Source organism: Lutra lutra, chromosome 2 (assembly GCF_902655055.1).
Source record: "Lutra lutra chromosome 2, mLutLut1.2, whole genome shotgun sequence".
NCBI lineage: Eukaryota > Metazoa > Chordata > Mammalia > Carnivora > Mustelidae > Lutra > Lutra lutra.
Genome location: NC_062279.1, coordinates 16,822,655 through 16,883,602, shown reverse-complemented (window position 1 = coordinate 16,883,602; position 60,948 = coordinate 16,822,655). Strand labels below are relative to the sequence as shown.

At 39.9% G+C, this 60,948-nt stretch overlaps 2 protein-coding genes and 1 pseudogene across 3 annotated transcripts; 1 reads left to right on the top strand and 2 right to left on the bottom strand.

Annotated features, from left to right (window-relative positions):
- Positions 1-566: 566 nt before the first annotated feature.
- Positions 567-29,732, bottom strand: TLR3 (toll like receptor 3). 2 transcript variants are annotated; one of them, XR_007124722.1, is made up of 8 exons: positions 27,773-29,732; positions 24,673-24,913; positions 23,207-23,312; positions 17,855-18,309; positions 15,113-15,304; positions 10,551-12,403; positions 10,034-10,323; positions 567-603 (listed from the first exon to the last, which is right to left on the bottom strand). XR_007124722.1 is itself a non-coding variant. In XM_047715305.1 (7 exons), exons 4-7 carry the CDS (start codon positions 18,296-18,298, stop codon positions 10,095-10,097), a joined length of 2,718 nt encoding a protein of 905 aa, XP_047571261.1. In that variant the 5' UTR covers positions 18,299-18,309; positions 23,207-23,312; positions 24,673-24,913; positions 27,773-29,732; the 3' UTR covers positions 7,728-10,094. The 2 variants fall into 2 exon arrangements, 1 of the variants encoding a protein (XP_047571261.1); XM_047715305.1 differs by lacking the exon at positions 567-603 and having other exon boundaries at positions 7,728-10,323.
- On the bottom strand, positions 13,640-13,763 carry LOC125094431 (uncharacterized; annotated as a pseudogene).
- An 18,120-nt stretch (positions 29,733-47,852) lies between the features above and the next one.
- Positions 47,853-49,998, top strand: LOC125091611 (RNA-binding protein EWS-like). The gene has a single exon (XM_047715292.1). It carries the CDS (start codon positions 47,853-47,855, stop codon positions 49,821-49,823), a length of 1,971 nt encoding a protein of 656 aa, XP_047571248.1. The 3' UTR covers positions 49,824-49,998.
- Positions 49,999-60,948: the final 10,950 nt, after the last annotated feature.

Sequence of the window (60,948 nt, the reverse complement as noted above, 5' to 3'; positions counted from 1 at the left end):
TAGTAAAAGATATTTGTTGATTCAACAAACACAAACAACCACAATAAAATATGCTAGACTCTGGAGCCAGCCTCCCCAGGTTCTTATCGTCTCTGCCATGGGTCAACACCCATGCCTCTTACTGTACCTTAGTTTCCTCAACTATAATCCAGGGATGAAAATCGTTCTTATCTGAAATAATGGTACTTTCTGAGAGTTATATTAATTAAGACATGCTTGGCAACTGAAACAGAGCCTAACACAGGGTAAGCTCTCAGATGCCATTTTATTATATGATATTAGCTTTTATCATATTTCTCAGGGTACAGTAATAACCTGAGGGAAGATCTGGAAGGAAATTGTAGTAGCTCCATTCACTTCCAAGGTTATAAATTTTTGTACTATTTGAACATTTTCGGTAAGTTCCTGTTTTTTTTTTAAAGATTTTATTTATTTATTTGATAGACAGAGATCACAAGTAGGCAGAGAGGCAAGCAGAGAGAGAGGGGGAAGCAGGGTCCCTGCTGAGCAGAGAGCCCGATGTGGGGCTCGATCCCAGGACCCTGAGATCATGACCTGAACCAAAGGCAGAGGCTTTAACCCACTGAGCCACCCAGGCGCCCCTTGGTAAGGTCCTTCCTATTACTTGTTTTCAATGACAAATACAATAAAAGGAAAGGAAAGAGATCAAAACCTCAAAAGCTTCAGGAAAAATTGGCTTTGTATTTGATTGAGGGTTCTGGATTCTACTAAAGGAAAAATACTAAAGAACAACTTTAAATTGATCCAATAGAAGCTTTAGATCACAGAGATGATGACAAGCTCCTGACCACATCTCCTGGGCATAGGAACAGACACAGCACAGAGCAGAGAGCAGACGGATGGACGAGGCTGTGAAGGTGCTTTCATGAGTGCTCTCAAGCACTCACAGTGCAAGAAGCCCACGATAAACTTGTTCTGAGAAACTTGTTCTGAGAATGGTGCCCTAAACTGCCAATAGCTTCGGAGACATCAAATATTTTTTTTTTCTTTTTCTTTCTTGTTCATACATTGTCAGAGTGTTATAGCTTGTTTCCTCGTGGTCCCAAGATGGCATCCTCAGCACCAACCATCTTTCCCTCAAGTAACTACATTCAGAGCAAAAAGAAGGTACAGCCCACTCTCTCATTCTCCCTCTCATTAAGGAACAAGATACTTTCCAGAAGCTTCTCAAGCTGACCAACTGAGTCTCATTGCCTAGAACTAGATTAAAGGTCCATCCCTCAACTAATCATCAGCAAAGGGGAAATAAGGGTTATCCTGCCTTCTAATCATAGCATTTCCTGTAGTACTCAATAAGGGGTCAAACCCAAGAAGGGGGTCATTTGAACCTCTGATTTGTGGTTGTCCTGTCAGCAGTGCTGGGGACACCCTGGACTTGTGACTAGTGTCTAACGTAAAGGAGTGGGGAAAACAGTCTTGCAGGATTGAGCCCTTAAACTATGGGATCTGGCCCTCCAGTAGACGGTGTTGGAACGGAGTTAAATTGGAGTACACCCAGCTGGTGTTGGAGAATTGCCCGGTAGTTGAGAAACACTACCACCACCACCACACATCAATATTGGTTCTAGAAACTTCGGGGGAACTCCTGTAACTCAACAACAAAACAAAAAAAAACAAACAACAACCCCCCACACCCTACGCACATATGCAAAAGAACTCGATTTAAGAATGGGCTAAGGAAAAAAAATGGGCTAAGGACTTGAAAAAAATAGATATATATATTAATATATATTGCTGATTATATATTAATCGGCAAAGTATATGTGAGATATTTCACTCAGTCACATCTTGGAGAAACAGGGGATTCCCTTGTGTTTTGGTGTTGTTTGATAGCATTCACAAGTGTAATTTTCTCCAAGTGCAGCCAAGTGGAGAAATGACACTTGGGCTTGGAAAACAGCCTTTAGCCCACGAAGGCCCAGTGACCCTTTCCGCTACCTGTCTGCCCAAAAGAATGAATTCTGGTGTAACAGAAACTCCAGCTTCCAACTGCTAGACCATCCCCTAAGTACCTCTTTCTCCTTGACAGACTCTGCTCTTATGTTCAGAAATCGCCAGCTGTTTCCTAACGAGAGTGTGTGTGTGTGTGTGTGTGTGTTGGGGTGGGGGCGTTCTGCCTGCTCCCCTCTCCTCTGGGCCAGGTTTCTTGTTGGGAGCACATGTCCTTTAAGCCTAGAAAATGCCAGATGAGCCCCCAGAGAGAGGTTACATCAGAAGCTGAAGAATTGGTAAGCGGCCGAGCTGGGAAGTCAGAACTGTTAACAGGGAAGTCTAGAGGGACCCTCTGTTTCTTACCACTGCTTAGGTAACAGGGTTTCTCTGAGGAAGGACGATCTCACTTGACCCAGTGTTTATCCCAGTCAGGATTGCTTTACACCAAAACAACCTGAGCAGAAGAACAGCTTTCCAAATCCCCTTGCACTGAGGGGTTATTTTCAGTAAACAAGCAGAGCAGAGCAAAGGCTCTGACCCAAGAGCCCCCTCCAGAGCCACATGGCTGCTCCCAGCCCCTTCTCGCCAGGACTGGCACGGACTCTTACACCAGCAATGGTGGGTCTTAAGGTTATATCCTCTGCAGACCCTTTGCAGGCACGCACACTGTTTAAGGAATCGAGCTCTTTCTATCCAAGAGTGCCTGGCACGGGATAAAAGCCGACTAGCTCACCCCTAGGAGGAGATGTGCTGAGAAAGCTGTGAGAGTTTCAAGGTCGGTCAGGTTAGGCCAAGGGTTAGGTCTCCTGATTGGAGAAGCTGATGCCTGACCTAACCCTTGAAATGGCATGTTTTTGCCAAGAAAAGGATGTAGGAACAGCTGTGAAAGCAGAACCAAGTTTACATACTGATGGAAACGGGAAAGAGCCAGGCGGGAGAGGGAAACCGCCAAGCAGTTCCGTGTAGCTCGAGTTCTGGTTTGTGAGTATTTACTGTTTTGGAAGTGAAGCAAGAGAAGAAAAGGCAAGATCTCTCTCTCTCTCTCTTTCTCTCTCTCTCTCTCTCTCTCTCTCTCACACACACACACACACACACTACAGAACTTCAAATGTGGACTAAGGTTTTCGGTGGGGACTAGAACTCCTTGGACCATTGTTAATGGAATCCCAGCATTTTCTTGGAATAGTTACTGCACAGCTGGGGGAGGTTAGAGGAAATTCTGGAGCATCCTGATTCCCTGATTCCCTATTGTTTGTGGTCTCCCCCAGAAACATAATAAAATCTCTAGATGGTAGGGGCACCTGGGTGGGCTCAGGGGGTTAATCCTCTGCCTTCGGCTCAGGTCATGGTCTCAGGGTCCTGGGATTGAGCCCTGAGTCAGGCTCTCTGCTCAGCGGGAAGCCTGCTTCCCCCCACTCTCTGCCTGCCTCTCTCTCTCTGTCAAATAAATAATTAAAAATAAATAATTAAAAAACCTTAAAAAAAATCTCTGGATGGTAAACATATGTTTTCACAAAATTGAATGTGTCTGTTTTCTTTCTATGTCCACGGCTGCAAACTTTAGTATAACATTTACAGTTAGATTTGCAAAAGCGTGGGGCACCTGGGTGGCTCAGTGGGTTAAAGCCTCTGCCTTCAGCTCAGGTCATGATCCCAGGGTCCTGGGATCGAGCCCCACATTGGGCTCTCTGCTTGGCAGGGAGCCTGCTTCCTCCTCTCTCTCTCTGCCTGCCTCTCTGCCTACTTGTAATCTGTCTGTCAAATAAATAAATAAATCTTTAGATTTGCCAAAGCATGTGATGCTGAACATGCATCAGCAGGATGTTAACAAGTCAGATGGTAAGAAGGGTTCTATGATGAAATTGGTCTTAGGGAATGGCTCAATCATGAGAAGTTAAATGCCTGTCTTTAAAGCAGGACATCTTAGAGCTTTGTGATACCCTGATGATCACGGTGTCTTTCTGAGAGGAGGACATGGCATATACTGATTCCCACACTTACTTGGCAGGGGCCTTTTATGGGATGTTATTTTGGAAGACCAGTGAGGAACACCAGTCAGGACCTTAGATATAGACAGCAATAGTGGAGACAAGTTTGAAAGACTGGGTGAAGACAGGGTGATGGAAAGTTTTGAATTCATTTTATTAGATGCCGGTCCATCACCCAAAGATTCAGTGCTGGGAGTGACTGAGCACAGCCGTGCCTTGCCTGTGAGTTGGGCTCCAATGGAAGATCCTGCATCTGTGAAGAAGTGACAAGAGCATCCCATGAAAGAAAGAGGCAGCCACCCAGCATGATGCTGCCAAGGCCCAGAGGCTAGATCATGTCCATACTGGGCAAGTGTAGCCGTCTCTCCTTGATGTCCCTTCATCCCTCTGTGTTCTGAACTCCTGAGATTCTAGGGGTGCTCAGCTAGCCAGTGGGAAAGCAGGTAGAGTGATGAGAGAGACAAGAAACCAACACCATCAACCCCTTCAATGGGATCTTCCAGCAGAAGGAAGCAGACCCCAGCTGGAGAAGTAGAGGAGCCTAACTGGGCAAGAGTTTGTTATTACTACTGGACCAGAGGTTGGTGACGATGAGCTTGGACGACCCTCTGTACTATCTCAGAATGTCTGAAGAGCTCTAGGACAAGCCCGAGGTTTCATCCAGATGGTAGAATTTTCTTAAAAAGAGCTTGAGAGGAAGAAAGACTAATCCAGTTTCCTGTTTGTACTTTACTGAGTACAGTGTTTTCACTAGGCCAGTTCTACAGGTCTCAGATGGTGGACATGAACCACAGGGCCTGTCCAGCTCGGCTCTTCAGGAAACAGCATTCTATCTACCTGGTTCTGGTGGGTGCTGCCAACCACAGGACTCCACTGCCATGGCCACGGCATGGATATCACCCCAAACCGTGCCAACTGGGGGACTTTCCTGAGGTTGTAGAAACTGGGATTGTGGGCATGAACTGGGAGCCTAAGCCATCCCGGGAACCCCCTCTTCTAGTAGTACAAACCAAGGGCATTAAATAATGTAGAGAGAGGAGTAAGGATGAGATGTGGTGGTGTTTGAGCCCCTGTTCTGGTTCTCCTTGACAGCTGGTTATATCTCTGCCCTTTTCCTGTTGGGTTGTAGACCACAAACTCTCTTCCTTTTTGCCTAAACAATGCTGAGTTTCTGGCACTTGCAACCATGTGCTTGCTAAGATGAAACGGTATCTCTTCAAGGAACCAGTAGCGTTAAAAGCTACTGAGACAAACCATAAGTGACTCTTAATCTCACAAAACAAACTGAGGGTTGATGGGGGGAGGGGGGTCGGAAGAAGGGGGTGAAGTTATGGACATTGGGGAGGGTATGTGCTATGGTGAGTGCTGTGAAGTGTGTAAACCTGGCGATTCACAGACCTGTACCCCTGGGGATAAAAATCTATTATATGTTTTTAAAAAATAAAATAAAATAAATAAATTAAAAAAAAAAAAAGCTACGGAGAAAAACAAAGAGCAGTCGCTGAGATCCAGCAGCCGGCCCAGCACTCCCAGCTGGGCCATGTTGTCCTCTTACAGGACAGACACATCCTCGCAGAATACCAACCTCAAACAAGGCGATGTCGACACCAGAAAATGAGACAAAACGTGATCACTTCCTAATTTTGCATAAGCACAGACAAAAATAAGGTCACCATGCCACCTTCAAAATATCATAAACGCTTCTTGGCTAAGCGGCTGCTACTTCTTTACCAAGTACAACTTTATTCTGGTTCTAGTCTCTTCTCTCTACAGACAAGCTTTATTGAGATAAAGGTGCCCGCTCTCTATCAGCCTCACAAAATTTCCCCCTCTCTAACAGCATGAAATCTAGAAGGAAACTCTGCTTCCATAAGCCCTCCCCCAAATCACCCAAGGAAAGCCCAAACCTTTCACACACCTTCTTACTGAGATCCCTCCCACCCCACCCCATCTCCATGCTGTGTATCCTCCTTTATTTTGGTGAGTAATAAACCCAACTTGTTCTTGACTGGGAGACACTGACACTCTTAAAGCATCTTTGAGTGTTTGTTTGTTTTTAATGTTGGCTTCCTATGAAGCCGTTTGTCTTCCAGAATGTCTAGAAGAGACTTTACTTAAAAAAAAAAAAAGGGGCGCCTGGGTGGCTCAGTGGGTTAAGCCGCTGCCTTCGGCTCAGGTCATGATCTCAGGGTCCTGGGATCGAGTCCCGCGTCGGGCTCTCTGCTCAGCGGGAAGCCTGCTTCCCTCTCTCTCTCTCTCTGCCTGCCTCTCCGTCTACTTGTGATCTCTCTCTGTCAAATAAATAAATAAAATCTTTAAAAAAAAAAAAAAGGTTGGAAGCTTGCAGAAGTACTTAAAGGAACCAGCTGAGCTACAGATATTTTAATTTTTAAATACCTTGGAAGGTGTCATGGATGCTGTAGTGACCGGCTCAGATCTCACCTCCGGGACCCGGGGACCTATTCCTCCAGCTGCTGGGCGAGTTCACCCCTCGTGCTTCCCAACTGAGCTCCTCCTTTGGAATTGCCTTTGGGCAAAGATTTTTGCTCAAGGGCATGCTTCCTTCCTAGGACTGCCTACATCCAATATTGATTGGCTGAGATGAGGGTAGAGTGGTTCAGCCCCCTTTTTGGCGTGAAACCTGTAGGGCCATTCCCCCTGGGGTCTGCTAGGACCTCTGCTACAACCCGTGACTGCATCACAGTTCATCATTCTCCCTCTTCCCAATCCAGTTGATTTCACTCCCTCATAAATCAGAGCATACCCCCAAACCTGCTGCAGGTACCTCCCCATCCCAGGGTCTATTTCCTGGGGAACCAACTCAAGATAAAAGGGAGCTAAGATTTCAAAACTGGCTACCCAGCCATTTTCACACAGACCCAGAAAAGTTCCATCATTGAAAAGTCCCATGACTCCTGCCCAATGTATGCAAGATGGCTTGTTGAGCAGGTGGGGGGAAAGTCACATGATAGCACCACTGTCTCCCTTGCACAGGCAGATGGAGCAAGGCTGAGGACTTGCAAGAGCTAAAAATGGCTAATATATCACCTAGCGTAATTAGCAACTACTGACCCATTGGTTGGCCTTTTTTGGAGGGGTTACCTTAATATGGATCTCCACATTTGTAGGAAAAAAATTAGTGCTTTAAGTCTCCTTTGTTGATGTGGGAGTACGCCTGGCTGGTTGGACTGTCCAGTTAGAAGTTACATCCTCTATTCAACTAGTTGTCGAATAAATCTAAGTCATAGTCACAGGAAGGAACATTATTATAATTTCTGGTTTTGCCAACTGAAACCCATAAAGTTACAATTTCAAAACACCTGACTCCTTAAATCTAAATTCCTTTGCCACGCTCTCTGCAACATGGTTGCCTCCTCTGCAGCATCCCTGTGACCATCCAACACCAAGGTTATGCCTCCCTCCCTTCCATCTCACTTTTCATTCTGCCACCTGCCTCCTCACTCAAGGAAATCCTACCCACTTTGAAGGGTCTGATCCTCTTCCATGGAGCCTTTTGTCAGGTCCATCTTTGATAGTCCCTTCCTACCCTAACTCTTCTTGCCTCGATTTCTACAACTTGGCTCATATCCTATTGGGTCCCATCATGCTTCACACATGGCGAGCCCATGTAGCTGCCCCTTGAATACTATTTTTCTAACAGCTGTATTAATATATAATTCATATGCCATAATATTCACCTGTTTTGAGAATATGATTCAATAATTCTTAGTAAAAACTTACAGGGTTGTACAATCATTACCACATTCCAATTTTAGAACATTTTCATCACTCCCAAAATCTCTTGTACCACCCGTATTTACTCCCTATTCCCATCCCTATGTCCAGACAACCAATAGTCTGCTTTCTGCCTCTATAGATTGCAAGAAATATTTTTTAAGCTCTTCCTATGGAACATTCTTTACATTTTCCAATGACCACCATCACTCACTATTGAGTTCCCTTTGCAAATAACCCAAAGTAGACATTTGAATAATTAGAACTTATTAAATAAAACGGCATTGAAAACCCCCCTCCTCACTAACAAATTGAGAGCATTTACTTCTCATTACAATCAAACAAGGTGTCATTTTTAGGTAAAATCTAAATTCCTAAATTTATCTTTAACTCAATGTTGATTCAGCTGGAATTTGTTTTGAAAGTGAAAAACAGGAAGAAGATAGAGTGAACAGATAATATGATGGCACCTTGAGAGCAGTCAAACAAGTCACTTTGCTCTTGGAAATTAAATAGGTCAGACAAACATCCTTTTCTGCACTTCCCTTGTTTGAAACCCCAGGGACAAGGACTCCCCCTGAGAACAATTATAAAGGACAGCTTACAGAAGTTCAGGATGTTTCTTCCTGTGTAGGTCAAACACAAGTCAAGGCTCACACCTTTTATTAGCTTGATTTATATTCAGTTAAATGGGCCATCTCTTGTGCATCTCCTCATCTATTCAACAACTTCAAGAAAATTACATTTGAACTCAATTTAAATTGTGGCCATTTGATCAACTATCTTATAGGCAAATAAGTAAGAGAATGAAAGCCTTTTCACAAACTGATGAAACATTAATTCATAATAAAAATTCACTTAGAAATATTTTAATGAACTTGAGACCATTGATACATAGATAACATACAAAGCACATCAAGAAAAATAGTCATTGTGAATCTTATTTTGGCATCATAAAAATATAATTTAATTAATTTATTTATTTGCTTGTTTGTTTGTTTATAGTTTATCATGCCAAAATAGAACAAGATTATTTCATGGGCAATAAACACATTTTAACAAAAAAAGCTATAAAACAAGTGTCTCGTGGGCAAGGCTGATGTATAATGGGAAAGTGAAAATGAGTCCTCCGCACATTCACATTGTTGAGAGATATAGACTCTTTCGGAACCAACAATGCAGTGAATATTATTTCTTTCAGAGTTCTGTGAGCTTAGCCCTGAGAATATTGAACAATTTCAATCAAAGTTCCAAAATGTGACACCTCAAATATTCCCTAAATTTAGCAAAGAGGTGCTTCTAATATAGGAATTAACTCAGCTTTATCATTTCAACCCTTTCTCATATTTAAATACAGAACTATAAAAGTTTTAGAAAGCTCTGCTTGTCTATTTCCATAATTAGATTCTTTTCATTGTAAGACAAAAATAAAATTTAAAATAATAGTCTTTCTAGAGAAGGACTAACATGTACACAGCATATTTTACATGATAATATATTTCATGTGAATGTACTATACCATGGTCATTATTAATTATATGGGATTATTTAAGATTTTGTTTATCATCATTATTTTCAAGATCAGGAGTCAAAGAATCTCAGTGGGACCAAATGATTCGGCCAGGGCCATCTCCTGAGTCTGTGACTAAGAGAAAAGAATATTTTATTTCCACAAAGCCAATCTGCTAATTAATGTTCAGGAAGCAAGCCTTTCTGTAATCCTTTTTTTTTTTTTTTTGGTAATACTTCTAAATAAGAGAATTGTTTCTTCTAACACCTATGGCAGAAGCCCAAATATCAGGAAAATATAAGTAAGTGTTTATTAAAATATTTATTTTACTAAGTGATCAAAATGAACTGCAAATGTTTTCTGACCATGAATCTGTATATTAAAATGGGATTTAAAACTTCACAAAATCGACAGTGAGACAGGCACCACTAAAATAAAAGCCTTCCATTTGAAAAAATACTACACCTAAGCTTTCAAAAATTGGGGTATATATATTAAATGTACTCTTTTCAGTTGAAATAATATTGTATCCACTAAAACCATTATCTCTTATTCTACTATAAGTGCATCCAAAAAAAATCCAAATGTAATGGTCAGAAACCTTCTCATAATTCTATATTTTCTTTAAATGAGGAATGTTTTAAAACTTTTTAAAGTTGTCTTAGACCTCAGTAACCAACTGTGCATTCGCTTGTAGAAGATATTCTTATATGTTTATTTTGGGTCCAATTAACTCAGCTGGTTATAAAACACTGGCAATAGAGAGAGAGAAGAGACAGAATCTTGGGATAATACTCTCTAAATATGAATAAACAGGTCAACATTATTTTCAAATAGAACCTAAATTGACCGTAAAACTTTTTAAGTTAGGAAAGTTACTCCTCTGTTACCTTAGTCTTGAAATAAATTTAATGTGTTGAGTTTCTGGATCCAAGTGCTACTTGCAATTTATGATGAAAGGCGTTTACCCGTTCTTTCTGAACTGGCCAGTTCAAGATGCAGTGAGATTTAAACATCCCTCTTCGCAAACAGAGTGCGTGGTTCAGTTTATAATCTGGAATTTCCTCAAGAAAGATCAATATAATGGAATCCAGATTCTGTTCAATAGCTTGTTGAACTGCCTGGTGCACCTTGAATCTAGGAAAAAAATTATTAAAATATGTTATATATCAGTATACAGATTTTAACAGCCCAAAGCGTGCATATCCTCCTTAAATTTGTTTTCATCTGTCCCAAATAATCAGCTTATTTTTAAAAGAAATTTATTTTTAAAATTCTTGAGTTGTGAGTCATAATGTAAGTAATATTTAAAAGCTCTATCAAAAAAGTAAGTACACACTTAAAAGTTCACAATGTTCACCTACCTTTTGCATAATGGATCTTTTAATAGATTCTGTGTTATAACAAAAATAGTTTTTCTGCTTCTTTTGATGCTATTAACAATTGATTCAAGTTCAAGGACACCTGCCTCAAAGTCCCTCTCTTCGAGACAAAATTTGAGAGTTCGATCTTTTTCTTCCATTGGAGAGAAGTGTTCCCAGACCCAATCCCGATCTTTATAGGCATGAATTATATAAGCTGCATATTCAAACTGCTCTGGCTGTCTGTCTATTTCTTTGAAACCAAGAATTCGATGCACTAAAACATTCCAATAAAAAGATATCCTCCAGCCTTCAAAATGGATGAGCAGTACAATGAAGATAAAAATCAATGAGACACTGGTATTTATTATGAAAAAGAGTTCAAAGGGGGCACTGTCTTTGCAGGGTGATACATCAAAAAGCATGACGGGGAAACCATGATATTGAGGGGGAGTATTGCAGAGGTAATGGCTTGATAGCTCAGAGATGTTGGTATGGGTCTTGTTAATCCAATTAACGAACCAGGCGATACTTTCACAGGTACAATCAAATGGATTAAAGCTCATATCTAAATTACTTAGGTTCCTGAAGACTGGCCCAAAGACGTTCTTCTCAACTGATGTTATGAGATTCTTCTGAAGGTTCAATGACTTTAGAGATGCCTGATCATCAAAGACAGATGGTGGAAATATGTTTAAGTTATTCAATCCTAAATCAATTCTCTTTAATTCAAGCAAGTCCTTGAATGCCTCTGCTGGGATCTCATCAAAGCCATTAGACTCTAAGTTAAGAATGCGGAGGTGAGAAAGACCCTTTAGAAAATGAACAGGACCACTGGGGTTTGCATGTTTCCATAGTCTTGCTAAGTTGTTATGCTGCAAATCCAGAACTTCTAGTTTCTCAAGACCCTCCAACAGTTCAGCATTTATGTTGGCTACATTGTTGTTGCTTAGATCCAGGATAGTCAAGTTCTGAAGAGGATGAAAAGGTGAAGGGGAGCTGTCCGCATTTCTAAGGGCCACTCTTCGGAGCATCAGTCGTCGGAGGCTTGGAACCAAGGCAAAAGAGTTGCTAGTCAGTTGCAGGCATTTGTTGTAGGAAAGGTAGATTTCAACAATATTTTCTAGACCTCTCCATTCTTGGCCCGTGAGCTCTTGTCCGATTTCATTAAGGCCAAGGTCGAGCACTTGTAGGTGGCCCAACCAAGAAAAAGCACCACTCTCTATTTTTGAGATTTTGTTTTTGGTTAGATTGAGTGTGACTAAAGGAGACGGAGCGAGGGACAAAAATGTTTCATTGGTTAAAGTTCGCAAACTTGCAAAGGAGTTGGAGAGACTTAAGTGCTTTAGCTTGATCAATCCTGTGAACATATTGCTTTTGATGCCTGGAAGGTTGTTGTCCCCCATGTTAAGATACTCCAAACGTTCTAGCCACTGAAAGGAAAAATCATCAATCTTGGGCTGCGACGCAAGGGAAATGCTTTGTTTAGCAAAAGAGTGTCGCAAATCCAGGTATCTCACGTTGAGAAGCCCATAAAAGGAACGAGAAAACAAATGCTCTATATTATTATACTCCAGGAAGAAATGTTCTAGATGAGGAAGCCAAGCCAGGGAATCGTTCTCAATCACTTTTAAGTTGTTGTGGGAAAGATCAAGCAAGGTGAGATTCGTGTGCTTTAGTCCAAAGAAAGTCATATTGCTGGTTCTGTACAGCTGGGTGTTGCTCAGGGATAGATTCTGAATGCTTGTGTTTGACAGTTCCAAACAAAGCTTCTCTGTGAGGCTGGGGGTCAGCTGAGCATTGTTCAGAGAGAGGCCAAATAATTTTCCAATTGCATGAAAACACCCTGGAGAGAACTAAAGGTGGGGCGGGGGGAGGAAAGGAGGTTAATAACCAAAACTCAGGGGCATCTGCATGATTTACTCTTGAAAAGCGTAAACAGTTCTTTACTTAGTCCCTTTCCCCTTCACCGTCTTCTCTGCATTCTTCCCTAGCCCTCCACCGCACAGCTCCTTATTCTCTGCCTGCAACACCTGCCTCCTGTCCAGCCCTTACCTTTGTGGGCCACTGCTTACCTTCCACCTATCACGTAAGGGCCTTTTCTTTAGGGGGCCTTCCCTGACCTCCCAGTCTAGGTGAGGTTCCTAGTGCTTTCACTTGATCTCACTGAGTGTAAATGTGAGTAATAAGCTATTTGTAAAGTCACCGCTGGGGCAGGTCCTGTTTCGGTATTGTTCTCATGAACACATGATACAAACAGGTAGATTGTATTATGAAACAGTGACACACATACATACCCTTCTGTGACTCTGAGTTTCAGCCTTGCTTTTTGTCTTTCCCCTATGGTTTTTCCTCCTGACTTTACTTCATGATAGTGCCTCCAGCTCCCTCCTGCCCTGTCCCCACTTCCTCACCAGAAGCCTTGGCTGCTGTGGGACTCAGCACCAGAACAGAGAACAGAAGGCAGGAGAGAAGGAATCCAGAGAGGTTAGTAGCCAGTGCTGGGTGGTAGTTCGACACCAGGAGAGCAGAGGCTCTAACGCCTACCATGTCATTTGTGAGATATTAGGGCTAATGGAAGAAAAGGCAAAAATGGGGAAGAAAGGGTACTGTACCATAAGAAAAGGGAATTGGACAATGAAGCAGGAAGTTATTATATTAATTAGGATGAACTTACATGATAGCACTATTTTAAAGTAATCAACATTGAGTTTTTGAATCATCCTTAATGATATGGAGAATGTTCATGATACGATATTACTGTTAAACAGCAGGATACACTGTTACACAGGGAGGTGAAACAGAACGGAAAAGTTGTCAAGAGCGTGGACTCTGATCTAACACTGCCAGAAACACAGTTCCGTCACCAGATGATCACTGGTGAGGCCTTGGGCAAGTTCCTCAACACTTCCTCAACTCAATGAGTTAGTTAAGAAAAAATAAAAATAAAAAAATAAATTATTAGATTTTGGAAAAGAACCAGTAGTGCAATGGTTTAAGCAAGAAAGGCCTGGGACAAACAAGGTAGACACACAGATTTAGAATCACTATTCTAGATAATAAAAATCAATTTGATGTGCCATACTTTCCATAAGTGTTATTTGCCTTTATTTTTGCCCTAGTATCAATATATAAAAAGATTATTTCAATGAAAATAAAAATTTCTGATAAGAACAGATACTACACTTGATCTTAGCCAAAAGGCTGAGAAGCGATTGAAAATAAAAATTTCTATGCACACAAAAAGAATAAGTTAGTTTGGGATTATATAAATAAATATATAGACACACAGGGTATTTTGAACTTGTACTCTGAAATCCACTTGCTGTTGTTTTTTTCTTATTATCACTTGGAGAAAAGCTGGAGATAAAAATACCCAAATGCTGGTGCACCTGGGTGGTTCAGGAGGTTAAGCCTCTGCCTTTGGCTCAGGTCATGATCTCAGGGTCCTGGGATCGAGCCCTGCATCGGGTTCTCTGCTAAGCGGGGAGCCTGCTTCCCTCTCTCTCTCTGTGCCTGCCTCTCTGCCTACTTGTGATCTCTCTGTCTGTCAAATAAATAAAATCTTTAAAAAAAATACCCAAATTCTAACATTGGCTGTCTCTGGACTGTGGACTTTTAGATGATTTTTATCTCTCCCATTATTTACATATTTTATAAAACTTCTACAATAAATGTTCTAAATAAAAAAAAAATGCTGTTCAAAACTTAGTATGAGTATTGCACAAAATGTTCATTTGTTGTTTGTTTATATTTTATCTCAGAACCAATACACAGTCCATTTTTATTCTGAAAATTAATACAGCTTTTAAAAATCTGACTTAGTTTATGGCTTCCAATATTCTTATTCTCAGCCTCTAAAGGAATAAAATACAGATATATCTGTATATGAAAGTAGTTAATGAATTGAATATCATGGATCAAAGAGAAGGTCAGTTAGTTATATTCCATTATAAGAGGATTTTTATAATAATCTAATGCTAGTTATCATTTATGGAGCACTTACATGCCAGGTACTGCTAAATTCATTACCATACAGCCTATGATGTAGTGTTATTATTATACCAGTTCTACAGCTGGGGAACTGGAGCATAAAGAACTTGAATAATTTGTCTGATTACACAATTATTAGGACAGAAAGCCCAGATGCGGAGCTAGCTAACCCAACTCTAAAGACTGTGCTCTTAACCATCATGCTATTTTAATTCTTTCAGAGATTTTGTGGGATAAATAGTACCGTTTCCACTTTACAAATGAGGAAAGTAAGACCCAGAGAGGTTAAGTAGGTTCTCGAAGATCCAAGTACTGGTGTGTAATTGGAACAGGGGTTGTAACCCACTTCTGTTAGACAGCAGAGCCCCAGCTCCTAACTGCTACCAGAGTCTCTCTTTTTGTGACAATGACATCAATGGCCCCAAGCAGGAAGTATGAAGGATTTCTGGGAGATGTGGCAAACATTATCACTCCTTTCTCTAGGGAATCTTTAAATTCGTATCCACGTGACACAGTTAGGGACTGTCCACACTTAAAGGTAGAACACAAAATAATTTTACCTTACGTCTTACCTCTTTAATTGGATTTGATGACAACTCTAATTTTTTTAAAGAAGAATTACCGAGGAAATCAAGTTCTTCAGGTGTCAGTACTTTAATTTTATTATTTGATAACAGAAGCTCTCGGAGATTTTCCAGTTGGAGCTGACTTCCTAATTTGGTAGACGACAAACCATTATGAGATAGATCTAATTTGATTAAATTCTGAGAAAGAAAAAAGATGGATATAAGTTAGAGTCTGGCCTCCAAAAATAGCTCCTTTAAGTGTACCTGAATCTTAGAAATAACTTAGAAGTAACAGCAAAATGTCACCTATTATTCTATAGAAAACTGACAGTAGGAGTAATAAAAAATCTTTGTTCCTTCCATGTCGATGCAAGTGGTGGGTATTCATCCTTTCTGATGGCTGGGTAAAGCAGAGAAAGACAATTATCACATGGTTTCGCTCATATGTGGACCATAAGGAATAGCACAGAGGACATTAGGGGAAGGAAGGGAAAATTGAAGGGGGAGAAATCAAAGGGAGAGATGAACCGTGAAAGACTACGGACTCTGGGAAACAAAGTGAGGGTTTCAGAGGGGAGGGAGGTAGGGGGATGGGGTCGCCTGGTGATGGGTATTAAGGAGGGCACATGTTCTGATGAGCACTGGATGTTATACACAAATAATGAATCATTGAACACTACATCAAAAACTAATGATGGGGGGCGCCTGGGTGGCTCAGTGGGTTAAGCCGCTGCCTTCGGCTCAGGTCATGATCCCAGGTCCTGGGTTTGAGCCCCACATCGGGCTTTCTGCTCAGCGGGAAGCCTGCTTCCTCCTCTCTCTCTCTGCCTGCCTCTCTGCCTACTTGTGATTTCTCTCTGTCAAATAAATAAATAAAATCTTTAAAAAAAAAAAAAAACTAATGATGGGGCACCTGGGTGGCTCAGCAGGTTAAGGCCTCTGCCTTCGGCTCAGGTCATGATCCCAGGGTCCTGGGATCGAGCCCGGCATTGGGCTCTCTGCTCAGCAGGGAGCCTGCTTCCTCCTCTCTCTCTGCCTGCCTCTCTGCCTACTTGTGATCTCTCTCTGTCAAATAAATAAATAAAATCTGTAAAAAAAAAAAAACTAATGATGTACTGTATGGTGACTACCATAACACTAAAAAAAAAAAAAAAAAAGAAAAAAAATCTCTGTTGTGATTGAAAATACCATTGTTACAAAAGCTTTGTTTCTTACTGCAAGTATCATTTAAAAAAGAATCATTTTATTTTTCTTACCAAAATAAAAGGACTCAAGCTCATTTATTCATGATATAGTATTCATATATAATAATTTCTTTACGATGTAAGGAATAGTCATGTGGCTTACCAAGCACAGAGTGTCATGCATCAGACTTGAAACTAAACAGAAAAAAAAGAACAAAAAATTTTCTTCTTAAAGAAGTATGAGTAGAACTTTGCTGTCCATGAAATCCTAAAAAGATTTTTATGTTGAGAAAGATTGGTAGTTATGTAAGTTTTGCATCATGACTAGTACAGAATATTCATTTTTGTTTGTTTAGTGGGTGCTGTGGGACATTTTACCACCCTTGTGCTACATTTTAACACAAAGTTCTACTCAGGTGAAGGTAATGAAAAGCTGATATATATTAGGGCAGAATCTTATGTAACACATAATAAACAGAGTAAGAATTTTTTTTTATGTTTTAAAAATAAAAGAACATTTTGCCAAAGATTACTCTAACCAGATTTTGAGGACTTGGTGTACATGACAAATTATCCACTACAGCATCTAAGGAGGCACAAGAAAGAATTTTCTTTTTTTTTTTTTAAAGATTTTATTTATTTATTTGACAGACAGAGATCACAAGTAGGCAGAGAGGCAGGTAGAGAGAGAGAGGTGGAGGCAGGCTCCCTGCGGAGCAGAGAGCCCGATGCGGGGCTCAATCCCAGGACCCTGGGATCATGACCTGAGCTGAAGGCAGAGGCTTTAACCCACTGAGCCACCCAGGCGCCCCAAGAATTTTCAAATCACTAGCAAGCAAGTCATTTTATAAATGTTTCTAAGCATATCTAAGTTTTTACACTAATTTTGGGACATGAGGTCAAAGAATACCAAATTTTTTCTAGGTCCATAAAATGAATGAGACCGAGTTTTAAAAATGGCTTTGGTTTAAGAAAAGTGCTTACTAATTGTCTCAGATTGAGAGACAATAACATACATTTTCCCAGGCGCAAAAGTCAAGTAAACTACTGGGGGAAAAAAAAAGATGGTGGCCGTTGGTAAAGCAATATTGTAAAGAGATTTCGTAAATCGAGAGTACATAATTTTTTATTGAACAATTTGCTTTATCATCCATCAATTTGTTAACTTCATTTAAGTCAGAATTTGGATATGGCATTTTTTTTATTATTATTTCAGGTACTCAATCAGCAACATTGACAGTTTTATTTGTTGTGTTCCTCGTGGTATATTCTGATTCTTCTCTGGTTATGACAGATTAGATTCTTTTTTCATCTCTACCTCTTGTACCTAAGTTGAATTTTTAATGGGAGGGAGCAAGAGAGGCAAAGTTCCTTAAAATTAAGACTGAAATTGATTTAAGATGCTATTTTCCCTTTTGAAAACATTTTCAAACATAAACGGCCATACTTTCATGGGAGGTCCCCCTCTTCCCACATGAGTGAGATTGGGTTTCTTACTCTTCACCTTGATATTGAGATAACATATTTTAAATTTCTTATAGGGAGATGAACCTTTCCGTCTTACCTTCAGGCTTTGAAAGGGATTGTTTTGAATTTCCTTGATGGAATTGGACATTAGGTGGAGTTCTGTCAAGTTCATGCAGAAGACAAAAGTTTGGTCGGAAAGGTGAGATAGCTCATTGTGTTGGAGGTTCAAAATTTCCAGCAGGGGGAGTTTTTGGCACAATTCTGACTCCAGTTTTGAGATGGAGTTGTAGCCTCCATCCAAGATAGTAAGTTGTCCATATCTTGTAAAGTTGGCAGCTGGTAATCTTCGGAGCTGATTATGGGTGAGATTCAACACTGTTATGTTTGTCGGGAGGTCATCAGGCACTTGAGTCAACTTCAGATGACTGCAGTCAGCCACTTCGTGTCTAACAACACATTTATGGGTAGAGGATGTACAGAGAACCCACAGGGACAGCAGTCCCCAAAAGAAGTAGATATGAAAAGATGAACTCTGGTTCATGTTTCTCCCCTCTAAAAGAAACGTAAACAAGTAAGAGACAACATTAGTAACATAGGCTTTCATAGGTATTGGTGTATTCCTTGCAAAACAGAAAACCAAAAGTGACTATATATGATCTTTTTACTCACAACTTCTACGGAATACAAGCATCTATTATATAATCAATATGTCAAATGGAAATAATTCTAATAGCACAGAAGTACAAAAATGGAGCATACAAACTCCCTCTTCACTTTTCACCTTTACCCCAGTTTCAATGCAGCGTCTTTTAAAATTTTTTTTAAAATTTAAATTCGGTTAATTAATATATAATGTGTTATTGGTTTCAGAGGTAGAGGTCAATGATGCATCAGTCTCACATAACACCCAGTGCTCACTACATCACGTGCCCTCCTTAATGTCCATCAGCCAATTACTCCATTCTCCATTCCCATCCTCTCCAGCAACCCTCAGTTTGTTTCCTGTGATTAAGAGTCTCCTACATTTGTCTCCTTCTCTGATTTTGTCTTGTTTTATTTTTTCCTCTTTTCTCCTGTGAACTTCTGTTTTGTTTTAAATTCCACATACGAGTGAGATCATATAATAATTGTCTTTCTCTGATCGACATATTTCACTAAGCCTAATACCCTCTAGTTCCATCCACATCGTTGCAACTCAATGCAGTGTCTTGTTGGGAGAAGCATGATACGTGATTTCATTTCTATAACACCAAGATCAATTAGCTTCTTAATCATACTCTTGGGTAAATGGCCGCTTTGGAGGGATATCTCTGACACCTTCTCTTGGGTTATCATCTTGGAATCCATTCCACCATGTTCCTGGGTTAATGTCACTATGGTGGATTTCAGTACCTTCTTTCTTGAAATATTTTTGTTTTGACCAAAGTATCTGCTTGAGTAGCTCTTCTCCCTCTTTCCCCAAAATATTTACAGGAGGTTTTATCTTTCTTTCTTTCTTTTTTTTTTTTTTAAGACTTTTAAATTTATTTATTTGACAGAGAGAGAGAGAGAGACATCACAAGTAGGCAGAGAGATAGGCAGAGAGAGAAGAGGAAGCAGGCTCCCTGCTGAGCAGAGAGCCCGACTCAGGGCTTAATCCCAGGACCCTGAGAGGATGACCTGAGCTGAAGGCAGAGGTTTAACTCACTGAGCCACCCAGGTGCCCTGAGGTTTTATCTTTCAGCTTCTGGAATAACCTGTTTTTGTTATTTTGTCATATGATTTTGATGTGTAGGCTATTTGAGGCTTGGAATACTTTTTTTTAAATTAAGTGTTTTTGTTTTATTTTGTTTTTTGACAGACAGAGATCACAAATAGGCAGAGAGGCAGGCAGAGACAGAGGGAAAGGGAAGCAGGCTACTCGATAAGCAGAGAGCCCGAAGTGGGGTTTGATCCCAGGACCCTGGGATCATGACCTGAGCCGAAGGCAGAGGCTTTAACCCACTTAGCCACCCAGGCACCCCTCGAAATACTTTTTATGCAAAATCATTAAGGCATTATTCCATTGTCTTCAATGTCTTCAGTATCCACTGTTGCTAAAAAGAAATCATGCCCATCTGGTTTTCTTTTCTTTATAAAAAGATACCTTTACTTTACTCTCTGTTTTCTCTTTGAACGTATCTTTTTCTTTATCCTCAGTATGTAAAATTTCACAAGGATATTTCATGCTAAGTCTTTCCTCTAAAATGTAGCTATATACTCTTAGGCATTTTCAGTCTGAGGATTCATGTCTTCTTAAATTTTTAGCTTTTTTTTTTTAAAGATTTTATTTATTTATTTGACAGACAGAGATCACAAGTAGGCAGAGAGGCAGGCAGAGAGAGAGAGGGGGAAGCAGGCTCCCTGCTGAGCAGAGAGCCCGACTCGACTCGGGGCTTGATCCCAGGACCCTGAGACCATGACCTGAGCCGAAGGCAGAGGCTTAATCCACTGAGCCATCCAGGCACCCTGTCAGTTCTATGCCAATACCCCATTGTTTTTATTACCATGGCCTATAGTAAACCTTGAATTCGGAAATGTAAATCCTTCCATTTGTTATTCTTTTCCTAGATTGTTTTTTTTTTCCCATGCCATGGTTGATGGGAATTATCTGAAATAGTTTTACTTATTATTTAATTAATTATTCCTCCTAACTGGAGTATACAATTACAACAGTAGAGGACATGTTGTCTTTACTCTGTACTGCTTTACCTGCGTCTAGAAAAGTGACTGGACCATATCGAATGTTGGATAAATACATGTTGACTGAATAGCTTTCCCTGGGCAGTTAATCAGCTCGAGAAAACCTCTCTTACCTCCGTCAATGGTCCCAACTTTATTTTGGTGGGATATATGGCTAATGTGACAGTCTCTGGTACGATCATTTACCTAGTTTCACTTTCAGATATTTAAAAATATCAAATACATCTTCAATGTATGGAGCTGGATCAATAAAAATGATAATTAAATTAAGTTAGTTTTCTGTACGATCTAAAAGTCATGTCACAAGAAGAATTCCAGAAAAGTTTTAAAGAATAAAATCATTTTAGAGGATTAATTGCAAGAAAATAGAACTAGTGCAAGTATTTATAATTGTTCTAATCGGCTTTTAAAATATAGTGGTTTTACTTTTTTTTTTTTAAAGATTTTATTTATTTATTTGACACACAGAGATCACAAGTAGGCAGAGAGGCAGGCAGAGAGAGAGAAAGGGAAGCAGGCTCCCTGCCGAGCAGAGAGTCCGATGCGGAACTTGATCCCAGGACCCTGAGATCATGACCTGAGCCAAAGGCAGAGGCTTAACCCACTGAGCCACCCAGGTGCCCAATAGTGGTTTTACTTTACTTTTATTTTAATCTAGTTCTCAGAGATAGAAGAAAAGTCAGTTTCTATTAATTATTTTATGGTCTTTATAATGCTGGCATTAAGTATTGTGAAAGCCATACCCAATTTTTATATTTATAGGCTATGACAAAGATCACAGCCCAAGTAGGAGGCCCCTCACCCAAACTGCTCAGGTACATGAAAAATTTAGAGCTGAAAATGAATACATTCTGGAAATCAGGGACTAACTTCCCAATTCTGACCTCTCTGAAATCCTCCCAAACCTCTCTTCCTTATACTATAAGTGCTTCTACTTCTACTTACAACTCACACAAACAGTACTGCAATATATTCTCCTCCTTGTCTGGGTGACATTTCTCTGTTTTAGAAGGGAAATAGAGATCAGAATTACTGAAAAGGACTAATCTATTTACAAAGAATATCCCTGAAGGACTGAAAGACATTCCCAGATCTGAAAATACATTCATCACATGGAAAACTACATCACCAAATGGTAGGTAGAAGGAGTGAAAAAGGAAAATCCACAGAGTGAATCTTATGAAACTTCAGAGTTGTGACCATTCGAAAGAAAAAAAAAATCTTAAAACCTTCAAAAGGGAACATATGATCAATTACTTCCAAAAGAAGAAGATCCTGAATGGTGGAAAACTTTTCATTAGCAACATCAGCCACTAGAAAACAATAGTGATGAGCTTTCAAAATGATCAGGGGAAACAATTTTGAACCTAAAATTTCATTTCTTCCTGAACAACTCAAGATAAAGGGCAAAGCATTTTGAATTATGCAGATTCAGTAAGTTTATAACTTGCAAACTGCATGCAAAAATTATTCTGGAATTTGCTTCAGGGAAATAAATGAGAATACAGTTAGAGGATGAAACAGATGGGAAAAAATTGCTATTGTATGAGACAGAAGCAAAGAAAGCTAAAAGGATGGAAAATAGACACTCAGTGGGTCTTGCAGTTTTAGACAGGCCTTTCAAGGTGCATAGAATTACATGTGTCTGTCCAAGTGAGAGATAATATTGCATCATGATGAAGACATTTGGTCTGGAGCCAGACTGGATGGGAGTTAGAGCTAATCCCTGCTTAGTTTGGGTTCTCCATTTTGGTTCGTACACTTCACAATATTTTCTCCCCGTGAATGTATACAGGTAACACCTAACTGCAGACACACACCAACACACAATCCTATTGTGAAATTTCGAGGTAACTTCCTGAGCTACTACTGCTCCAGGCTGACTCGGATTTCCTCCGACTCACCTGCATTTGCAAGTGCTGTGGGAAATGATCCTTCTGATTTTCCTATACATCTCAACGCCTATCCACTGTCACTTTCCTCTACTTTCCTTTATGAGATCAAAGAAAACCACTTTTGTACTCCCAGGAACCCCTGAAGTGTTTTCTCCTTTTCAAGCACAATATCACAAAATACCAGCTCCTGTCTCCTTTCTGGCCAACAAAACTGAGAAAAGGAGAGAAACTCTTTCAAGCTCACAGGGCTCTGTAACTTTAAGACAAAGATATGATTTAATTAATTAATTAATTTATTTATTTATTTGAGAGAGAAAGGGCACCTGAGCAGGGGGTTGGGGAGGGGAGGCAGAGAGACAGAGGGAAAAGCAGACTCCCCACTGAGCAAGGAGTCCCAAACCAGGCTTGATCCCAGAACCTGATCTGGGATCATGACCTGAGCCAAAGGTAGATGCTTAACCAACTGAGCCACCCAGGCCCCCCAAAGATACGATGTTTTTTTAAAAAAAGGCTATTGCAAAATGATCTCCATAAATTTCCTAACGTGCTTTTCCAGGTCTGGAAATCCACAAAGGAAAAAAAAAAAAACCTCATTATTGTATAAAGTATTGGATTATGTTAATTATAAATTCCTGCTATTACATGTACTCTGAGTTATGATACACTTCTCCCCACACCTCTGTCATCTCTCTTTCCTTCTGTTCTCCTTGTTGATTCTGCCTCGATTTCAAGCACCAGATCAAAGAAAGACCAAAGAATGCTAAAACCGACGCGCAGTCCCAGCTCTAGCCAACAGGACAGACCCGATCCCAGTAAGAATTTTAAAGATCTACCTTCATTTATTCTGATAACAGCTGGCCGTTCCTTTTTTCATTAGTCCAAATCCAGTCGTTTCCTCCAGGGATGGGCGGCATATTTGCTGCAATCTCGAAAGTGAAACTAAAAAGGGGGAAAAAAAAAAAAAAGGCAAGCTTCTTACAGTTCTTGGATTCTAACAAGGGCAAAAGGAAAAAAGCACATCTCACATATCAGCAAGAGAAATACTAAACTGCTTCTCAAAAAATGTCTTGCTTTTCTGCTTTGGGTACAGTCCCTTGGGTTTTACTAAAAGGGTCACAGATTTAGCAACAGAGAAGTTGAAAAAAGTGGGAGCTCCCTTGGTGTGGGCAGGGCTAGTACTCTACAGGTTAGCATGTATCTGCTAATGAATTCCTCTATTTTTTCGGAAGACTGATGCAGAACTGTCAGAACCTAGTAGAGTGTGGTCAGAGTGAGAAAAAACCTCAATCCCTAATCAAAGCTGAATACTTTCACTTCCCTTATCTTCTTAGCAACCCAGGAAGATAAGTAATGTGAACGTTAGCCTTTTGATTCAAGTAGACACCTAGTTCACAACAAAGGAACTGCTCAAAGGTGCAAAGCCAAAAGCCAGTCCTAATTCGTGCTGCTCGTTTCCATAATCAGAGCCTGTTAGGGAACAAACACCAACCCAGAGAAGTCCATTTTCACCAGTTAGTTCTCAATAAGCTTTCCTGACTAGTTAAAGGAATGTGCTTGTCAGGGAAAGGACACATTTCTTGTTATTGATATAATAGGATATAATGTTACCAACCATATTGTTATATAGCAAATTAGAACACTTAGAAGGAACTGTAGAGACCACCTAATTTAACTCCCTTGTTTGAGAAATGAGGAAATAGCACGATGAGGGATTTGCCAAAGGCTATACCGAAGTTACCATAATGCTTCGTTATTCAAACAAGTTTAGAAATAAAACAGCTTGGATCAGTTAAAACATGCCCGGAGCTTGACTTGTTTGAAGAACCGAGGGCAAGAAAATAGGTCTGTATCATGATGCAAAATATCTTCTCCTTGGGTCTTAGTCTTAGTTGGAACTATCTGGTGGTCACTGGGCTCATGGTCATGCTTTTCTGATTTTTCACTTATCTATAATATAATACCATAAGCAAACAATTGCCCTGAGTAAACCATGGTCCCTCACATCTACCTATTGCAACATGCGGTAAAACATTAATAGTATTCCAAAAGTTTCTTCTCTGTGAGCTCCTTGAAGCTGAACATGGTATGATCTCTGTATTACAACTCTCCAGCCACTCTTCTATGGTAGGCTGGTTCTCTGGCCTCCAATGAACCAGGCTCCTCTTCAGTATTCACACTTCCGCATGTTTTTTTCCCACATTGACATTGGGCTTGACCATGTGACTAGAGTTGGCCAATAGGACATCATTAAACATGAAGTGAGCCAAGACTTGATAAGCATTTGTACATGGGCACTCACCCTCTTCCTTTCGGAACTCAGTTGCTGTGTGGTAAGAAGCACAACCTAGCCGTCTGCAAAGGCAACAGGGAGGAGAACTAAGAGTCTGGCCAACAACTCCAGCGAGCACCTAGGAGACAACCAGCCTCAACTTGCTGTCCAGTAAGTAATGAGTGAGCCATATTGGGAGTAGATCTTCTAATCCCAGTTGACTCACATGGAGAAGATGCCACACAGAGCAGAAATGAGTTTTCCCCAGGTCCTGCCAAAATTATGGAAGAGTAAACAAATAAATGACTCTTGTCCCCAAATTTGAGTGTTTATGTTATGTATCATTAGATAAATGAAACACATTCCCTCTATAATCTGACACACCCATCTCTTATGCTTTATGACTCCATGAGCATACTAAATTTTCCATAATGTTGATTGAACTAATGAATGGATTTTTCCAAATACTTATTGATCATCCCATAATGCAACAGTTTACATCCAGATATTACTAGTCCTTAATTCTTGCTAGCTTCTGAATACATCACAAGTCAGTTTCTCTCCACTGTACATTCCTTGGTTATGCATTAATTTATTTAGATATTATGGTGGTAGGTGCTATAGTGACAAAGCTCATTTTTCCCCTTTTAAGAGGATTAAATCAAAGTTGTGAGATACATCCATAAATACAAGTCCAGTATTTACTGGTGTTTTGTAGTATGCTAGATCAGCAAATCTCAGAATATAAATGAAGCTGCATTATTCCCAGGGGAGCCAAGATCTATAGAATTCTAGAAGCCAAAGTCCTTTAAATTTACTAAATTTTTATTGATTTTACTAAAATCTATATATTTTATAGTTTCTTCCTTCAACTTGAGTGAGCACTTGTTAATGAAAATTGAGTAAGATAGTATATGCAAAGAGCATGAAAGAATGGTTAGGAAAAAAAGCAAATTTCAGAGTCTGGCAGTTATAAGCCAAAAGTAACCAGTAACTTATTATTTGCAAATTTATGGAACTAAAGACCCTCTGTCCTTCTCTGCCTGCTCCTAGTAATAATTCTTAATAAATTAGACATTGTTTTTAAAGGACAATTGCAGCCTTTTTAATGCTAGGCAAAGAATTTTTTGATGATTGAAGAAAATGGATAATCACTAGGAAATCTGTTCACTTTATCTTAAGATTTGTAAAGGAAGGTTTAATTATGGTTTTCATAATCATCAGCATCTATAAAACTAGACTATTGAAGGCTATATGAGACACTGTCTACAGTTTTCCATATAAATTAATTTAGACATGAAGATAGCATCATTGCATTTCTGACAACATATATAGAGAGCTGAAATTATGGGGAAAACAGACTATGTGAAAAGACAAGCTAATATTAGACAAAATAATTATACTATTGCCAGATTCTACAAGGTCCAAATAGAGAACTAATTATTGAGGAATATTTAAACTTGGGTCAGCACCAAATAGCCAATTGCCAGGGAGCTGTTGGGAATTTAAGAGTCTATATCATGCACAGGTTTTATTTCACATGGTTCTTAAGAATTTCTGCAATAAATTGGACTTATCAGTCTTCCCTGTGTCAACAGGAAGCCAAAGTAAGGCTATACCTTTTCATCAGTAAAACTTCTCATGGGTTTGTAATGTGATTAATGTACTATGGACCCAGATAAAGAGTTAAGTTTGCCTCAGAGCACTAGGTAAACAGGCATTTTAAATTGTGCTCACTGGTCTCCCTTCATAGCCTCCTTTTGGAAAGGACATGATCCTACTTTGTATCATCGGAAATTCTAGCGGGCATTTCTTGCTCTTCTTTTGGTTTCTGAACTCTTTCTCTAGCATAAAGGTACAGTTCCTCTTACCAATGTCATTTCCATTTCTGCTCATTGACTTCAGCTGTTTTAAATTAAGCTCATCCAGACAACAAATTCAGCAAGAACTTTGACAAGGGAGGAAATCACACTATGTCCTTTCCTCTACTCTAACACTACTGAATAAAATTAAACTTGAACTTCCCTTCTGAAAAAGGAAATTAGCATCTGACACATGGAGCTTCTGGTTTAACCTAAACTTACTTATTTAGTAATTTTTCAAGGCAGTTGAAAAGTGGTGATAGCTTTAAGTCTCTTATAAATCTGTGAAGTCCTTTAGAATGAATGGGGGGCTCACTCTCCTTTATCGACAGTCTCATGATATGGCTAAGGGCTCTTCAAACCCTATGCCTTGAATTTAATATTCATGTATTAAGATAAAAAATAAAATTCTAGACCCAATTTCATTTTCATTCTACACTTTAAATATCTTAATTAAATTTGATAAGCTGCTGTCTCCTGGGCATCCAAGGAATGGTGTCATAAATGACAGACAAAACCAATCACACTTAACACTTAAGAAATTTCGAAGTATCAACAGCAACTAATAACTTACTATAATCAAATTGAACTGGTCTTTGGTGAGAACTAATGCTCATGTAATTGATCCCCATTTTATAATGCAAAATTTGAATCAACAGGGAAAATTAAAAAGAAAGCTCAGAGTTGGAAAGGCTGGGCAATTGTTTTTGACCACACTTCTTGATTCCCACCTAAGAGGAAGCTCAATCTGTTTCATGAGATGGTTTATAATAAGAATATGGGAACTGGTCCTTAAAAAGTGAGAAGTAAAAGTGGAAGAAAGGTGGGGCAAGGAAAAGTTTCCTGTGATAAAGATATGGAGCTAAGATACACAAACCTAACAAAGTTTAGAAGGCTCCAATACAGAGTTTATGGCCAATATAAAATACTAGTCTTATTCTTTACTTTATCTAGAAATAAGCCCATATAAGAGTTGAGTATACGCTTTAACTTCATCAAAAGAAATTTTTTGCCTGACATGTTTAATTTTTCAAAGTAATTATCTTAACCACACCAAAGCTCCTCAAGGGTGTGATATCAGCAAAATGCCTAACTAGGAAAGTTTCAATCCTTTATTTCATGAAAATATCAAAAAACAAGAAACTAACTTAATTAATGTTACAGTAGCTGTGAAAAAACAGCCAAAGATCTATAGTAACCAAGCGAATTCCCTATCGATAAAAATTTACCTTAAAAATGATAGGAAATTTCATGGAAATTTTACTCACCATTTCCCTACTCCCTCCTGGCTCAGCACAGTCTTCATCTAGAAGGGGCAGCAGCCAAATTCCCAGCTGCAGATCAAACCTCCTGGCAATGTTATACCCATTTTGGGAGCTTCCTAAAGGACTAGTTTTCTCATCTAACTCGAATCTCAGTCTAGGGAAAAAGTAGGAGTCAGTGTTTGTGAAAGCTTCAGAAAGATTGTATCTACAGAGCACCTGAGGCAAAAGATGACACAATAAATCATGTAGGTCCCTCAGGAAAAGCTGGAATGAGACTCTGGGATTTTAAGACATTCAAAAATAGCCATGTTTATGGAGGAATTGAGAGAGCCACACATAAGCCCAAGCAAGGGGTATTCTCAGAAAAGACTTGAGTGGACTTTGAGCTTTTATCTCGGGCATATCCTTCAGCTCAGAACACATAGACTCAATTGGTGAAGCACTGCCCCATACAGAGCTGGTTTCCAAGGACTGGGAGAGGTTGCTATTTTTTTCAAATGCCTGATTTTCAAATAAAAGTCATAAGGCATACAAAGAAACAAGAAAACACTGCCCATTCAAAGAAACAATATAAATCTCCAGACATTCTCCTTGAGAAAACACAGACATTGGATTTACTAGGCAAAGACTTTAAACCAGCTTTCTTAAATATGCTCAAAGAGCTAAAGGTATGGGAGGAGAGGAAGATAGGGGCACAGTGGGAGAAACCTAGGCTCATCTCACCTCACAAACACAACTAGATAATGACCATATTGTCCTAAATACATCAGAAGTCAACCTGAAGACTGACAGAACAAACTCCGCAACTAAGGGAGAGAAGAGCCACGCTGGTGAAGGTAGGAAGTGCAGGGATGTGGTTTAGGAGAGAAATGGATCAGTGATACTTCAGAGGGGAGGGAGCCATGGTCACAGAGAAGGGTAAGAGGGAGAGAAAGAGAGAGAGAGGAACACACAGGGGAATGTGCAAGAAGAACATTTCCCCAAAGCTATTATTTTAGAAAATGAGAGGGGATGAATTTCCTGAGTTCTTGCAAGCAGCAGAGCCTAAAGTCTAGAGTTTTAGAGGTCAGCAGGTTTGGCTGAGAGGGAGCCCTGATGGCACAGCACCGCTCCTAGAGAGACGGCAACTGAACAATCCAAGGGCATATGACTTGGGAGAATTGAACTGAGAAGCACCTAAGGCACACAGCAGAGAGAGTATTCATTATTCTAGGAGGGCTTCCCTCAGAGGCAACTTTCACAGAGACTCCTCCCCAGGAACAAAGGGGCTGGCTGGTGCCAATTCCTTTCCCCACACATCAGCATAAACACAGAACCACATGACAGAAGCAGCTCGGTGGCAACAATTGCTGCCTAACTTGGTTTCACTAAACCCCAGACCTCCGTGTTCTTCTGGAACTGCCTTTCTCAATCAAGCTTGTCTCATTCCCAGTATGGTAGTCCCCTCCCCTAGAAGATTATCACAAACTCTTACCCACACCATCTCTCCCAGCCAGAGAGTTCTGTAGGGCCTCAGTTCTGGTGGAGTTAGTGTTAGGTCTCATTTCACAAGCAAACCAGAGTATACCTCATTAAAACTGGCCATATTTAGGCCAAGGAGCAAATGCCCCACTGTGGGCAAAGAGAACCTCTGCAGATGACTTCTCTGAAGGATAGAACAGCCAGACACAATAGCATAGTTCACACACACAGTGGAGACGCTCCCTGAAGAGCTAGGCCCTGGGAAATACATGACTTCTTCATTAGGCCATTACTTTCAGGAGCAGGAGACATAACTAGCTTTTCTAATAGAATAAGGCAGAGACTTAGACAAAATGCCAAAATGGAGAAATTTACCCCAAATGAAAGAACAAAAATAAGGCCAGAGCCAGAGATCTAAAAGAGACAGATGGAAGTAACATGCCTGAAGGGAATTTAGAGAACCAATCACCGGCACCTGAGTGGCTGAGTCGATTAAGCATCTGCGTTTAGTTCAGGTCATGATCCCGGGGTCCTGGGGATTAAGTCCTGCATCAGGGTCTCTGCTCAGTGGGGGGTCTGCGTCTCCTTCTCCCTCTGCTGCTCTCTCCCTGTCAAATAAATAAATAAAATCTTAACAAAAAATAAAGCAACAGTTGTAAAGATACACACTGGGTTTGAGAAAAGAGTAGAAGACATCTTTTACCACAGAGATAAAAGAGTTAAAAAAGAATCAGTCACAAGTGAAGAATGCAGTAGATGAGATTGGAAACAGCTCAATATAATGAACAACAGGGTGGAAGAAGCAGAGGAATGAATTAGTGATATAGAGGAAAAAATAATGGAAAATAATGAAGCTGAACAAAAGAGAGAAAGAATAAGGAACACGAAAATAAACTTAGGGAACTCAGTGATTCCATCAAATGTAATAATAATTGTATTATAGGACTCTCAGAAGAAAAAGAGAGGAAAGGGGGAAGAAAATTAATTTCACAGAATAATAGCAGAAAACTTCCCTACTCTTGGGAAGGAAACATACATCTAGAGAATTCCCATCAAAATCAACAAAAGCAGGACAACAACAAGATATATTGTAATTAAACTTGCAAAATATTGTGGTAAAGAAAAAAAAAATCTTAAAAGTAGTAACACAAAAGAAGACAGTAACATACAAGGGGAAAACCCATAAGGCTAGCTGGAGATTTTCTAACAAAAACATGGCAAGTCAGAAGAGAGCAGCATGACATACTCAAAGTGCTGACTGGGAAAAACCTGCAGCCAAGAACAATCTATCCAGCAAGGCTCCTATTCAGAGTAGAAGGAGAGGTAAAGAGTTTCCCAGAGAAACAAAAACTAAAGGAGTTCATGACCACTAAGTCAGCCCTGCGGGAAAATTAAATATTAAAGGGAACTCATTGAGTGCTAAGGAGAGACCAAAAATGACTAAGACAAAGAATCAGAGAAAAGCTCCAGAAACAACTACAAAACAAGTAATACAATGTCAATAAATAATCTATCAATAATTACTTTGAATGTAAATAGACCAAACACTCCAATCAAAAGACATAGGGTGCCAGAATGGATAAAACAAACAAACAAACAAAAAAACCCCCCAAAAGGACCTATCTATATGCTGCCTACAAGAGACTCATTTTAGACCTAAAGACACCTGCAGATGGAAAGTGAGGGGGCAGAGAAATATTTATCATATAAATGGATGCCCAAAGAAAGCTGAAGTAGCAACATTTATATTAGACAAACTAGACTTTAAAACAAAGATTATAAAAAGAGTCAAAGAAGGACATTATATAATCATAAAGAGGACAATCCAACAAAAACATATAACAATTGGCCTCCATCAGAAAGGATGAATACCCAACTTTTGTAGCAACATGGACAGGACTGGAAGAGATTATGCTGAGTGAAATAAGTCAAGCAGAGAGAGTCAATTATCATACGGTTTCACTTATTTGTGGAGCATAACAAATAGCATGGAGGACAAGGGGAGTTAGAGAGGAGAAGAGAGTTGGGGGAAATTGGAAGGGGAGGTGAACCGTGAGAGACTATGGACTCTGAAAAACAATCTGAGGGGTTTGAAGGGGTGGGGGGTGGGAGGTTGGAGGAACCAGGTGGTGGGTATTAGAGAGGGCACGGATTGCATGGAGCACTGGGTGTGGTGCAAAAACAATGAATACTGTTATGCTGAAAAACAAAAAAAAACCATATAACAATTGTAAATACTTATACACCCAACTTGGGAGCACCTAAACATATAAAACAATTAATAACAAACATGAAGGAACTAATTGATAAAAATAGAATAGTAGTAGGTGTCTTTAATGCCCTACCTACACCAATGGACAGATCATCCAAACAGGAAATCAACAAGGAAACAATGGCTTTGAATGACACACAGGACTAGAGGGACTTAACAGATATATTCAGAATGTCCCATTCTAAAACAGCAGAACACACATTTTTTTCAAGTGGACATGGAACATTCTCTAGAATCGATCACATATTAGGTCACAAAATAGGTCTCAACAATTACAAAAAGACCGAAGTCATACCATGCAACTTTTCTGACCACAACACTATGAAACTAGAAGTCAGCCACAAGAAAAACATCAGAAAGAGCACAAATACATGAAGACTAAACAGCATGCTAATAAACAATGAATGAGTCAACCAAAAAAATCAAAGAAGAAATTTAAAAATTCATGGAAACAAATGAAAATGAAAACAACAGACCAAACCCTTTGGGATGATACAAAAGTGGTCCTTAGAGGGAAGTCTATAGCAATACAGGCTTACCTCATGAAGCAAGAAAAATCTCAAATAAACAACCTAACCATACACCTAAAGGAGCTAGAAAAAGAGCAACAAATGCAGCCCCAAACCAGCAGAATGAATGAAATAATAAAGAGGACAGCAGAAATTAATAACATAGAAGCTAAAAACAAACAAACAAATAATAGATCGGATTCATGAAACCAGGCACTGCTTCTTTGGAAAAATAAACAAATAAAAACTTAACAAAATGATAAACCTGTAGCCAGATTTATCAAAAAGAAAAGGACCCAAATAAATAACATCACAAATGAGAGAGAAGCAACAACCAATACCACAGAAATGCAAACATTCATAAGAGATTATGAAAAACTGTATGTCAACAAATTAGACAACCTGGAAGAAATGGACTAATTTCTAAACACAGATAAACTACCAAAACTGAACCAGGAAGAAATAGAAAACTTGAACAGACCAATAACCAGCAAAGAAATAGATGGGGCGCCTGGTGGCTCAGTTGGTTAAGCTTCTGCCTTCAGCTCAGGTCATGATCCTAGGGTTCTGGGATGGAGCCCCACATCAGTCCCCCTGCTTCTCCCTTTCCCACTCCCCCTGCTTGTATTCCCTCTTTCCCTGTCTCTGTCTCTGTCAAATAAATCAATAATAAAATCTTAAAAAAAAAAACAGCCAAGAAATTGAATCAATACTCAAGAAACTCCCAACAAACGTAAGTTCAGGGCCCAATGTCTTCACAGGTCAATTCTATCAAACATTTATTTTATTTTATTTTATTTTTAAAGATTTTATTTATTTATTTGACAGGCAGAGATCACAAGTAGGCAGAGAGGCAGGCAGAGAGAGAAGGAGAAGCAGACTCCCTGATGAGCAGAGAGCCCAATGCGGGACTCGATCCCAGGACCCTGGGATCATGACCTGAGCCAAAGGCAAAGGCTTTAACCCACTGAGCCACCCAGGTGCCCCAATTCTACCAAACATTTAAAGAAGTTAAATTAAAGAGTTAATATTTTTTCTTCTCAAACTCTTCCACAAAATAGAAAAGGAAGGAAAACTTCCAAATTCAGTCTATGAGGCCAGAATTATTCTGATACCAAAACCAGATAAAGCCTCCACTAAAAAAGAGAACTACAGGCCAATATCCCTGACCAACATGGATGCAAAAACTCTCAATAAAATACTAGCAAGCTAAATCCAACAATACATTTAAAAAAATCATTCACCACAATAAAGTGGAATTTCTTCCAGGGTTACAAGCATGGTTCAATATTTGTAAATCAATCAGTGTGATATACCACATTAATAAAAGAAAGGATAAGAACCATATAATAATTACAATAGATGCAGAAAAAGCATTTGAGAAAGTACAATAGCCATTCATGATAAAAAATCCTCTGCAAAGTAGGTTTAGAGGGAACATAACTCAACATTATAAAGTCCATATATGAAAATCCCACAGATAATATCATCCTCAATGGGAAAAACTGAGAACATTTCTTCTGTGATTAGGAACAAGATAGGGATGTCCACTCACACCAATTTTATTCAACATACACTGAAATTCCAAGCCACAGCAATTAGACAACAAAAAGAAATAAAATGCATCCAGATGGGCAAGGAAGAAATGGAACTCACTTTTTGTAGATGACATGATACTCTATACAGAAACCCTGAACAAACCCACCAAAAAACCTGCTATACTGATAATTGATAGTATTGATAAATGAATTCAGCAAAGTTGCAGAATACAAAATCAATGTACAGAAATCTGTTACATTTCTAGGGGCACCTGGGTGGCACGGTTGGTTAAGCATCCAACTCTTGGTTTTGGCTCAAGTTGTGATCTTGGGCCTCTGGGATCGAGCCCCTCACTGGGCTCTGCACTCAGCATAGAGTCTGCTTGGATTCTCTCTTCCTCTTCCTCTGTCCCTCCCCCTCCTCCTTCTCTAAAATAAATAAATAAAACTTTAAAAAACAAACAAACAAACAACAAAGAAATCGATTACATTTCTATACATCAACAAAGAAGCAGCAGAAAGAGAAATCAAGGAATTGATCCTATTTACAATTGCACCCAAACCCCTAAGATACCTAGGAATAAAACCAACTAAAGAGGTGAAAGACATGTACTCTTTTTTAAAAAAATTTTTTATTTCTTTTCAGTGTAACAGTATTCATTGTTTTTGCACCACACCCAGTACTCCATGCAATCTGTGCCCTCTCTAATACCCACCACCTGGTTCCCCCAACCTCCTAACCCCCCACCCTTCAAAACCTTCAGATTGTTTTTCAGAGTCCATAGTCTCTCATGGTTCACCTCCAAGACATGTACTCTTAAAACTATAAAACTCTGATGAAAAAAATTGAAGAGGACACAAAGAAATGGAAAGACATTCCATGCTCATGGGTTGGAAGAAAAAATATTGTTAAAATGTCTATACTACCCCAAGCAATCTACACATTTAACACAATTTCTATCAAAATACAACAGCATTTTTCATAGGACTAGAACAAACAACTCTAAAATTTGCATGGAACTACAAAAGACCCCAAATAGCCAAATCATTCATGAAAAAGCAAAGCTGGAGACATCACATTTTGGCATTTCAAGCTGTATTACAAAGCTAGTCATCAAAACAGTATAGTACTGGCCCCAAAATCTGACACATAGATCAAGAGAACAGAACAGAAAACCCAGAAATAAGCTTGCAACTATATGATCATATAACCTTCAAAAAAACAGGAGAGAATATTCAATGCGAAAAAGACAGTCTCTTCAAAAAATGTTGTTGGAAAAACTGGACAGCAACATGCAAAAGAATGAAACTGGACTACTTCCTTATACCACACACAAAAATAAATTCAAAATGGGTTAAAGACCTAAATGTGAGACCTAAAACAATAAAAACCCTGGCAAAGGACACAGGCAGTAACCTTTCTGATAAAAGCCGTCTATGAAAAACCCACAGCAAATGTCATTCTCAATGGGGAAAAACTGAGAGCTTTTCCCCTAAGGTCAGGAACATGGCAGGGCTGTCCACTATCACTACTGCTATTCCACATAGTACTATAAGTCCTAGCCTCAGCAATCAGACAACAAAAAGAAATAAAAGGCATCTGAATCAGCAAAGAAGTCAAACTCTCAATCTTTGCAGATGATATGATACTTTATGTGGAAAACACAAAAGATTCCACTCCAAAACAGCTTGAACTCATATAGGAATTCAGTAAAGTGTCAGGATATAAAATCAATGCACAGAAGTCTGTTGTGTTTCTATCCACCAACAACAAGACAGAAGGAAGAGAAATTAAGGAGTCAATCCCATTCACAATTGCACCCCAAACCATAAGATACCTAGGAATAAATCTAACCGAAGAGGCAAAGAATCTGTACTCAGAGGATTATAGAATACTCATGAAAGAAATTGAAGAAGACATGAAGAAATGGAAAAACGTTCCATGCTCATCTATTGGAAGAACAAATACTGTCAAAATGTCTATGCTACCTAGAGCAATCTACACGTTTAATGCAATCCCTATCAAAAGACCATCAACTTTTTTCAAAGAAATGGAATAAATAATCCTAAAATTTATATGGAATCAGAAAAGACCCCAAGTAGCCAGAGGAATGTTGAAAAAGAAAACCAAAGCTGGTGGCATCACAATTCCAGACTTCATGCTCTATTACAAAGTTGTCATCATCAAGACACTATGGTACTGGCACAAAAAGAGACATTTATATCAATGGAGCCAAATAGAGAACCCAGAAATGGACCCTCAACTCTATGGTCAACTAGTCTTCCACAAAGCAGGAAAGAATGTCCAATGGAAAAAAGACAGTCTCTTCAACAAATGGTGTTGGGAAAATTGGACAGCCACATGCAGAAGAATGAAACTGGACCATTTCCTTACACCACACAGAAGAATAGACTCAAAATGGATGAAAGACCTCAATGTGAGACAGGAATCCCTCCAAATCCTTGAGGAGAACACAGGCAGCAACCTCTTCAACTTCAGCCACAGCAACTTCTTCCTAGAAACATCGTCAAAAGCAAGGGAAGCAAGGGCAAAAATGAACTCTTGGGACTTCATCAAGATCAAAAGCTTTTGCACAGCAAAGGAAACAGTCAACAAAACCAAAAGACAACTGATGGAATGGGAGAAGATATTTGCAAATGATATATCAGATAAAGGGCTAGTATCCAAAATCTATAAAGAACTTAAACTCAACACTGAAAGAACAAATAATCTAATCAAGAAATGGGCAGAAGACATGAACAGACATTTCTGCAAAGAAGACATCCAAATGGCTAACAGATACATGAAAAAGTGCTCAACATCACTCAACATCAGGGAAAAACAAATCAAAACTACAGTGAGATACCACTTCACACCAGTCAGAATGGCTAAAATTAGCAAGTCAGGTAATGACAAGTGTTGGTGAGGATGCAGAGAAAGGGGAACATTCCTTCATTGTTGGTGGCAATACAAGTTGGTGCAGCCACTCTGGAACACAGTATGGAGTTCCTCAGAAAGTTGAAAATAGAGCTACCCTATGACCCAGCAATTGCACTACCCAGCAATTGCAATACTGGGTATTTACCCTAAAGACTCAAATGTAATGATCCGAAGGGGGACATGCATCCCAATGTTTACAGAAGCAATGTCTGCAATAACCAAACTATAGAAAGAGCCTAGATGTCCATCAACAGATAAATGGGTAAGGAAGATGTGATACATATATACAATGGAATATTATGCAGCCATCAAAAAACCCTAAAATCTTGCCATTTGCCACGGCATGTATGGAACTAGAAGGTATTATGCTAAGCGAAATAAGTCAATCAGAGAAAAACAATTATATGATCTCACTGATATGAGGAATTTGAGAAAGAAGACAGAGGATCATAGGGGAAGGGAGGAAAAAATGAGACAAGAGGAAACCAGAGAGGGAGAAAAACCATAAGAGACTCTTAATCTCAGGAAACAAACTGCGTTGCTGTGTGGGGTGGTAGGGATAGGGTGGCTGGGTGATGGACATTGGGGTGGGTATGTGCTATGGTGAGTGCTGTGAATTGTGTAAGACTGATGAATCACAGACCCGTAACAACATAACTTGAAACAAATAACAAATTATATGTTAATTTAAAAAAATTTAAAATAAAAAGAAATAAGGAAATAGAGAACTTGAACAATATTATGAACCAATTAGATCTAGCAGGCATATACAGAACACTCCACCCAACAAAAGCAGAATACATCTTTTTCAAGTGCACATGGAACACTTTCCAGGATAGACCATATGTTAGGCCACAAGACAAATCTTAATAAACTAAAAGAGACTGAAATCATACAAAATATCTTTTCTGGTCATAACTGAATGAAAAGAAATCAATAACAAAAGGGAAACTGGTAATTTCACCCATATATAGAAATTAAACAACACAATCTTAATGCAACCAATTGGTCAGATAAGAAATCAAAAAGAAAATTAGAAAATATCTTGAGACAAATGAAAATGAAAGCACAACATATCAAAACATATGGCATGTAGCAAGACCAGTGTTAAGCAAATTGATAGTTGTCAATACTTAGAGTAAGGAAGAAGAAAGTTCTCAAATCAAAGTCTAACTTTACATCTTAAGGAACCAGAAAAAGAAGAGAAAATTAAACCCAAATCTAGAAAAAGGAAGGCAATAATAAAGATTAGAGCAGATATAAATGAAATATAGAATAAGAAAACAATAGAGAAAAATCAATGAAATCAAGAGTTGTGTCCTTGAAAAGGTGAACAAAATTAGCAAACCCTCAGCTACACTGATTAAGAAAAAAAATCAGTCAAATTATTAAAATTAGAAATGAAAGTGGGGACATTACCACCACTTTCACAAAAATGAAAGAGATTATAAGAGAGTTATTATAAATAATTGCACATCAACTGATGGATAACATAACAAGTGGCCAAATTCCTAGAAAAGACACAACTATCAAGACTGAATCATAAAGAAATAGAAATAAATAGACCTATAGCTGGTAATAGTTACTGAATCAGTAATAAAAAACCACCCAACAAAATAAAAAGCTCTAGACCAGATGGCATCACTAGTGAATTCTACCAAATCTTAAAGAATCAAGCTCTTAATCAAGCTCTTCCAAAAAAATTAATGAGGAGGGAGCACTTCTAACTCATTTATTGAGGCCAGCATTACTCTGATGCCAAAGCCAGAAAAAGACACCGTAAGAAAAGAAAACTACGGGCCAATATCCCTCATGAATATCAATGCAAAAATCTCCAATAAAATATTAGCAAACTGAAGTCAATAGCATATGAAAGGGATCATATACCATGACCTAGTAGGATTTATTCTTGGAATTTAAGAATGGCTCAACATAAAAAAATTAAACAACATCATATACCACATTAACAGATTGAAGGAAAAAACCATAGGATCATCTCCATTGATGCAGAAAAAAGCATTATAAAAACTAAACACATTTTCATGATAAAGCACTCAGGTGTTTAATAAGATTTAAGGATTCTTTGGAGGCCTACCTGGGCAGGGCACAGTCAATTAGGGGTCCAACTCTTGGTTTCGGCTCAGGTCATGATCTCAGGGTTGTAAGACTTAGCCCTGGATTGGGGCTCAGAGCTCAGTAGAGGCTGATTGTAAGTCTTTCCATCTCCGTCTGCCCCTCTCCCTCCATCTCTTTCTCTCTAAAATAAATAAATAAAGCTTAAAAAAAAAAAGATTCTTTTGATGACAGAAGACAACACAATGTCATGCAGATGAAGGCTAAAGTCTGTTACTTACAGCTGCAAATGAGAGAAGGCTTCCAGACCTCATCACACAAAGAATTACCTCAACACAGGATACTGGACCCGTAGTTGGCAGCTTATGTATGGCAAGCTGAGTGTCGTTAGCTAGGTTTGGCAAGTTCCCTGGGGACTGACTAATTTGAGTAATTTCAGTAAGCTCTAGTGTATAAGGGCTTTTTCTAGTGGTCTGAAACCTACTCCCAGGGCAATTAGTCTGAGTGTATAGTGGCCTAGAGTGTGAGAACCTGATAAAGGAAGTGAGTTGTAATTAACTCTTCAAGAAGGAGAGCTGACCAGCCCGTGGCCAAGGACTTCAAAACTGGGTCAAGACAGTATTTTTTAAAAACTATGTTACAATCGACCCCTTGATGTCTTGACATCAGTTTTGAGCTAGTTTTTTTGGGGGGTGGTGGTGGTGGGGAGTTATTTGAATGTCCTAAATGATAAAGGAGACTTCCAAAGATTGAGCATAGTTGCTCTAAACAGCATAGAAAACATTTTATCGTAAGAGCAGAAAAGAAAAAAAGGAGAAGTAGAAGTTTTTGCAGACCCTTCCATAGCCCAGTTCCTCATTTATGTGGTATTAACCAGATCTGAAATTGCTGGGCTTCTAATAATATTTTGGCGGAGCTGTAAAGTGTGTTAAAAGCACACATTATATTTTTCGTGACAATAGTCTCTTGGTGTATTTCTTGGGTCAAACCGCCAGTTCTAGCAGTTATATTGTTGGAAGATAGAAATTAACTGTTTAATATGGTATATGTATGTAAAGGATAATAGTATTTGTTTATAACCGATGAGAAGGGGTGGTTGTAGGGGACATGGTCAGAGGACAAAGTGGGAGATTGTGATAGAGGGCTGGAGTAGGGGAGTAAGAGAAGGCAATGGAAAGTGGGAGGTTCTCTCCCCAGGGGGCTGAGGGCTGGAATAATAATTGTCATTAATTTTTAGAAGTGACATAGATAGTAGCAAGCCCTCTACGATTTCCCTTTAAGCATGCAAGCAGAGGGGTTTTGGCCAAGAGCAAGGTATAGACTAGAATCATAGACTAAGCAGACAGTGAACTCAGGAATCTCTAATATCTCTAATCTCTCTATCTCTAACATCAAAGAAAGAAAAGCAATACATGTCCCATGTCGTTCGTCAGTGCCTTAGGAGTAGCAGCCTGTGGGCATTACTGGGGCAGGAGTCTGAGAATCGGGGGGAAGCTATCTCTGATGAAAAGAATAATGTCATCTTCAGTATCAAGTCTTGGGCCAGGGTGAGGTTGTCTGTGATATGGGACTGGGACATTCTTCCCAAGGGATATCTACTGGGGTTGATGTGGCCCAAATTGTTAAGGCTTAGCTTTTGCAGAAGTTGAAGGCAATGTAGGCCCTGGGAGCTCGCAATATCTTTTAAGTCAAGGGGCTTTCTGGGACACAGCTAGCAAACGTGAGGCCAGCATCCATGATAGTGTTGTAATTGAACCAAAGCTCTGGAACCCGACTAGCACAACTAATGGCCCACTTTATGGTGGCAAAATCTAAAAGCTCCAGGGATCTAAACTTTTGCTCAGATGGATGCTGAGCGAGGTTTATTGCAAATAGGATTTAAATCTTATGGCCTGATTTGAGAGCATGTGGTTAATAGGGTGTGGGATTATTAGTCATCTAAATTGTCTGTGGCTGAGATTGAAACTGGCATTAGGTCCTCTAAACCAATGACTAATACGCCCTTTGGGTCTGTCCTCAGTTCTGTTGGTGACGGGCAATCAATCAGGTCTTAGAGCTGCTGGGATTGTATTAGCCAAACTGGATGGCATGTGGACGTCAGCATTTGCCATGTGTGGTTGAAACAATGGCTTCCTTGGAGGGTTTCAGCTTCCAGATCACAGATTAAAAAAAAAAAACTCCATGAGCAATGGCAATAAGACTAAGAGACAGTTGAATGTCTATTGTTGCCTGAAGTTGATTTTCTCTTGGCATGTAGCATCACCAAGGAAGAGTTATCTAGTTTTATCATTATGGGATATGATGATTCCATTATTATCGCTGAATGCAATTTTTATTTACTAAGTGGAACTTTTTAAAAAAATTTATTTTTTATTTTTTAAAAGATTTTATTTATCTACCTGACAGACAGGGATCACAGGTAGGCAGAGAGGCAGGCAGAGAGAGAGGAAGGGAAGCAGGCTCCCTGCCGAGCAGAGAGCCCGACGTGGGGCTCGATCCCAGGACCCTGGAATCATGACCTGAGCCAAAGGCAGAGGCTTTAACCCACTGAGACACCCAGGTGCCCCTAAGTGGAACTTTTGATCTCCCTTCTTGGTAGTCCATATTATTCTGGAAAAGGACCTGGAAAACTAATTTTAATTTTTTGGAGAGGATCAGAATGAGAGCAGATTAATGAACTGTCCCTTAATGACCTGAATATAGGAGAAGGTTTTAGGTGGTGGAAATTTAGGTTCAAATGGGCCCCATATCATAGGTGCAGGTATCTGGCCCATGGGACAATCTGGTCTAATGCATCCCAGAAGAATATTTACCATTGATCTGGCCCCAGCCTGTATAGGATGGGAAGGATAGAAAATGGATAAAGATAGGGGAGACACTATTAAAGGGCCTCATGTATAAGTCTTTGTATGCATGGAGAGAGACACCTCCCCCTTTACATTAAAGGATGATGGGAAAGATTATTAAAGTTGGTATGAAGTGTGAGGAAGACAAAGGGCCTTGAATTAAGACAAATTAAGACCTGGGAAAGTTATAGATCCATTTAATGACTCATCTGTCATTTTGTAACTGTAGAATGAGGAGCCCTTTAGGCTTCTCAATTAAACCTATTGCCAGGAGGCTAAAGTTTCTATTAAATGTCATCTATAGGAGCCTAGCGCTGTTTATTTTGAAAAGTGAAATGTGTGTCTTGGTCAATATCAGCAATGTCTGGAATTCCAAAGGGGATAAGGAGTGTCCTGATAAAGCTTGGTATTGTGGCCTTTGCATATATAGAAACATGTATAACTTTGATTTATATTTGGGTGTTAGGAGGCAAGAGATTTCAACAGTTCTTAACCCTGAAAGGCACAATGATCCAAAGGCGATGGTCCAAGAGTTTGTAAAAACATGCGGATGGAACCATTTGCTGATTAGAGTCTCCAGGGCTAAGATGACTACCTGAAGTTTAGCCAATTGTGCTGAGCCTTGGACTCCATCCTTTACCAGGAACAGCCTAGTTAAGAGATGGAAAGTAGCAGCATTCCACTGAGCTCCATCACATACGATGGTGGCAATTCCATCTGTACAGTCTAACCTAAAGGGGCTCCCCAAATAGCCAAGGAGTCTGCGGGAAGGGTGACCTGCTCTCGACCATGGCATCTGGCAAGAAACTGGAGACAAGGGAGGACACCCCCTGCTGCAGACAGAAGATGCTAGAGGGTTCAGTTATTGACTAGAGGCCTATGGGGTTCCATTCTGTCAAGCTGATTTATGAATGTCAAAGACTTGATTTAATTTTAATTTATCGATCATGTGCACAATGGGATATTTCCCTTACTTAAATTTAAGTAGGATCCCCAGGACGTAGCCAACAATTATAGTTTAAGCCTCAATATTGATTAAAAGTCCATGAAGCTTTATGAATTGGTGGACTTTGCAAATGTTTATGTTATCTTAGAACCTATGCTGTAGAAGGACAAGACTCTCACACCCTTTTACCTTTTTTTTTTTTAAAAGATTTTATTTATTTATTTGACAGAGATCACAAGTAGGCAGAGAAGCAGGCAGAGAGAGATAGGAGGAAGCAGACTCTCTGCTGAGCAGAGAGCCCGATGCAGGGCTCGATCCCAGGACCCTGGGATCATGACCCGAGCCGAAGGCAGAGGCTTTAACCACTGAGCCACCCAGGCGCCCCACCTTTTACCTTTTTGTTATATACATTTTAAAGTAAATTATGGATTTCCAGTTGGGTCAAATTATGGACCTCTGTTTTAATTCAAATATATATGCTTGATAATATATAAAAATATGTAATTTTAAAACTTCTTCCCCCTGCAATCATATGTTCCTATTAATGGGGGAGGGGACGTGGGGGTACTTCTGTCTGCTTAAAGTCCTGGTGTTTAGTTTCTATCTCTGTCTGAAAAGGAACTGGGGGATCTTCTAAACGGTTACAGGAAATATGGGGGAAGGGCCTGTGACGTACTTCAAAGGCAGCTGTCTCTCCTTCCCAGGCTTTCCAGTCTACCTCCCACGGACTAAGTTTGTACTTAGAGGGCTATGGCAGCCTGACCTTGGGACAGGGGAGTTAGCCCCCTTCACCCAAGTATCAGCCCTTTGGCCTGTGGATACTGGCGCGAAGCACCCTGCTTGATTCCAAGCACCCTGGACCCGGGTTCTATATTATTTAAGCAATTGGTTAACTCAGGTAGGTGTTGTGGGGAGGCTGAGATATTAGTGCTATTGTCCCAGGGGCCCGCTTGGGATTAAACATGGACTACTGGTCTCTGAGGATGCAACTTATGATTCTCCTGGGAGTCTGGGGAGCATGGTATTCACTGGCAAGAGCAGCAAGCCAGGCAGCTGCAAGGGAGAGGTTCATACCCCCACCTGAGTGACACTGATGTAAAGACCGGGGCAGCAATACTCACAGGAAATAAGGGGACAAACCAGTGTTTGCCCTGAATAATAATAAAGAAACACCAATGCCAAAAAAGTGATGGGTCCCTGGGACAGATCTCTGCCCAAACACAGGGTGTGACCCCAAACACACCAGAACATGTCACCCTGGAAAGTGTAGCTCTAGTGCCTTCTCACTCCTATTGCCCTAAGGTGGGTTCCCACCTGGGCTAATGGTTAGCATCCCAGTTTAACCAATTGGCACTGTTTGTTTTTAAAACTCCCACACTGGGGACATTTGGTAAGGAGAGCTATGCCAGTCATGGGCTGACACAGCAGCAGGTAGCAAGCCTAAAACTCAACAGGTGGCAATTCTGTCCTAAGGTGCTTTCACAGTCATTTGGAGCCAACTCATAAGACAAGAGCAGCCCCTTCATGAAACTACTCCAGAATCAGCAATCCGGTTCAGAGCACCAATTGTTTTATAAGACTTAAAGATTCTTTTTTTTTTTTTTAAGGGGGGAGAGAGAGAGCTCGAGGGGGCCAGAGGAGGGTCTGAGGGGAGAGAGAGAGAGAGTGATAGAGAGAGAGAGAGAGAGAGAGAGAGAGAATCTTAAGCAGCCTCCATGCCCAGCACGGAGCCCAATGCAGGGCTTGATCTCACCACCCTGAAATCATGACCTGAGCTGAAATCAAGAGTCAGGCACTTAACCACTTAACCGACCAAGCCACCCATGTGCCCCTAAAGATCCTTTTGATCATAGGCTAGAACACAGAGATGCTCAGATGGATGAAAGGCAATAGGAGAAGGCTTCCAGGCTGACCCACACAGGGGTTTGCAACTGGGGACAGGGTAACAGCAAGCTGGGCTGCAGGGGGCAATTTATGTAAGGCAAGCTGGATGGAGTTAGCCAGTTTTTTGTGGGCTCCCTGTGGATTCACTAATTTAAATAATTTCAGTGGGCTCTGGGGCACAGGGACTCTCCGTAGAGGTCTGGTACCTGGCTGTGGGCCATTAGGCAGATGTATAGTTGTCTAAAGCGTGAAAGCTTAATAATGAAAGTGTCTGGGATTGTGTTTATAATCAGCTGCTCAAGAAAAGGAACTGACTGGCCTCTAGCTAGTTCCTCAAAACTGGGTCCAGACAATATTAAAATAAACATCACCACATTAACAAACTGTGGAGAGAGAAAACTTTCTCAACATCATAGAAGTTATTATGAAAACCCCACACCTAACATCATACTCAAGAACAATCTGAAAAGAAAGTAAGAAAATGATTGTATTTATAATACTACCCCAAACAATCTATAGATCTAGTGTATACCTACCAAAATCCCAACCACCATCTTTGTGGAAATAGAAAAATTTATCCTAAAATTCATGTGGAATCTCAAGAGAGCCCAATAGCCAAATTAATCTTGAAAAAGAACAAAGTTGGAGGATTCACACCTCAGATTTAAAAACTTATTACAAAAATCATCAAAGCCGTGTGTTACTGGCAAAAAGACAGACATATGGATCAAAGAAATAGAATTGCCCAGAACTAAATCCATATATAAACCCACATATATGTTTGGCTGGTTTTTGGCAAGGGTGACAAGATCATGAAGTGGAGAAAGAAGTTTTCTGACCAGCAGTGCTTGGAAAGCTGGATATCCATGTGAGAAAGAATAAAGTTGGGCCCCTTTCTTATACCATATCCAAAAATTAACTCAAAATCGATCAAAGACCTAGATGTAAGAGCTAAACTGTAAAACTCTTAGAAGAAAATAGAAAGGATAGCCTTCATGACATTGGGTTTGGCAGGGTTTCTTGCATATGACACCAAAAGCAAAGGCAAACAAAGGAAAAATAAATAAATTGGAAGTATTCAAAATTAAAACTTTTGTGCGTTACAGAAAACTATAAGAGTAAAAAGGTAACCCACAGAACGGGAGAAAATATTAAAAAATATTTAATAATGGATTAATAATATCCAGAATATACAAAGAACTACAATTCAACCACAAGAATAAAAAGAAAAGAAATAGACAAAGAGGTGTGCCTGGGTGGCTCAGTGGGTTAAAGCCTCTGCCTTCGGCTCAGGTCATGATCCCAGGGTCCTGGGATCGAGCCCTGCATTGGGCTCTCTGCTCAGCAGGGAGCCTGCTTCCCCCTCTCTCTCTCTCTGCCTACCTCTCTGCCTACTTGTGATCTCTGTCTGTCAAATAAATAAAAAATCTTTAAAAAAAAAAAAGAAAAAGAAAAGAAATGGACAAAGAACTTGAATAGATATTTTTCTAAAGAAGATATATAAATGTCCAATAAATACACTAAAAGATACTCGACATCATTAATTATTAGGGAAATGAAAATCAAGCTCAAAATACAATACACCCATTAAGGTGGCTATTATAAAAATTATATGAAAAACAGAAAATAATAAGTGTTAGGATATGCAGATATTGAAATCCTCATGCATACCTGATGAGAAAGTAAAATAGTATAATTGTTCTGGAAAACAATATGGTGGTTTCTAAAGAAATTAAACACAGAAATATCATGTGATCCAGCAATTCCACTTCTAGACATATGCCAAAATAAAGTTAAAGCAGGGACTTGAACAAAGAGTTGTACACCCATGTTAAACACAGCATTTTTGATGATAGCAAAAAAATGGCAACGACTCATGTGACCGTTGACAGAAGAACAGAGAAACAAAATGGGATATACACATATAATGGAATATTCTTAAGCCTTAAAAGGAAATTCTGACACATGGCACAACATGGATGAGCCCTGAAAACATTCACTGAGCATAGTGAAGTAAGCCAGACCCAAAAGGACAAATGTATGGGTCCACTTAGTCACTAAGATAGGTCAAAGCCGTAGAGATGGAAAGAACAAGAGTGGTTACTAAGGGTCTGAGAAGTAGAGGTAAAGGGGGAGTTTGTTAGTGGAGTTTCAGTTTGAGATATTAAAACAGTGGTGATGGTTGCACAAAGATTTGAATGTAATTAATGTTACTGACTTGTATACTTAAAAGTGATTAAAAAAGTAAATTTAATGTTTTTACATTTACCACTTTTTTTTTTTAAAGATTTTATTTATTTATTTGACAGAGAGAGATCACAAGTAGATGGAGAGGCAGGCAGAGAGAGAGAGGGAAGCAGGATCTCTGCCGAGCAGAGAACCCGATGCGGGACTCGATCCCAGGACCCTGAGATCATGACCTGAGCCGAAGGCAGCGGCTTAACCCACTGAGCCACCCAGGCGCCCCAATTTACCACTTTTTTTAAGTAAGAAAAAACATCAAATAATGGTGCTTCATTCTGAGAATGATCACCGTACGGTACTGGTCATAACAGAATTGAGGGCACATTATCCAATGTTTTAAGGTATAGTCCCAAATATCCTTATTATTTACATGAACTTGGAAGTTCATTAGTCCAATTTGGAATTCACTTAGTAGAATATCATGTTTAGCTTTCTTCAATAATACTTATTGCAAGAATAAATTTGCAATTTTTCAATGGTAAAAGCAGGATATCCTTCTGTTCTAAAACATATTTGAGTTCTAAAATACATTTCTGAGCTATTGAGAAAGACAGATGCGGTGTTAGAAATCGTGTGAACTTGGAGCTCACCAAACTTAGATTCAAATCATGACTCAGTCACTTTAAGCTGTTTGACCTTTGGTAAATTACTTAATCTCTCTGACCATGAATTTCCTCTTCTGTCAGTTGGAGACAATGTACCCACCTTGGAGAATTTCTGTGAGGATTAAGGATAATAAAATTAAATGTTTAGCACCTGGCATGTACTTAATAAATTACCGCTATTGCTTTTACTCTTCAAGAAATTCTTTTTTTTTTTTAAAGATTTTATTTATTTATTTGACAGAGAGAGAGATCACAAGTAGGCAGAGAGAGGCAGAGAGAGGAAGGGAAGCAGGCTCCCTGCCTAGCAGAGAGCCCGATGTGGGGCTCGATTCCAGTTCCCTGGGATCATGACCCGAGCCGAAGGCAGAGGCTTTAATGCACTGAGCCACCCAGGTGCCCCTCTTCAAGAAATTCTTATAAGAAAACTAGATAGGCGGTAGGTAACTCTGAATTTTGAACACTCAAAAAACATGAATTGTGTACAACAGCTTGTTAGCGTGTAAGAAGAATTGCATCAGATTAACAATGTAGTTTTTCTCAAGGAGTAACCATAGATACAGTCTAAAGAAAATAGTACCTGTTTTTATCTGTAAAATCACCATCTGGTGGCTCTCAGATACTCTTACAGCCTGGTGTCCATATGTTCCCGGGACAAACTGCCAGCACATCAAAGGGAAGACTGGTTAAAGAGAGATCATCCATAAAGACTCTATATGAAGATAGAAGAGACTTAAAAGTGTATGTTTTAAAAAATAAGGCTGTAAATGGCGTCCACGGATTACAGTACATACAGCCAAGCTGCAGCCCAGCAGGGCTACAGTGCATACACCGCCCAACCCACTCAAGGATATGCACAGACCACCCAGGCATATGGGCAACAAAGTTATGGAACCTATGGACAGCCCACTGATGTCAGCTATACCCAGGCTCAGACCACTGCTACCTATGGGCAGACCGCCTATGCAACTTCTTATGGACAGCCTCCTGCTGGTTATACTACTCCAACTGCCCCCCAGGCATACAGCCAGCCTGTCCAGGGGTATGGCACTGGTGCTTATGATACCACCACTGCTACGGTCACTACCACCCAGGCCTCCTATGCAGCTCAGTCTGCTTATGGCACTCAACCTGCTTACCCAGCCTATGGGCAGCAGCCGGCAGCCACCGCACCTGCAAGACCGCAGGATGGTAACAAACCCGCTGAGACTAGTCAACCTCAATCTAGCACAGGGGGTTACAACCAGCCCAGCCTAGGATATGGACAGAGTAACTACAGTCATCCCCAGGTACCTGGGAGCTACCCCATGCAGCCAGTCACGGCATCACCATCTTATCCTCCTACCAGCTACTCCTCTACACAGCCGACTAGTTATGATCAGAGCAGTTACTCTCAGCAGAACACCTATGGGCAGCCGAGCAGCTATGGACAGCAGAGTAGCTATGGTCAACAAAGCAGCTATGGGCAGCAGCCGCCCACTAGTTATCCCCCCCAAACTGGATCCTACAGCCAGGCTCCAAGTCAATATAGCCAACAGAGCAGCAGCTACGGGCAGCAGAGTTCATTCCGACAGGACCACCCCAGTAGCATGGGTGTTTATGGGCAGGAGTCTGGAGGATTTTCCGGACCAGGAGAAAACCGGAGCATGAGTGGCCCTGATAACCGGGGCAGGGGAAGAGGGGGATTTGATCGTGGAGGCATGAGCAGAGGTGGGCGGGGAGGAGGACGCGGTGGAATGGGCAGCGCTGGAGAGCGAGGTGGCTTCAATAAGCCTGGTGGACCCATGGATGAAGGACCAGATCTTGATCTAGGCCCACCTGTAGATCCAGATGAAGACTCTGACAACAGTGCAATTTATGTGCAAGGCTTAAATGACAATGTGACTTTAGATGATCTGGCTGACTTTTTTAAGCAGTGTGGAGTTGTTAAGATGAACAAGAGAACCGGACAACCCATGATCCATATCTACTTGGACAAGGAAACAGGAAAGCCCAAAGGTGACGCTACAGTATCCTATGAAGACCCACCAACTGCCAAGGCCGCTGTGGAGTGGTTTGATGGGAAAGATTTTCAAGGGAGCAAACTTAAGGTGTCTCTTGCTCGGAAGAAGCCTCCAATGAACAGCCTCCCGGGTGGCATGCCGCCCCGTGAGGGCAGAGGGATGCCGCCGCCCCTCCGTGCAGGTCCGGGGGGCCCAGGAGGTCCTGGGGGCCCCATGGGTCGCATGGGAGGCCGTGGAGGAGACAGAGGTGGCTTTCCCCCAAGAGGGCCCCGGGGTTCCCGAGGGAACCCATCTGGAGGAGGAAATGTCCAGCACCGAGCTGGAGACTGGCAGTGCCCCAATCCGGGTTGTGGAAACCAGAACTTTGCCTGGAGAACAGAATGCAACCAGTGTAAGGCCCTGAAGCCTGAAGGCTTCCTTCCACCACCCTTTCCACCTCCTGGCGGTGACCGTGGCAGAGGTGGCCCTGGTGGAATGCGGGGCGGAAGAGGCGGCCTCATGGACCGTGGTGGTCCTGGTGGGATGTTTAGAGGTGGCCGTGGTGGAGACAGAGGGGGCTTCCGTGGTGGCCGGGGCATGGACCGAGGCGGCTTTGGTGGAGGAAGACGGGGTGGCCCCGGCGGACCCCCTGGACCTTTGATGGAACAGATGGGAGGAAGAAGAGGCGGGCGTGGAGGACCTGGAAAAATGGATAAAGGCGAGCACCGTCAGGAACGCAGAGACCGGCCCTACTAGACGCAGAGACCCCGCAGAGCTGCATTGACTACCAGATTTATTTTTTAAACCAGAAAATGTTTTAAATTTATAATTCCATATTTATAATGTTGGTCACAACATTATGATTATTCCTTGTCTGTACTTTAGTATTTTTCACCATTTGTGAAGAAACATTAAAACAAGTTAAATGGTAGTGTGCCGAGTTTTTTTTTTTCCTTCTTTTAAAGATGGTTGTTAACTAAGACTAAATAATGGGAACCCCTTGTGAGCATGCTCAGTATCATTGTGGAGAACCAAGAGGGCCTCTAACTGTAACAATGTTCACGGTTGTGATGTTTTTTTTTTTTTTTTTAAATAAAATTCCAAATGTTTATAAAAAAAAAATAAGGCTGTATTTTTAAGTTGTGATAGCTTTTCCAATCTTTTTCCAAAATTTTATGCCCATTACCAAACGACATTCCCCCCAAATAGTTCTTTTTTTTTTTTCTTAAAGATGTTATCTATTTATTTGACAGAAAGATCATAAGTAGGCAGAGAGGGAGGGGAAAGCAGGAGGCAGGCAGAGAGACAGGGGGAAGCAGCCTCCCCACTGAGCAGAGATCCTTATGCAGGATTCGATCACAAGACCCTGAAACCATGACCTGAGCTGAAGGCAGAGGCTTAACCCACTGAGCCACCCAGATGCTGGTGCCGGTGCCGCACCCCCCCACCCTCCCACCAAATAGTTCTTGAGAACATACTTAAACTTTGACAAGTTGATCATTAGTAAACAGAATCTCCTGTTTGATGGTATATTTTAAATGTTGAGTGAAGATGAGCTTTTTTTTTCATATTATTTTGGTTTACTTGTATTTCTTTTTTACTGAAGTGTCTGAATATGTAATTTTCCAGCTTTTCTGGTTTTGTATTTTTTCTTATTACTTGTAAGAAGTTTTTGAATATTAAGAAAATTAAACTTTCATCATATAAACTGCCATTTCTACCTGGTTTGCTATGTGTCCTTTCTTTTTTTTTTTTTTTTAGTGTTGTTTTAACTATGAGGAAGTTTAATATAATCACATTTTACCCATCTGCTCATAATGTCTGAATTTTGTTTCTAGTTTAGAAAGTCCTTCCCAACCTACACCCTTTAATTTAGTAAGTCCATTTCAGGGCATTTGTCTCATAAATATACTTTCCAAAATGAATTGAAAATTATGTTCAAAAACATACTGCACCAATAGGGGATCGGTCAATAACATATGCTAATTCCATAAAGAGAAAATGTGTGGGGTAGTTTAAAAATGAGTATATAGGGGGAACTGGATGGCTCAGTGGGTTAAGCATCTGCCCTCGGCTCAGGTCATGATCCCAGGATCTTGGGATTGAGCCCTGCTTTGGGTTCTCTGCTCGGCAGGGAGCCTGCTCCCCCCCCCACCCCCGCCTGCCTGCCTCTCTGCCTACTTGTGATCTATCAAATAAATAAATAAAGTCTTTGAAAAAAATGAGTATATATATATATATATATATATATACACACACAGACACACACATATATACTTATATACATATATATGTATAGCTATATATATATACACACATATAAGCATATATGTGTATATATATATATAGCTTTTTCCAAAATCATTGGAAAGATTTGGATTTTGGAATTTTGGAAAGATTTTCAAGTTATATTGTTAAATGATATAATAGAATTATAAGACAAAATATAGTATGACTCCATTTGTGTAAAAAGAAAAAAGAAAAAGACTTAAACCTAAATCATATTCTTTTATATTCTTAGAAATGGTCTGGAAAGTTACATAAAAATGTGTGAACAGTGGTTACTTTTAAAAAGTTGGGCTGGAAAACTCCAGGTATGTGTGGGAAGGAGGATTTAATTCTCACAGTAAACTCTCCTATGTTGATTGAATTTGTATCTTGCCTGTGTGCTGTTTTTATAATAAAGAATGAATAAATGAATATTAGACAAAATTAGAGGATAAAGAATGAATATTAAGATAGATACACTTTGAAGATATGAGAGTAGCAGCAGATAGTCTCTGAATCTTCCTGAATCACCGCAGTAAAGGCAGACCAACTAGACTTAAAAACCAAAATCCATGGACCCCATAAAAAAATTACACAAGTTGACAAAGTATTCTCAAGAACCTTAAAATATCAGAGAGTGTGGATAAGCTGTCAACAGCCATAAGACCAGCATCATATCAGCATGTGTGTGTGTGAGAAATCAGAGGGATGTGGCATTTGACAAACCAAAGTACAAGAGATCACCAAAATAGTTAACAGGTGTGCTGTGGAAGGCATGGTGGGTGAATATGAGACCAGCATCTAAATTGCAGAAGTGGCGCCTGAGTAGTTCAGTTGGGTAAGCGTCAGACTCTTGACTTTGGCTCAAGTCATGATCTCAGGGTCATGAGACTGAGCCCCATGTTGGGTTCCACGCTCAGCGTGGAGTCCACTTATCCTCTCTCTGCTCCTCCCTCCTCCCCCACTCTGTCTCTCTCTCAAATAAGTGAATAAATAAAATCTTAAAAAAAAAAAAACATCTTCAGAAGATTCTGGTCAAGCCAATAGTTGGTCACTAGAAGAGGTCAGCCATAAGGTCTGAAGAGACTGAGAAATATTACAACTAAGAACTCTCAAAACTGACCAGTCAGAGCTGAAGCCCAGAACACGTTCTCATACTGAGAAGAAATTCCTAGAAGTGGAGCCAAAATGGAGATAAGAAAGGAGAAGGTCAAGATAAAAGTGAAAAAGGAGAGCAGGCACAAGAAATCTCAAAAAACAAAGCCCTGAGGTTTTTGAATCCTACATGAAAACAACAGAAGATAAAGATCTGTGAGTTTGGAAAGACTTTGTAGAAAATGCTTCCTTTCAAAAACTGAGCACCAAAAAAAAAAAAAAAAAAAAAAAAACCCACCCCAAAAAACAAAAACAAAAAACCAAAACTGAGATAAAATCCGATCCAAAGTTGTTCTAAGAAAAAAATTACAAGGAAAGAATAAAGTTCCTAGAGACAATGAGAACATGCCAGGAAACCATGCCCATAAGGAAAATCAAAACTGCAAACTACTATTTCAAAATTTTTATAAGACATCAGGAAAATAATAAGATGTGATAAAACAACTAACCGGAAGTAGAAAAACTTAGAAGTGAAGTCACAGAGCCCAGGAAACAATTAGAATGGAAAGAAAAAAAATCCCTTCAGAAATGAATTCTAAACTTGAAGGAAAAAAAGAGCAAGTAAACACAATGGATAGTGTCTTAAGAGAAATAGAAGTTAAAGGAGAAAACTTATCAAAAAATTGAAGAATTTTTTCTCATTTTCTCATAAAGATATGAGAAAACAACAATTGTTCAAGACAGGAAAACAGTATTGGCATTTGAACGATCAGAACTCCTGAAGAAGAAAACTAACACAAGTGCCCAAGCCTTTCAAGAAAGATATTTCTGGAAAGCAAAAATCATAATTTGAAACCATGTAGTAAAAGCCCCCTGCACCTGGGAATATTGACGCAGAGGAATCAAAACCAAATCTTGTTCTAGAAAAACTAGTGGAATTTATCTTTTTTTTTTTTTTAAGATTTTATTTATTTATCAGAGAGAGAGAGGAAGAGAGAGCGAGCACAGGCATACAGAGTGGCAGGCAGAGGCAGAGGGAGAAGCAGGCTCCCTGCCGAGCAAGGAGCCCGATGTGGGACTTGATCCCAGGACTCTGGGATCATGACCTGAGCCGAAGGCAGCTGCTTAACCAACTGAGCCACCCAGGCGTCCCAAACTAGTGGAATTTAAAGACAAAAACCTTTTGTCACCTAGGCAAGAAGCACAGATGACTTACAAGAAAAAGATCACACTATCTGACTTTTAACAGCAAAGTTTTATGCCAAAGAAAACAGAAGGACACCTTTAATATATTTGAGGGAAAAAAATGTGAGCCAAAGCTTTTTTACCCATGAAAACGATCAAATATAAAACACACTAGCTATTATCAGCATGCCAAAGTTTTGAGACTATCGTTCACATGAAACCCTTCCTAAAGAACCAATGAATGAATTTCAGACAACCCGTATGACTAGAAATAATCATCAACATACAGGCTAGTGGGGACCATTTAATATACAGTTACTGTAGGAATAATACTAATTGAAAATTAAAAGAAGAATACAGTTTGCAATGTTCTAACCATACAATATAGTTACTTTTAAAAATGAGATGATAGAAATAAATTTTCTATTAAAATTTTTAACTGTTTTCTGGAATCACTCACAATGGTAGTATTACTATTAGTATTTTGAAACTGTCTACTGTATATAATGTGGGATAAGTATGCAAGTAATTATTGAATATTTCAATACAGCATCCTGAAATCTGACATCTTGAAGAAGAAAGAGGATATAGATGAAATATGGAAGAGTTAAATAAAAATAGGTAGCTCTGACCTTGGATGGGGAATATTAGTATAAAATTTGTCTAGTGACAGACTTAGTATTCTCAGTACTAAGTTATGGTTGATATACTATTTCCCACTAAAAGAAACAACAGTATAAGAATGATCCTGGGACATTGTATCATTCATTCCTTGTAGCAAGAAAGTTACCAAAGGCCACTGGATCAAGAAATTTATATGGAAATCCTTTTCTCTCATCCTGTTTCAGCAAACTACTTTATATAGTGAAATGTAGAAAAATGAATGAATTCCAGGAAAGTATATTAATTTCCAGTAAGTATAAAAAAGCAATTGTTTGATATGCATACTTTCTCATACTTCCTCTAGTTATGACCCTTTCCCTCAACCAGTTCAGAATAATCAGCAGTTTTAGAGTTGAAATGGCCTCTTTTCTCCAGATTTTTAATTCTCTCTCAAAATACGGACAGGCAACTCTTGGGACTTCAGGCAGTCCAGGCAAAAAACATTCTAAAGTGAAGGTTATGTTCAGATGGATTCCCAACAGGCTATTAGAAAACTATAGGTTTCCACTACTAGTTAGCAGCCAGAATTGTTCGTTCCACTGTATTAACACAACCACTGCTTTCAGCATAACTGAATCGGAAATCTACACTCAGAGCCTCAAATAGCTAATTTATAACTTAACTTTTGTAATACAATGCACTCAAAAGTTGGGCAAGTCCTAGATTGGGAACACTAATTCTTGTTCCATCTTCCACCCCTGGAGTGGTACCTCGGATAATTCACAAGTGACAAGTAAGCACTAACGATAATCATGATCTCTTTTCAAAGAGAAATTTGCAGGCAGACAAAATAAGTGTTATTATTATGTGCATGTGTATTTTGATATATTGCTTAAAGCTTCCTCGTGAAGAGCAAGTAGTCATTTCATTCAGGTCACAACTTGTCATGGTCTGCCTGAGAAACAACTGAACAGGGACAAAGCCTGGGGAGAGGACAGAGCATGTACGTAAGGCTTTCCTGCTGTCTCATTCCGACCTCTACCTCCAAACCCTTACATCTAGCTTCCCTAGAATCTAGGTTTACAGTCAGGAATGACAACTTCTAAGATACCAACCATCAGTCCCATCGTTTGGTTGCAAAACTCAAGGAATATTTTTGTGTTGGTCGTTTGTATCCTCACTTCCGTAGGTCTAAGCATACGAGCCTAGCTCTCTGTTTCCATCAGTTATCTCTGTTTTTATGGAACCTCATCTCAGTATAGGATGGTGGCAGCAGTACAGAAGACAAATGACACACTATCCTTTATTTCTATGCAACCGGATCTAAGATGGACAGGACAACAGGAAGGGGGCTGTCCTGAGCCTCTGTCCTCCCAAAAGAAGTGTGGCATTTTCAATGCTTTCCCCCCCCGCTTTTTTTTTTTCCCACAACTGGTCACCAAATGTAAAAGTTGTGAGGGCATGTCAACCTCTAAAATTACACGATAGGCATCCATATACATATATACCCACCCCTATGTTCATACTCACAATAGTGTGTATACTGTACAGAATGTGGGTTAATTCCTATCAGTAATTATTGGAATTCCAATCGTCTCATCCTCTGTACCTCTGAGAATGAAAATCTTCTTGTGGAAGAAAGAATATACAGATACACTATGAAAGAGTTGAGTAAAACAGTGTAGTCCTGAACTTGGATTGGGAAGATTGGTATGAATTCTGTATGCACAGAATTCATGCATGGCAAGTACTATCATAAATCTGTGTGTTTATGTTTTAAAGAAAGATTTTCTGTTGAAACCTTGAAAAAAATAACCTGTTCCTCAGAATGAATTTAATAATCAACCTCATAAATCTCTTTAAAAAAAAATTCTCCTCTCTTTTACCTTTGAATTTAGTCCTTCAGATGCAATTAGTGGTAGTCTAAATGACATATCCAACTACAAACCAGTCAACTTTCCTTCAGAATACTCATTGAGATTCTCTATATTGACCATTTTCCAACATTCCAAACATGCAGAAAAGTTGAAAAAATTGTACAGTAAACAGTCTTCTACCCACCACTTTGCTTTTATAATTAATATCTTATTGCATTTGCTTTATTACATGATTCTCCATCTAGCCGTCCCTCTATTAATCTTATTTTTTAATACATTTCAAAGGGAGTTTTGAACATCAGCATGCTTCATCCCTCAAATCTTCAAAAGACATATCATTAACTAGAGTTCAATATTTGTTTATAAATTTTTTGGATGTTTGCATATAATGAAATGCACAAATCTTGTTTATCAGTCCATCAATATGAATAAATGCAAATGCCTTGAAGATATAGAACATTATTGGGACACCAGGGTAGCACAGACAATTAAGGGTCTGACTCTTGGTATTGGCTCAGGTCATGATTTCAGGGTCTTGAGATTGAACCCCGAGTTGGGCTCTGTGCTCAGGGCAGAATTTGCTTAAGACTCTCTCTCCCTCTACCTTTGTTCCTCCTCCCTAACCCAGCTGTGCTCTCTCTTTCTCTAAAAATAAATAAATAAATCTTAAAACAAAGATATAGAACATTATTACTTTGACCCCAGAACATTCTCTTTTGCTTAATTCCAGTTCATTTCTGCCCTACGCTCCTGTCCTAGAAGCAACTATTGTTCTGATGTCTTTTCACCATAAGGAAGCTTTTCTCTGTTTCTAAAATTTTAAATAGGTAGAATCATGTATTATGTATACGTATTTCCTTCACTTAACATAATTTTTTAAAATCATTTTTTAACATTTATTTTCAGCATAACAGTATTCATTGTTTTTGTACCACACCCAGTGCTCCATGCAATCCGTGCCCTCTACAATACCCACCACCTTGTTCCCCCAACCTCCCACCCCCCAACCTCTTCAAACCCTTCAGATTGTTTTTCAGAGTCCATAGTCTCTCATGGTTCACCTCCCCTTCCAATTTCCCCCAACTGCCTTCTCCTAACTCCCCATGTCCTCCATGCTATTTGTTATGCTCCACAAATAAGTGAAACCATATGATAATTGACTCTCTCTGCTTGACTTATTTCACTCAGCATAATCTCTTCCAGTCCCGACCATGTTGCTACAAAAGTTGGGTATTCATCCTTTCTGATGGAGGCATAACTTTTTTTTTTAAAGATCCTATTTATTTATATGGCAGAGAGAGATCACAAGTAGGCCAAGAGGCAGGCAGAGAGAGAGGAGGAAGCAGGCTCCCTGCTGAGCAGAAAGCCTGATGCGGGGCTCGATCCCAGGACCCTGAGACCATGACCTTAGCCGAAGGCAGAGGCTTTAACCCACTGAGCCACCCAGGCGCCCCTTAACATAATATTTTTAAGATTCACTCATGTTACTGCATGTGTCAGTGGTTTGGTGTTTTTTATCATTGAATGATATTCCTTTGTATGAGGTCTGTTGTCTGTGTATCTATTCACCTGTCGCATTTCTAGGTTTTGTCTATTAAGAATATAAGCTCTAAAAATTCTTGGGTAAGTCATTTTGTGACCTAGGTTTTCATTTTTCTAAGGTAAGTACCTAGGATTGAAATTGTTGGTAGGTATATCTTTCATTTTAAAAGGAAATGCCAGACCTTTTGTTAAAGCATCTTATGATTTTACACTCCCACCAAAAATGCATGAGTTCCAACAGCTCTGTATCTTTGCCCACACTTGCTTGGCTGGTCTTTATAATCTTAGCTACTCTGGTCAGTTGTGTGGTGGTATCTCATTAAGGCTTTCATTTGCATTTTCCTGATAACTAATGTCGTTGAGTACTTTTCCACATGACCATATGTATGTCTTTTTTGGTGAGATGTCTGTTAAATTACTTTCTTCATTTTAACGATTAGGTTGTAAGAGCCTATTCAGCCAGAGCGATTCCATCCAGTTAAACAATGACTTTGAATGACTTTGTTGTTTATACAGTAAAACTTAAACTGTCCCTGCCCCCCCCCAGGGGACTTGTAAAAACACCCAGGATTTGTAAAAACAAATCCTGGAAACCAGTCCCAGGTAACAAAGCCCAAATACAAGGTTGGGTCAGGCCAGGTGGGGGCGCATGCTGTCTCCCTAGCTACCAAGGAGTATGGGCCCCACCCTTTGGGCGCCTTTTGGGCACCAATTCTGACCAAGGTGATAGGCTAGTTCAAATATCTACTATAGGGTAAATTGTAATTCAATTGATTCAATTGGTCACTTATGTGGGACCTAGCAGACTGCGCAGCTTTCTCTGTGTGTTACAATCTCATTGGCCACCTGTGCGTGGCCAGGCCCAAACACATGGCCTTTGCCCTTAAAAGCTAGTCTGTAAGGCAGAGGGAGGTCACCTCTTTGTAAGAGACAGCCCTGGCCAGTCACTTTGATTCTTGATGCTTGGCACGAAATAAAGCTTTGCTTGACCTTCGCTTTGTATCAGTCTCACTCCTTTGATTATGGACCCAACAAGGTTACTTCTCTTTTCTCTGCAGCTGGCTTATGTGGTGTTCACAGCTGGTCTTTGTGAAACCAGCACTCTGCTTCAAGAGAGACTCCGTTGCCCTGGCCTCTTGCCCAGACATCCTGTGGAGGTCCTTCCAGAAAGCACCTTCTGGACTTCAGTTGGCCTATTGTTAGCCTCATGCCACATCATTGGGCCAATAAGAATCTTCCTGGAAACGGGGCCAACATACCCTATCTCTTGTTGCACTTTTGACTTTTGAAAGTACAGATTTATATCCGGCCTGATCCCCCAAATTCTCCCTTATATAAATTCGGTAGAATTAAGGAAATAAATCTTCATTTTCATGCTGGCTTCAATTGACTAGTGACATCATGTTTGAAGTATGAGAAAAATCACTACAAAGTCTGAGAAGGGATAGGTAATAACTTTCACATTTCCCCACATAATTGCTTTACTATCAAGCTTAACCACTTTTGGAATAAAATGTACTTTATTTTTTATTTTTATTTTTTTTAAGATTTTACTTATTTACTTGACAGACAGAGATCACAAGTAGGCAGAGAGGCAGACAGAGAGAGAGGAGGAAGCAGGCTCTCCGCAGAGCAGAGAAGCTCGATCCCAGGACCCTGGGATCATGACCTGAGCCGAAGGCAGAGGCTTTAACCCACTGAGCCACCCAGGCGCCCCTAAAACGTACTTTAGTCCTAAGTCAGACTATTCTAGATGCTTTGGAGACCAAAAAAAAAAAAAAAAAAAAAAAAAAAAAGCTACTTTGGCCCAACATTCCTTCATGTCCATTCATAAAGAAAATGTTTCTTTTTTGTTCCCAACTTGCAGAGTTTGATGACCCAGAGCATTATGGGATGATTTGGGGCTTGTATAGAACAGAATTCTCAGCAGGAACATAATTAACCAACTTTAGGACAGTTTAAAGAGTGCTGTGGAAAAAACCCAATGCAAGTGGAAAGAGCATTTCCCCCCACTTTTGGTTTATGTTTTGGGAAGCTCTAGACGTGGCCGAGCAGGGGGCACAGACTCTAGGAATTGGTCTATTTGCTAAGCCAGGAGAGGGCTTGACAATTTTCCCTTTTTCTGAGACTGCCAATCTGCTGTGGCTTCATTAAGTCATCGAGGCCAGGCTTCTGCCGAAAAGACTGTCATTTGCACGGTATTGGTTCTCACAAGATAAGTGTGTTGATAATGTTAGGTCTTGATACCGTGAGCCCATCAGATGGAGATATCTGTGCCTTGGCATCTGGACATGCCATAGGAACTTAAAGCCCCCTTCCTTTGCCTCCTAATTTGGGCGTATTCCAAGTTTCAAATGATCGTTTCATCCAGGCTCCATAACTTGCAACAGCAAGTGGTTATTTCTGGATATAGTTCGAAACTATTCTGAGGAAAATGACAGGAAACTGATTGGGGGTCACAAACAAAGAGGGAATTCAGCTTTCAGATTGATGGCTGGCCATGAATTTGAAGCATTTCTGGCAGGAAGAGGCAATGTGGCACAGCGAGGGGAAAAGCAGGTTTGTCATCAGAAAGACTGAGTTTCACGTCGTTGTTCTGCCCCTTAATGACTATGTGTGACCTTGAATGACCTCAGTTTCCACATCTGAATAGTGGTCATAGGGATACCTACTTTAGAGGACTATTGTAAGGGTTAAATGAAAAAACACAGGCACACATCTGGCATGTAGTTTACTCAATTAATGGTTATTACTGTTATTAGTAATTTTCAGCAATCGTTTAACTTTCCTATCAATATGCTTATTACAATCACATAGCCTTATGACAGTGTATTTTACTTTTCATATTCATTTATTTTCACCAGATATGATTGTGGAGGTATGATAAGCTCTGTCTCTTCCCTCCCTCCCTCCCTTCCTTCCTTCCACTTAGAATTGCATACACACTTCTGTATTCTGTGATGTAATTGTCAAAAGAGCTGATGTTAAAGTCAAACCATAGAGGTTACATTCTTGGCTGTTTTTAATCTCTTCGTATTGGGAGCTAGAATTGTGTCCTGAATCTGAACTTCTAAGTAAGTCAGCGACTGGGTCGTAATTATCACCTCGCCTTGGATCTAGGGATTTCCTTGGAGACCTTTCAGAAAATTCATTTGGTGCCAGAAATGCATAATCTGCCTTGCAGGGTGATGCAACAGAAGAGGCTCTTCCTACCTTGTCCTTCATTAAATTTCCTTTTATGTAACGGTACAGTTGCTTTAGGTTTTGAGAGGTGCCAAGGAGCATGTCATTTCAAGACACTACACTAGATG

Excerpts from the sequence above, each read along its gene's own strand:
- TLR3 (XM_047715305.1), bottom strand. The coding sequence starts at position 18,298 with ATGAACCAGAGTTCATCTTTTCATATCTACTTCTTTTGGGGACTGCTG. Across the intron at positions 12,404-15,112 it reads CATCAAATCCAATTAAAGAG|TTCTCTCCAGGGTGTTTTCA; the intron begins GTAAGACGTAAG and ends CCCCACCTTTAG. Across the intron at positions 10,324-10,550 it reads AAAGATCCATTATGCAAAAG|ATTCAAGGTGCACCAGGCAG; the intron begins GTAGGTGAACAT and ends TTTTTTTCCTAG.
- LOC125091611 (XM_047715292.1), top strand. The coding sequence starts at position 47,853 with ATGGCGTCCACGGATTACAGTACATACAGCCAAGCTGCAGCCCAGCAG.